The sequence below is a fragment of the Micromesistius poutassou genome (genome assembly GCF_964030765.1).
Source record: "Micromesistius poutassou genome assembly, chromosome: 21".
NCBI lineage: Eukaryota > Metazoa > Chordata > Actinopteri > Gadiformes > Gadidae > Micromesistius > Micromesistius poutassou.
Window position 1 is genome coordinate 8,275,974 of NC_140291.1, and position 56,916 is coordinate 8,332,889.

At 45.4% G+C, this 56,916-nt stretch overlaps 2 protein-coding genes across 6 annotated transcripts in view; both read right to left on the bottom strand.

Annotated features, from left to right (window-relative positions):
• LOC311367142 (serine protease HTRA1B-like) overlaps window positions 1-16,385 on the bottom strand; it is a 20,223-nt gene extending 3,838 nt beyond the window's left edge. Inside the window, exons 1-5 of the mRNA XM_084485980.1 lie at window positions 15,855-16,385; window positions 4,628-4,730; window positions 4,139-4,253; window positions 3,338-3,427; window positions 108-302 (exon numbers count right to left, since the gene is read on the bottom strand). Coding sequence (XP_084342106.1) covers window positions 108-302; window positions 3,338-3,427; window positions 4,139-4,253; window positions 4,628-4,730; window positions 15,855-16,287 — 936 coding nt within the window. The 5' untranslated portion in view covers window positions 16,288-16,385. The remainder of the gene's footprint in view (window positions 1-107; window positions 303-3,337; window positions 3,428-4,138; window positions 4,254-4,627; window positions 4,731-15,854) is intronic.
• A 13,426-nt stretch (window positions 16,386-29,811) lies between these two features.
• On the bottom strand, window positions 29,812-53,146 carry LOC311366607 (pleckstrin homology domain-containing family A member 1-like). Of its 5 annotated transcripts, none has more exons than XM_084485397.1 (13): window positions 53,039-53,129; window positions 49,119-49,348; window positions 46,280-46,336; window positions 44,766-44,811; window positions 43,237-43,334; window positions 42,222-42,365; window positions 41,016-41,153; window positions 40,630-40,698; window positions 36,414-36,478; window positions 35,930-35,993; window positions 35,335-35,424; window positions 33,899-33,939; window positions 29,812-31,432 (listed from the first exon to the last, which is right to left on the bottom strand). In XM_084485397.1, the coding sequence occupies exons 2-13, from the start codon at window positions 49,257-49,259 to the stop codon at window positions 31,192-31,194; spliced, it is 1,194 nt and encodes a 397-aa protein (XP_084341523.1). In that variant the 5' UTR covers window positions 49,260-49,348; window positions 53,039-53,129; the 3' UTR covers window positions 29,812-31,191. The 5 variants fall into 5 exon arrangements, with proteins under 5 accessions (XP_084341523.1, XP_084341522.1, XP_084341520.1 ...); XM_084485396.1 differs by having other exon boundaries at window positions 33,866-33,939; XM_084485394.1 differs by lacking the exon at window positions 33,899-33,939 and having other exon boundaries at window positions 49,119-49,345; window positions 53,039-53,146.
• Window positions 53,147-56,916: the final 3,770 nt, after the last annotated feature.

The window sequence follows — 56,916 nt, forward strand, 5'->3', positions numbered from 1 at the left end:
TCTCCGGTCAGACGGTGGACGGTCAGAGAGGATGAGGACCTGATGGAGGTCCTTTAGGTTGGGGGTGTTGTGGCGAGCTGCATTGTCAGTGTGTACCCGGCCCTCACGTTGATGATGGCATCCGTCTGGATGTAGTCCATGTCTGAGTCGCGCAGGCCCAGCTCCTTGCCCCCCCGCTGGGTGGTGCTGACGATGCCGGTTGTGACGGTGTTCTGCAGGGAGAAGGGACTGCCGATGGCCACCACAAACTCCCCAGGACGCAGGTCTGCAGAGCGGCCCAGCTGCAGCACAGGAAGCTTGATCTGGAGCCGGAGCACAGGGAGACACACACACACACACACACACCCAGGGAGACAGAGAGACACACACACACACACACACACACACACACACACACACACACACACACAGGGAGACACACACACACACACACACACACACACACACATACACACAGGAAGACACACAAACACACACACACACACACACACACACAGGGAGACACATACACACACACACACACACACACACACACACACACACACACACACACACACACACACACACACACACACACACACACACACACACACACACAAGGCATACAATTAGATACCTGCAAAATATATCTTGAGGAGCTTGGCCATGGACACACCAGCACACACAAACACATACTGAAGGCAGTCAGAAGTCATTTAATAGAATTAATCATTAAAGGGGCGCATCTTCAAAGCAATTATTCTGAAATGTCTGGTAAAAGCACACACACGCACACACACACACACACACACACACACACACACACACATACAAACATTAGGGGTGTAACGATACACAAAAGTCACGATTCAGCTACCTCACAGGACTTGGATCCTGATCTGAATTCCAGTGTTGGCAGTGTTGTGCAAGTTCACACAAAATAGTTCAAGAAAAACTGTGGGAGTGAGTATTCTGTGCTTATCTTTTAAAATGAATCCTCTCCATTACCAGCTGCCCATCACTACAATCTCAAATTGTTGTGGGTATTATTTGTACACCTGTTTCATTCATCACAACTGAGGCAGTAACTCTATTTAATAAACATGTCATTCTGGACCTGGATCAATTCAGAAGGTCACAAAATGGGTTGGGCCAAAATCTGTGTGCGCCACCAGACAATATTATGAATCTCAAACTACTGCGTCGGGTTCTCTGACGTCTCTGGTACTTCCACGTCAATCTGAAGTAGACTGAACTGCGACATGGAGGAGAAAAGGATTGTTGCCCACGATTGTCTCCCAGGATTGTCTCCCGCCGGAGCCCCGCTGCCCGCTGCCGAGGCGATGGTGCCTCGGCAGCGGGCAGCGGGGCTCCGGAGGGAGACAATCAAAAATCCCTTTCTCCTCCATGTCGCGGTTCATGTACTTCAGGGAGTCAAAGCCAAAGTTCCTTTCCCCCAATTCCTTCTCAACCATGGCTGAGATAACCCCCACTACGAGTCTCGTTGTGGAAATACCAGAGACGTCAGAGAACCCGATGCAGTCTAGTCTTTTCACTAAATGCAAGCTTTGCGCAAGCTTGCCTTATTGTCTTGTGTGTTATGCGCCATAACACCAACTGCAGAACGGTTATCCAAATAACAAAGAAGTGTACAACACTTGCGTTACAGTGTGTGTATTCACACACACACACACACACACACACACACACACACACACACACACACACACACACACGTGGCGGTCGTAGCTCATTGTCTCATTGGCGGGCCAAATTCTCTGGGCGGGCCAAGCAGAGAAAGGGGAGGTAACATGTCCCAGTATGACGACATATGGGGAAAATTCCAAATCGGCACATCTGAGCTTTGTTTTTTCAAAGGCAGAGCCTAGTGCTCGTTATCTAATGCAGGATACCTAGTGCTCGTTTTACACCTAATGCCATTTCTAGCTACTGGGGGACCATAGGCAGGCTAGGGGAACTCATATTAATGTTAGAAAACCTCATAAAGTGACATTTTCATGCCATGGGACCTTTAAAAATATGTTAAGTTCAGTTCAAAGTTCATAGAAAAATGAATTTGTTCAATGAACTAGTTCTTTTGAAGTTCATGCACAAACTTAGTGTCGGTACATTCTTCTCATGACTCCTAAATGAGTTGTCATTGGACGTCTGAAGCGCTGACAGACAAGCAGGAGACTGTTTCCTCAGCGTGTGACACGCTGTTATCCTTCTCTCCAAAGGGAGCGTATGAAACCCTCAGAGTGTGTGGGGACCTCCAGAAGGGCTTCACTCTGTTACTGTCACTCTGTTTACCCACAGCACCACACACACACACACACACAATATTGGATTAAGGGCTTTCAGTACCCTCTGTTGTTTCTGGATGAGTTGGCTGTGTTTATGAACGGATGTGTGTGTGTGTGTGTGTGTGTGTGTGTGTGTGTCAGTGTATTCTTGTAATGACATACAGATGTGTTCTCTCATTTTGTTACAAAAACAAAAAAAAGAGAGAGAGAGAGAGAGAGCGAGTTGATCCTTACCATGTGTGTTTGGGAGTGATTTTGGGAGGAATATCAGTAGAGTAGGCTTTTATGTTATGCCATTTTATTTGTATCTCACGTAATTTTTTTATTGTACTATTAATTTATTATATTAAATTTGACCCGGTCAAATCTTCATCTTCATCATATGTCTTCATCATATATATAACCCAGAAGGAAACCAAATCCAACACCTTTCTACCGGAGTGACGCCCAGACGCAGCACAGACGCAGCACAGACACAGCACAGACACAGCACAGACACAGCCCTCTGTATTCTTCACAGCTTCTCAACGGAGAGATGTGTCTGCTCTGTCCCGCCCTGGCTGCACCATGTGACAACACACCAGTGAAATGGAAGACAGTTCTAAAACTACATTCCTTCTGCACTAAAATCAGCATGGAAACGGTGCAAAAAAAAGAAAGGCAGCAAAATCCCCCAGGATCCTCTCTCTCTCTCTGATCCCTCCCTCTATACAGTCTCTATCTTCACCCTCTCTCTTGACTATCTCTCTATCTCTCTGCTGAGCTCTCCCTCTCTGGAAAATCTCTCTTTCTTGTCTCTTTTCTTTCATGGTTCCTGGGGATGCTATGTTTTGTTGATCTGTTCCTTAGCTCACCCCTGATTCATCCCATTCCACTTCTCTCTCTGTGTGTCTGCCTCTCTCTGTCTCTCTCTTTGTCTATCTCTTTGTCTCTCTCTCTGTCTCTCTCTTTGTCTATCTCTCTCTCGCTGTCTTAGCAGAGCAATTGTCATGTCACATGTGTCACATGTGGTGCAGCTGCCCTTCACCAATCATGAATGAGTGTGTGCTCACCGGTGTGTCAATTTGGATCAGAGCGATGTCCGCCTTCTCATCCACATCTTTGATTGTGGCGTCGTAAGAGGCGCCGCTCTTCAGCTCCACCTGGTGGAGGAAGGAAGGTTTTAGTAAAGCACCCACAAGATCCAGAACACCATAGAAAGAGATTAAAAACTACGCTTTGCTTCACTTTTATTTATTTTCCAATGCAACACCGATGTCTTCATGTTCAGTAGAGAAAAGCCATCCTTGTAGTCAGAGTACCACAAATGACCTCTGAAGCTACTTGTAACTGTGTGGTCAAGATAACCGCTTAGCTCTGAAACACCATTTCCTTTCTCTTACTTCCTGAGCTGTTTGTGTCAGTCAACAATCCCAGGAGCGATAACAATAAGACAATGACAATGAGGAATAATGATTTTTTGATGAAAATAATTTGACAAAGGAATACCTGAGACATGCAACAGCAGCGGACATCACTAAGCTCCTGGCCCTCTCTGGCCTCTCGTAATCCATGTGACTAAAGTAGTCAGCTCCCTCCACAGCCCCGCCCTCTCTCTCTCCTCACCACACCCAGCTGAGCTCCTCCCTCCACAGCCCCGCCCTCTCTCTCTCCTCACCACGCCCAGCTGAGCTCCTCCCTCCACAGCCCCGCCCTCTCTCTCTCCTGACCACGCCCAGCTGAGCTCCTCCCTCCACAGCCCCGCCCTCTCTCTCTCTTCACCACGCCCAGCTGAGCTCCTCCTTCCAGGCGCGTGAGAAGGTAGGATATATATTCCTTGTTTGGCTGCTGGAGACAAGGGTTTGATTCCCTACCTTAACCCTGTGCTTGTTGGCCACCACGTGGGCGTTGGTCACTATCAGGCCGTCCTCTGACACAACAAAGCCCGACCCGCTGGCCACCGCCACCTCACGCTTGGAGAACACCATCCTGACGGAGTCGGGACAGCAGGCATCATTAAGTAGACGGATGGAAGATATGATATGGAATCATTGATTTCATTGTTTTGGTGTCATTTTATTTACGGTTGCAACAGCTGTTATAGATTTTACACAGTTATGTTGAATACTTGATTCTGACTGCTCAGTTACGGCATTCTTCAGTCTGTTCTGATTGGTCAGTTTCATCATTCTACGGTCTGTTCTGATAGGTCAGCTACTGCATTCTAAGGTCTGTTCTGGTTAGTCAGTTACAGTTACAACTGTCCATCTCAATAACATTTGAATAATAAAACAACCTTCCTAATATCAACAGTACCTAACTCTAACACTACTCAGACAGTCGGTATGTGCAGCTCAGCTCACTTGCGGTACAGCTCGATGTGGACCACGGCGGGAGCGATCTTCTCCACCACGTCTGCGATGAAGTTGAACTTGAAGCGCAGGCTGTCTGGATTCTGCTGGACCTCTGAACACACAACACACTGTTGGGGGGTCGTATGTACACACTCACACACGTATACATTAACACACACACGTCCATCATCGGCGGACACTCAAGGTCGAGTATGTCTGTCCCCCTTCTTGGTCCTTATGGGTCTTCAGGTGGGCGAAGAGGCCGATCCTTGACCCGCATATTTTGGGGCAATGTGGGCATGGGTGGGCAGTGGCGATTGTGGGATTGGGTGTGTTATGACCCAGGGTCATAATTAAGTATTTTTCAGTGTTGTGTGGATTTTTCTGTGCTGTTGTTCCTCCCTGCCTGATGAGGGTGGTGGTGCTACCACCCTTAGGCTCTCTCTCTCCAGGTGCTGTTCCTCCCTGCCTGAGGGTGGTGCTACCACCATCGGTGTTTCCCCAGGTGCTGGATGCTGATTGGTGCATGGACTGGTGGAGCTACTATAAATGGCCGCTGCTGGAGACATTCACTAACCTTCCCTTGACCCTACTCCCAACTGCACCAGGCTTTGTTGTATGGAATTGTATTGTATTGTAATGTGTTGAACTTTAGCAAGTCCAGGTAATTGTAGGGGTGAGTAGCTCTTTTGGTTTATCTCTTTTTTCTCCTGTTTATTTTATAGGGAGTCAGATTAGAAACCTGTTATCTTTTGTTTTCTTTGGTTTTGGTTAGGTAAGCTAGTTTGGGTCAGATTGTTTTGTTTGTTGTTTTTGGCTGTGCTCACCCTGAAGCTCAATGCTACCGATTGAATAAATTACTTTATGTTGGCCCTGTGTGCCTGGTCATCCTTGGGAGTGGGGGAAAAGAGGGGAGCACCCTTTGTTATGTTCGGTTCCCCTAGGCCGGTCGTAACAGGGTGAAACCTTTTTGTTGGAAGCAAAAAGCAGAAACAGCGACGCTACGCGAGGTGCAGGACCGACGCACCTCCGAGAGGCCACCCGAGGCTTCAGCAAAGGGTGGAGGAGTGTGGCAACCCGGCCCTGGTCCCAATCACCATGATGCACCTGAGGAGCCGGGAGGAAACCGGCTCAAAAGGCAGGCTTCCACAGCCATTCGGGGCTCTCTCGTGGCTGGGGTGGACTGAGAGTCCAGCCGTTGTGGCTGCGCCACGCAATCATCTTTTAGTTCTTTTATAAGAAAGACTTATTATTTGATTAAACGTGCCGTTGTGGCTGAACACCCAACCGAACTGCGTGCTGTTTTAAGTAAGGTGGGTTCACTCCCCGAGGCGGGTTGCCACAGTAAACACATACAAACACACACACAGATCATGTGAAGGTATCCGTTTATGCATATGAATGTATTTGTGATACACAAACATGCACGCAAACATGTACACAAACATACACACGCATTAAAATACACAAACATAAACACACATACAAATATAGAAACATAGGCATACACATGTTGCACTAACTTAAATATACATTATACACACATGCATATATGCAAATATAGATATACAAATATAAATAAACACAAACCTATACACATAAACATGCATACTTTCAGAGACAAACAAAAATAAATGTAGAGCCACAGGTATGTCCATATATTGTACAGTTTATGCCTACACACTATCTGTCTTTAAGAAATATTTAAATGTATTAAAGACAGTTTGTAAAGTTGACTGAACATATTGGAACAAGCTAGCTTCCCACGCAATAGACTGACTCTGAGGAACGGTCGACCCTCGGGGTGCGGACCAGGGGACTAGTGCTGACCAGGCCAGATGTGGACTGCGGTGAGAGGTAGGGTCCCCAGCAGCTGGGACAGCAGCTGGGGGACCTATGGGTTTGCTCCATGACTCAAGGCCCAGTAGTTCACTAACATCTGTAAGAGTGTTTAGGGGTGCGTTCAAGAAGATGGATGACACAGATGAGTCGTGTTAGTGTAAGACACTCTGTTTGCGTGTGTGTGTGGGTGCTTGTGTGTGTTTGTTTGTGTGTTTGTGTGTGTGTAATTGAGGAAGTGGGAGGGAAGGGCGCTACATTTTTTAACTCTTTTAAGAAAAGTGGATTTTTGAAGAATTTTTTTCAGAGGGTGTGTTGTACCACAATATATCATGTGGAATTGTGTGTGCCTGTGACTCTGTATAATGTTCTTGTTTCACCCTATACAACACTCCAAGCGACCAACCAAAACATCTGTTTGGAGGTTATCTGCGATTTGCCCATCTGATGTCCAATGAGCAAACCGCCCTGGTCTATTAGGAGATGGTTCACCTCTTCATTTGAACAATGATCCCTGATCTATAAAGCTCTAACCTGTAGGTATCCTTGAGCAAGATGCCCTAAACCCTTACCTGCTTCTCAATGACATGTTTATAATCATCCAAAGTTGCTTTGGATAAAAGCATCTGCAAAGTAAATAAATAGTCAACTTTGGCTGTCAAATTCCTCCCATGTTTTAGATGACAACCAGATCCATCCGTTGCCCCCATCTGTCCTGTATTTTAAATATATCATATATTATAGAATATATAAATATATCAGGATGTATATATTATTGATATATCAAATAACTTATGCAAGAGATTCAGAGAGGTTGACCTATTCTATCAATACAAACGGATATCTGGTGTTGGAAATTCACACAGCAAATAATACAAAACAGAACAAACTCAGGCTTGCTGGAGTGTAGATAACACTGGACATGCCGACAGAAACCTGAAGCCGTGATTAATGACCATGTGGGACAGTTTATCACTGTTCTGATCAATCTTCTGGAACTCTGATTCATCTCACATTGAATTTCAAACCATTTGGGAAACAAGGACCTTGGTGTCTGGAGTGTTACAGAGAGTGACTGATCTGGTGGTCCACCACAGCACGGTGCCAACATGAGTGGCGGCCTTCTTAGGAGCTCGTCTGCTTTTGTTTTGTTGAGAAAAGCCTTCATTGGATCTTTTTCTAGTTCCTTCTCCGTGCTATTGTGCACTTCAGTGTGAACGTGGGGGTTCACAGGCTGCTGAGCTCGAGTGGGGAAGACCCATCCATCACGTCAGGAACCTTCCAGAACTCTGTAAGGCGTCCGGCGTTCCAGTGCCCAAGAATGGTGGGAGGGGACTTGATGACCTCAGACCAGTGAGCAGCAGCTTGTCACCTCCCCCCGGGTTCAGCCACGCCCTCTGTCCCCGGGTTCAGCCACGCCCTCTGTCCCCGTTGTTGGTCTATCAGCAGCAGGTGAGAGAGGAGGAAGCCATCCTCTTACCGGGCCTGAACCTTACCTTTCCCCTCCTGCGGACGAGAATGGTGACTAGGTGGATGCACACCTAGTCACCTGGATTACGGACTAGCTCACACAGTACATAGGGCCCCACAAGAGACTGGTTCCCCCTATGCAGACGACACCCCCATTGTGGGGTGTCAAGGCTTGACGGGAGGAAGAGAACAGGAGCCTGGTTGAGGATTCTGTCAGTTGGCGCAAGAGTAGACTACAGTACTCGGCCACTGACCTGCTCCGGCTGCGCTGTCACTTGCCTGGACCTGCACCAGAGGCACTCCACCTCCACCCGGACATCACCTTCCAGCCTCGCCGGAGATACATCCACCGAGGGTCCCGCTGGAATTTCCACCATAACAGCTCAACAGCAATAAAATCCATCTGGTCCAGCTCTCGACGACGGACGCCCTCCACGCTCCACCAGCCGGGCTCTCGACCACAGCATGTTAGCCCACCTAGCTCGGTCGGCTAGCACCTCCATCAGCTGCAACAACACCTCACTCAACTTTGCTCTGCTCAACATCCGCTCACTGACACGCAAGGGACATCTCATCCAGGACCTCATCACCGACCGTAAGCTAGACTTTCTTTGCTTAACCGAGACATGGCAACAGCCCCAAGACTATTCTCAGCTGAATGATCCACTCCTGGTGGGTTTGTTTACATCTGTCAACCCCGTGGCTCCGGCCGGGGAGGAGGTCTTGCGATCATTTATTGCGAGAACTGGAAAGTCTCACCGGTGTCCGTGCCAGTCTCCGGCTCGTTCGAGTCCACTGTCTGTGAGTTGTCTGGTCCCACTCCAACCATTATTGCTACTGTCTACCGCTCCCCAAAACCGAATAGTGACTTTTTAATTGACTCTGCTGCTTTTCTCACCCATCTATCCTCTCTCTCACCAAACATAATACTGCTGGGTGATTTTAATATCCACATGGACAATACCAATCTGCCTCTCACCAAAGACTTCACTTCCTGCTTAGAGAGTTTTGGATGTCAGCAACATACCACTATTGCCACACACTCCAAAGGACATATTCTGGATTTAATCTGCTGCTCTGGTGTCACCCCTCTCAACATAACAGCTGATGTACTCCCCATAACTGACCACTTTCTCCTCTCATTTACAGTGAAACTCACTCTCTCCATCTCTAAAACACCACGCCTCATTTCTTTCCGGAACATAAAGAATATTAACCCCTCCACTCTCACTTCAAGTATCCACTCTTCCTGCCTCCTTGACTTCAATAATCTGTCCACCCCTGATGACCTGGTCTCTCACTACAACACTGGTCTCCATAATATTCTTGATTCTCTGACTCCACTAAAAAACAGATCTGTCTCTTTCACTTTCTCCGCCCCCTGGTTCACCCCTGATCTCCGACTCATGAAAGCCAAAGAACGACAACTTGAACGACTCTATAGAAAAACTGGTCTCACTATACACAAAGAAATGTACAATAACCACATCTTATACTATATGGACTCCATTGCCAGCACCAAAACACACCACTACTCGAGCTTAATCACTGCCAATCAAGGCAACTCTAAGTCACTTTTCTCCCTACTCAACAATACCACCAAACCCCAGGACTCTCTCCCCCCTCACCTCTACACAACCTCCTTCTGCAATGCCATCATGTCATTTTTCACAGTAAAAATCAAGAACATCCACCAGAACCTTGGATCAATGCCTCACCTCAGCACCTCCGCCGACCTTCCCCCACCTACACTCTCATTCTCCTCCTTCCATCTCCCCACTCTCTCAGAAATCACAGAGCTCATCCGGAAATCCAAACCATCCACCTGTCAATTGGACCCCCTCCCAACCCAACTTGTCAAAACCTGCCTCCCTTCTCTGGTCCCCCTCACCACTGGATCTGTCCCTACACCTTTCAAAACTGCTGCCATTACCCCAATTGTGAAAAAACCTGGTGCTGACCCCTCCAACTTCAACAACCTCCGTCCTATCTCCAATCTACCCTTCATTTCCAAAATCCTTGAAAAAACAGTTGCCTCCCAGTTCCATTCTCACCTATCCCACAACAACCTGTATGAACAGTTCCAGTCCGGTTGTCACCCACTCCATAGCACTGAAACAGCACTCATCAAAATCACCAATGACCTCCTCATGGCATCTGACTCTGGACTACTCACCATCCTCATCCTCCTCGACCTAAGTGCAGCTTTTGACACCATCTGTCACACCACCCTCCTCAGCAGGCTTTCCACCTGTCTGTCCCCTCTGCCCGTCTCACCACCATGGGGAGCAGAGCATTCAGCCGCTCTGCCCCCCGCCTCTGGAACTCTCTACTACCCCTACTTAGAAACGCTGACTCACTCCCCCATTTCAAATCACAACTCAAAACTCATCTGTTTAAAATTGCCTATTCTCTCTGATGTCAATTCCCTGTCCCTTTTTTTTTGTAACGGTCCTTATTCTGTGTTTTATTGATATTATTGTGTTTTTTTACTACTATTAATATTGATGTGTTTTCTTTTTTGATGTGTTTTTTACTTTGTGTACGTGACCTTGAGTGTCCAGAAAGGCGCCTTCTAAATAAAATTTATTATTATTATTATAAGAGGAGCCATCTCCAGCCGAAGACCTCCCAAGAACCAACCAGGAGTTGGTGGACTACTCTATATGCCCGTGCCTGAGCAACAACCAGTCAGAGCTAGATCCACTTCCTGCAGAGGCAGCGGTCCAAAGTCTGAACTTCCTTAATGATAAATGCCATATTTCCATATATGTATTATGTATCTATGTATCTATGCATATATAGTGGTAAGCTTAAATCATTTACTACATATTTGCTGATCATTTTAAATGTTAGAACCAATGGGTATACCACAGCAGTAAGCCAGAAACAAAAAAGTGAATGGATTCACTGTGGGAGCAAATGGCAGCCGTCCAAGTGCTCCAGCAATAACTGTCAGATTGAAAAATGAATTACGATAACAACGAGGTCTCATCTCTCAGCAACACTCTGAGACCAAGTCAGGTGAGCGTCCTGCATATTTCTACAGCGACCTCATGAAGGAGGCCGGCACTCGCTGGCAGGATCTTATCGTTGTCGTTGTAGCCTGCGTGTTTCAGCTAGCAGCAGATGCCATAGACTGATCTTCATAGACTTCCTGATTTTTTTGCGATCCAAGAGCTTTACTAAACGTTTATCAGGCCATGTCTCCACCTGTGATGATGAGCTGCTCTTCTGATGCTAGTGATTATGGGTTTTTTATGGGTTCACGGTAAGGCTATTCAGTGAAAATGCTTTTTCTCGTTTGTGTGAGTATGTGTAGAGGTGTGTGTGTGTGTGTGGTTAGAGAGAGGTGCATGTGAGAGTGTGTGTTGGAGTGTATTGTGTCTACGTGCATTGTGTGTCCTCTCCCATATGCACTAATGCACCCCGCCCCAAGCGCTGACCAGCGGCGCTCTGCGCTAATGTTGACCGAGCTGAATGGTTTGGGTCCAGGATTAGTTTTGCCAGATGCTATTACTTTAAAGTCCTCAAGAAAACCCAGAGGAAAACCCATATAGATGTGTTACTGTGTAGCAGACACTTGTATCCAAGTTGACCTCCTGTGAATTCAGATGCAGGTCATTAAGGGGAAGGTTAAGGGATAAGGGTTCCTTGCTAAGGGAAGCCTTTAGGGTGGGGAATAATAATAAACTGTCCTCGAACAGTAACATGAACCAGGAGGTATTTAGTATCTCTTTATAAAGCCACCAGAGAGCATTGTGGGTAAATCTCCTCTGTACAGAGAGAGTCACGCTGTAAGAATGTTTGGAAGGAGCTGCATCCACGCCTGAATCACCAAGTAATCCCTCATAGAACAGTTGGACTGTTAGTTAAAGATGGGATGGACATTATTATTAGAGTGTGTGGGGGATTGTGTGTGTGTGTGCGCAATGTTTGTGTGTGTGTTTGTGGGGGGGGGGGGTATTGTGGGTATTTTCAATGTACTGAGACATGGAAACCCCTAATTATTAGAGCTGAGTAGTGAAATGGAGAGATCTCCTCTCTGTATCTCTTCAATACATCTCTGCTTCTCCTCATATGAACTGCAGCAATCCATCTGAAATACAGCCAATACACAACCACACACATAACACTGCATTCAGACTAATTACAATAGAAAACTGCTCATTACAATGATGAAAATTACATTTTAATCACAGCAGCACACACACACACACACACACACACACACACACACACACACACACACACACACACACACACACACACACACACACACACACACACACACACACACACACTCACAAGCACACACTGGAGCGGCTCTTCCTCAACCTGTTCAGGCCTCAGGTGCAACATGCCCAGGACCCATTACAGTTTGCCTACTGAACAAAGGTGGGTGTGGAAGATACTGTCCTCTACCTCCAACACCGGGCCCAATCGCATCTGGATAAGGGGAGTGGCACAGTCAGGATTATGTTTTTGGATTTTTCAAGTGCCTTCAACACCCTTCAACCCCTTCTGCATCAGGACAAACTGGCCAAAATGCGAGCAGACCCCTGCCTGGTGTCTTGGATTTCCAGCTCCCTCACTGACAGACCACAGTATGTCAAGCTGAAGGACATCACGTCTGACACTTTGGTCAGTAGTACAGGAGCAACACTGTACTTGCCCCTCTACTCTTCACCCTTTACATCTCTGACTTCTGTTACAACTCTGAGCTGTGTCACATTCAGATGTTCATTCAGAACTGATGACACGGCCATTGTGTGATGCATAAGGGGTGATAGTGAGGAGGAGTACAGGAGCCGTGTGAGGGACTTTGTCATCTGGTGCCACACAAACCACTTGCACCTGAAGACCTTGAAAACCAAAGAGAACCAAAGACCAGTTCAGATTGAGGAGGCTGTAGTTGAGAACGTTGTCTCCCCCGAAAGCATCGTTAGCCTACGTGCGTCGTAAAGTCCATCGTACGATCATTGCAGAGTTTTCAGACCGTTTCCCGAAAGCATTGTCACGTAACGACGTCGTTAAAACTCTCGTAGCTAACGACGGCTCCAGGGGCACTCGTAGAGCGCTAAGAGCATCGTTACTATAGCCTCAGTGGAGTCACCAGCTGGACATTCCGTGGTATTGGATGTGTTTTAATAAAACACATGGACATTCCGTGGTATTGGATGTGTTTTAATAAAACACATCCAATACCACGGAATGTCCAGCTGGCGCTATTTCGCAATACCCCAAAAACAGTGGTTACCGCCAATATATTATATACAAATGATTCCATTGCTTGTGTGGGAGGTCGCTTGCGAGCTGCACTTGCTGTCTCCCTCTGATTTTAATTCAATCATCGTGGTTAAAATGTCCTCATATTGATCAATGACAGAAGACATACATGAATCATGCTGAGACCAGTGGGTGTCTGAGAATTTCTGCAGGCGTTTTTTGTTGCAATTGTTTGCCATAAAGCACTGTAGGCGCTTCGGTGAGGCTGTGATGAAGTTCACTATTTATTGGACCGTGTCTAGACAGTTACGAACATCCCTGACCTTAGTGGAATGCACAATCGCCAAGTTGAGAGCGTGGTTTCTGCAGTGAACGTAGACTGCTGCGGGAAACTGCTGCGATGCGTGCCTTTGCTTACATTGCCCGCACCATCATACCCCTGCCCAACAATATGGGCAGGAATCGATCTAGACCAGCAACAGCAATAGTCGTGTCAATGCCTCTGCGTTTGAATGATAATGAATGAATGGAACGTCGCATTTTTAATGTTGACACCAAAGTCTCTAGACGAGTGCGCGGCGCGCCAATCACTGAATGAATGAATGAAGCCTTCTGCGGAATCAGAGAAAGTCTGCCCTCTTTACGGTGCAAAGCATGTTTCAGAAATCAGCACATTTAAATAAATGCTATAGTTGTCACACATGCTATGTAGACCTACGCAGTAGCGGGGGGGGGGCGATTGCGGTCAGGCGGAGTTGTTGACGGGGGGGGGGGGCATGATTACGGGCTGGCGGAGTTGTTGATGGGGGAGGGGGGATGATCGATAATAGAAAATGCGCAGATCTTTTTTTTTTCGTGTGCTCGTGTGCACCTAAAACCGCCACTGGGCCTACGCACGGTGCGTTCGGGATTAGGACTGATGTAGCATATGTCGGCCTAGACCTAATCAATAGTGTTTTAATATTTGTAGCATTCATATTAGTCTATTCTTTTCGTAGGCTACTCTGCTGTTGGCCTTGATGGGGAGATATTTTTTTGCTGCCACAAAATATAGTTTAATCCAACAACATTCCTGCGTCTCCCCCTCCTACCGAGCAGGAAAAAAGTTACGATGCATTGTAAGATCCATCACAAGAATGATCGGACGAGCATGGATCCATCGTTATCGGGAAACGGGGCCCAGGTCTGTCTGGGTAGGCTCTATATACTGCGGTCCCGGTCCAACCCACACCTGCCGACAATCTCCTAATTAGTAGGTAGAGCAACACAGGCATACAAACAGCAGGGTCGGGGTCAAAGACCCACCTGGGTCGTCACATCCCCCCCTTAAAACAGATGCCCACCTAGATGGGATTCTGTACCAAAGAAACAATCAAAACAATCAAAATAAATCAATCAATAACCAATCAATCCAAAACAAGTAGAAACAACCAAAAACAACAAAAACTCAACCACCACCAGCTATCTCCAACCGACACTCATACACACTACCACTCCTCTCGCCCACCTCCACCACCACCTTGCTGTGGGACCTCCTGTCCCACAGCAAAACCGGGCCTAAGCACTTTAAGAGGGACAGGGGAGGAGTGAAATAATAACATGTATGAAATCAACCACCTATTCCACCACCTCCGGGCGCTAACGCATGGGAAGTTGGAACCATATGATTCAATTCGTATTTGTTTATTTTGTCAACTCAGTTTATGGAGTGAGATCAACTTTTAACCAGAAACGTTTGTAAGTTAGTTGAAACAGCTCAAATAAACAGTTTACAGTGCAACTTGTAGTTTTATGTTCACTCAATGTAAAAATCCTTTTAAGACCTACAATTTCAAGTTATCGTTTTTACAGTGCACCCACTACATAACGTTACACTACATCAAACACAACTTCTTCTCAACCATGGCCGAGATAACCCCCACTACGAGTCTTTAGGCTACTTGTTGTGGAAGAACCAGAGACGTCAGATGCAGTCTTTATGATTCATAATATCATCCGAGGCGCACATAGCTTTTGGCCGTGATATTAGATATTATATTAGATATATATATAATATAATATAATTATATAATATAATATAAAATTATATAGATATAGAGATCTGGGACACCAGAAACAGACACCAGAAACAGCGGTAGTGGTAGGCAAGATTTTTTTTCCTAAAAGCTATTTCCAGCAAACAGCTTCAAAAACATGTTTTCTGGAACTCATATACTATGTTTACTTGTTGGGAAAACACCATAATATGTCTCCTTTAAAGCTGTTTTGTACATCCCGGCTTGATACAGGGTCCTGTACATATGGATATTGTTGATGCAGTAGTAAATTCCACAATGCAAAGAGAATGAGCAATGACAGTAAATAAAGTGACTAAACCGTAAACAAAGTGCCCGACAGTACATAAAGTGACTATGAATTGAAGAGACTCATCATTGTAAGCACAAACAGAGGATCATTGGCATCAGGGCCATATATGTAGTCATAAAACAACTGGTATAACGTTATGGTAGCCTATACCGACTATGTTTGCTGATCTGCTGCTTTCAAAAGTCACAACGGTGCTGCAGCGCGACGCTTCCTATTGGTGCTAGGGGCGGCATTTGCACGTAAAATGCGCACCGCGGCGCTTCGGCGCCGGTGTGTAGCAGGCTTTTAGTTTTAGGTAGACTATGTGAGCTTGTAGGTGTCCATCGCTCACCTTTACCGCATGCGCCCCTCTGGATGAGGACGACACTTCGCTGCCGCAGCCTCCGGGCCAGGTTGCTCACGCGCTTCAGCTCGCACACGTCGCGGTAGGATACGCCGTCGCTGCCGCACACCGGGCTGGCGGTCGTGCAGGCGCAGACGCCGCTTGTGCCGCGTCGCCGCACGGTGGCCGACGCCTCAGTGCCGAAGCTCACCACGCACTCCATCCCGTCCGCACACCGCGCGCCGCCGCACGCCTCACCGTCGCCGGCCGCGCAAACCGGGCAGCAGTCGCACTGGTCTAGCGCCTCTCCGGCGGGACAGTCCGCGGGGGTCGGGGGACACTTCGGGAGGTCGCAGGTCTCCGGACAGCCGATGACGTCACGTCTGCTGATCCGCGCCTCGACGAGCAGCGCGGGAGCGACGAGGAGCAAGTAAAGAAACATGACTCTAGACAGATGACAAGTTGAATTTAAGTGCTTTAAAAGTTCCCCTCTAGTAAATCTATTGAATCTATCTATTTAACAGAAGTGAGGAGGTCACGTGGTCCGTCAGGTCGGAGATCTGGAGGCAGGCAGCAGCAGTAAGTGCTCTGATCTGATTCAGCAGATCTCCGTTTATAAACCAACGACGCGTTGCCGGCAGGTTAAACACGGACAGCCATTGGTAGAGGAGGAATGACGAGAGAGAGAGCGAGAGAGAGAGCGAGAGAGATAACTACGACAAAACTACAAACAAACATGGACTACAACTTTTACAGATGTTCCGCACCCAGGGACTGTACATCGTCAACGGTAGATCCCGCGGAGACCCCTATGGCTCATATCGCGGCAGTAGTAGGCCTAGTGTAGATTATTTCATCACAGACCTTAGCCCTGGGTCTCTCAGAGCTTTCACAGTCAACCCCTTAACACCACTATCAGACCACATGAATGGGTTGAAATGCGTGCGTGTCACGCCCAATGCGTGAGACTTGAGACCCCTGCCCCATGTAACAAATTAATTGAGCGCTTGTAAAAGGTGCAGGGGACAGAGGGCACAGATACGGAAAGTGTGGGGGACGTGTCCCCTGGTCCCCCGCGTCCGCTACGCGCCTGGTGTCAACAGCAACCTGGGTAAAATTATGTATGATGATAAATAGCAGTTAAGGAGTACCGATTACTCCTCAACTTCCTGACTGACAATAATGCCATAAGCAAAAAACAAATCGTCTTCTTACCAAATTATCGTACAACAGACCATATATTCACTTGCACCCTCATTGACCACCAATTAAACCAAAACAAAAGCTAACTATTCTCCTGCTTTGTAGAAAAAAAAAAAAAAAAAAGCCTTTGACTCAATTTGGCATGATGGTCTGTTATTTAAATTAATAGAAAGCGGTGTTGGAGGAAAAACTTACAACATGATATCGTGAGAATCTAGTTCTATAGTTCTTCCCCAACAGATCTTAAAAGATCCCACAAAGACGCTGGTATAGAAAAGATAAATCTTAATTTATTATGGCACAATAAATATAGTAAATATAAACAAAGAGGTAAGACCAGAGGGGTGTTCCACAAAGCCGGTTTTATCACTTACCCAGCTAAGTTAACCCAGGGTTAGCGGCAACCCTAGGTTTTCCGTTCCAAAATGACCACGGCATGTAAGTTGCTATGGAAACATATGCTCTCAATCAAACCTGGTCGGAGCAGGTTTTGCGCAGGTTAAGTTTGGAAGATAACCCGGTTTTGCTCAGAGTAGGCTATTTAAACCCACGTTTATCGCAGCTTTTACGTGTTCGCCTATAAATAATTTGTGCAATTCACAGAGAGATTAATTAGACCACGGCTCGACATATTGTCCTTTCCGGATGACTTTTTGCTGGAGAGATATAGTTTTTCACGTGATTCTTTGATATATTTAAATAGCCTTCTCCAACCCTACATTGCAAATGTTACCAATCGTGGATCTGCCCTCAGTTCACTACAAACAATTTGCATAGCTTTCCGTTTTTTTGCGACGGGTAGCTTTTTGTACGGTGTAGGAGATGCTGAGCACATAGGCAAAGCGTCTTTGCCTACAGAGCCCATTTCAGCACCGTGTCAGTAGACAGTTACAAGCCTACGAACGTCATTAGAGCAATCATGTTAAGAGTAGTTTCGGGAAAGCTCAAAATTCTTTTACGAAAGTTCGAAAGATCCTTCGTTAGAATGATCGTACGAGCGTGGATCCATCATTATCGGGAAACTGGGCCCAGAACTGTAACTGTTGGATAGTGTGCAATACTGAATTGCGTCTGCATTCTCAGCAGCTGCAGGAGGCTTTACAAAGGTGCACAATGACTTTTCTAAAAAACTAATCAAGTCATCATAAGACACCCTATGTGCCACTTAAGTGTTCTTGCCCCATTGTTGACCATAGATATGTTTGAATGAGTTTCAGTTTAGAAAAACTGCACTGAGAAAGGATGCTCCGCTTCCAATGCGAAAAGATGAGAGCTTTGAAGGCTGTACCATTTCAGGGAAGGGGGGAGACTCTTTTTATATATTAGGTGAAAACATGTAATTTGCCCGAATTGAGTGATAGGGTACACAATTAAGAAAAAACAATGGTGAGCCTGTTCATAACTAATATATATATATATTTTTTGTAATGTCATAATGTAATAATTATCATGACATTTTTTTCACAACCTTCATTTTGGGGGCCCCCGCCAGGTATTTGGGGCCCTACACGCTCTGCGTACTCTGCGTATGGGGAGCGGCGGCCCTGGCCAGAAGCTACCGCTTCTTCTGTCAGCCAATCAAGAATTGAGGAATCAAACTCACTTCCGTTACATTCAAACTCTTACACACACTACTATACTCTCTCACACACACTACTATTCTCTCTCACACACACTACTATACTCTCTCACATAGCCAACTATATGCTCTCTCACACACGACTATACATATACATACAGTACATACATGTAAAAGGAGTATAATAGTGTGAGTATGAGTATAGTGGTGTATATGCAAGATTATTATAGTGTGTGTAAGACCAAGTATGAATTCTGTCCCAGGCGGCCCCTCATACACAACACACACACACACACACACACACACACACACACACACACAAATCCACCAGAGACCCACCAGACCTCAAACCAGAGATGGAAACATACACAAACCTGGATGGATAAAAGGTTCTGCAGAACAGTAGAGACAAGCTGTACATGTCGTACAACTCGCTCAATGTCGGGTTTGGCAAAAAAATTGTGTTTCAAATCAACAAAGGAATGTAACAACAAAATTTGTCAAGAACTGTTGAGCTATCACACATCCATCCCGTGATAGATATGCGTATAGTTTTGGAGAAGCTCACTGCTTAATGAAGCCATCCAATGGGGTTGTGTTATACTGTTATATTATCAGTGCGATAATATAATCTCTTGTTACAATCCCAGCTCAATTCCTAGTAAGGTCATCTATCGTATTTGACCCATATTTGTAGATGTCAGGACACCATGTTTAAAGGTGCCATGACATGCCACCAGGTGTGGTGTGATTAGCCATTACAAGCCGTTTTGGAATTCGAAAGTGGGCATGTCCACCTAGAATTCTGCTAGAGTGTGCTGGATAGATCAGTCTATCAGCCTACCCAGTGGACTGTTGCAAACGTTGCTCATTTATCCGTCACACATCTAGGTGGACACGCCCACCTGTGATGTCTTAATGGGCTGATTTCCAAAACAGCTTGTAACGGCTAATCACACCACACCTGGTGGCATGTCATGGCACCTTTAAAATATCATGCAAGTTATACATTCCCCTGTATAGTAAGCCAGTTATTTTATATTCACATTTCTGATTAATTAAGCGAAGAGCAATCTTAAAAAGAGGGGGGAACCAAACGCATCACTTCTAAATGAGGAGGGGAGCCCCTCATATGAGGAGGGGGGCCCTTCTAAATGGGGAGAGGAGCCCCCCTAAATGAGATGGGGAGATGAGGAGGAGCCCCTCTAAATGAGGGGGGCAGCCCCCTAAATGGCTTCAATGCAAAGGGCTCCACAAATAAACCAAAAGGGACCGATAGACTCAATATTGTTAAAGCATTGACGTCATTTGAGTGTTTCCATGGGAATAGTCATTAATCAGTAGCCTCTGTTAGGTGTATAGACCCACCTGACCAGAGACCCACCAGGCCAGGAGAACTGAGACCCACCTGACCAGAGACCCACCAGGCCAGGAGAACTGAGACCCACCTGACCAGAGACCCACCAGGCCAGAGACCCACCAGGAGACCCACCAGCCAGAGACCCACCGACCAGGAGACCAGTGACCCACCGGCCAGAGACCCACCTGACCAGAGACCCACCTGACCAGAGACCCACCTGACCAGGAGAACAGAGACCCACCTGACCAGAGACCCACCAGGCCAGGAGAACAGAGACCCACCTGACCAGAGACCCACCAGGCCAGGAGAACAGAGACCCACCTGACCAGAGACCCACCAGGCCAGGAGAACAGAGACCCACCAGGCCAGAGACCCACCAGGAGACCCACCAACCAGGAGGCCAGAGACCCACAGACCAAGAGGCCAGAGACCCACCAGGCCAGAGACCCACCGACCAGGAGGCCAGAGACCCACCGGCCAGAGACCCACCGACCAAGAGGCCAGAGACCCACCAGGCCAGAGACCCACCGACCAAGAGGCCAGAGACCCACCGACCAGGAGGCCAGAGACCCACCGACCCGGAGGCCAGAGACCCACCAGGCCAGAGACCCACCAGGCCAGAGACCCACCGACCAGGAGGCCAGAGACCCACTGGAGACCCAGGCACTGGGAGCTCCATCTTCTACAGCATGGGGGACGTGTAGCTTGTTGCCAGAAAGATGATATCCACCATTTTATCGATGGCTTGACCATGGCGTCATTGAGCGACCGATTGTCCCGTTATGTACAGTGATGCCATGTGCTCTGTTACAAAAGACATAGAACGAAGGATGAATGTTTTAGTAGTCACTGCTCTATTTGAATCCTGTACTGGGGGTTAAATGCCATCTTACGTAGTAAGCAACAAGAGAGTGTTGTAGGGTTGGAGAATAGAGACCAACCAGGCCAGAGACCCACCGACCAGAGACCCACCAGACCAGGAGAACAGAGACCCACCAGACCAGAGACCCACCAGGAGACCCACCAACCAGAGACCCACCAGGAGACCCACCAACCAGAGACCAACCGACCAGGAGACCAGAGACTCTAGATTTATACCTACGTATTTACAAAAGCCTAAAGCTGGAGTTTAAAAAAAAATCTATATATATCGATAAAGATATAGATAAAAGTTTGAAAATAGGAAAAGGGGTCGGGAGCTGCTGTGTCGGGCTGCCACTCACTGTGGTGCCGGCGCCGGAACAAACAACCCATGTCATGAAAAGTGTGCCGTGTGTGAAATATATCTTTGGATTGAATTGCCCAAGATTTGATTATCTCTCTCTGTGTCTCTCTATTTCTCTCTCTCCTCATCTGTTCAAGGTCTCACTTACAATTACGCTATTGCTATGGAGATGGGCTTGAGAGGACCTGAGGGAGAGCATGCTGTAATTGTGATATATCAACTGCTGAACAACTGCAGATGATAGATGAATGTGTGTGTGTGTGTGTGTGTGTGTGGTCAGCGCCCCCTAGAAGCAATAATGTGTTTTATGACTTTGCATTACATCACTGATCCGTAGCGCGCCTAATGTTATTAAGCTGCATGTTAATAATTCACTGAGTCAACCACCAGCCAGCTGCACCGCATACCACACTATCTCTACACTAGACTAGCTTCTCTGAAAGCATAAGGTGGTGTAAGAGGGCTACTCTACAGCTATGTAAAAGAAGGGTGTGGATGTGACATGGCAGATGGCGACCACCAGGCTGCCATCTGCATTAAACCGAACTGCAGTGATTAGGGTTTTCTGACAAGACAAGAGGGAGAGAGGAGGAGATAGTTAAGAGAGACGCTTAAATATCAACCTGGACATCTGTCTCCTTGAAGACTACAAATACACTTAAATATCCACCTGAACATCTCCCTCCTTAAAGAGCGAGAGAGAGAGACACATAGAGACAGAGACAGAGAGAGAATGTAAGCTACTAAAGAACAAACACCACACTCACTCAAGAGCATGACCCGAACGCAAGAAGTCTGGATAGTAAGAATGGTCTACACACACACACACGCACTTGTGATCAGGCAAACAATCCGTGAGGGAGAAGACCAAGGCGTAGTCGGGGAAAATCGAGCAATAACCTCTAGTGCTGACACGTGTGATAAGGAACAAAGTGTCACGCCTCGCCCTACTCTATAAGTTACGCATCATTTGTTTCTTTAATTTTGTCTGTTTTCAGTGTTACTTTGTCTCATCGCTCCTCCTCTTGTTCCAGAGACGCTCATACTTGCACCCTATTCTGTGGTTTTATAAACTAACTAGGGAAAGGAATTAATAGCATTAAAGGACTTGGTGTAAACTCGTCAATTTGTGTGTCTATTCTTCAGTACCAGCTTTTGCTGATAAGGTGTATTATTGCTTAGTGATGCAGTGGTGGACAGGCTCCAGCTGTGCAGGCTGGCACAAATGAAAACACAGACATTCTTTTGCACACATGCGCCGCATGTGTACAATTTCCATGACTCACACAAACAAGTTGACTTTGTCCGAAAGTTTGATTTGCATTCTGAAATGAAACAGAAACAATATAATTCATCTCCCACCCACACACCCACACAAACACACACAGCCATCTGGCATAAAAACTCATAACAACCGCAGTAGTGGCGATTGGTTGTGATTTGGTGTGTGTTTTTGTTGTGCGTTGTTCTGTTATGATCAATACTTTGGTAAATATGTAACTAAGAGGACCACATTATGTACTCACTCTGGAGTCAAGTCTATTTTGTTTGTGTAGCCCGTAATCACACTGTCTGCAAGGGCTTCTCAGGTTGTGACAACTGATTGTTGGTTGAATTGCTAAATGGGGTAACCAATAGGGGAGGAAAAGGCTGACTGAAGGTTAAAGATGATAACAACATTGTAATATATCAGGATTAATTAAGAGTAGGCATATCAATTTAAAGAGATTATTTCCATTTAAGTGAACACATTTAAACAGATCTAATTTAAATGATTTACTGAGGCAGATGTATTTAATATTTGGAATGCCTTAGAATAGAGTTAGTTTTATGCCCCAATAATAATGTGTGTTTATGTTGTGGCCTACTTTTTTATGACGCTGCTCATAAAGACTTCCCACACACGTACGTGCACATTGAAACACACACACACACACACACACACACACACACACCATCATCATCGGCAGACACTCAAGGTCGAGTATGTCTGTCCCCCTTCTTGGTCCTTATGGGTCTTCAGGTGGGCGAAGAGGCCGATCCTGGACCCGCATATTTTGGGGCAGTGTGGGCATGGGTGGGCAGTGGCGATTGTGGGTTTAGGTGAAACCTTTTTGGTGGAAGCAATCTCCTTTGTGCGTCTGCTTTTGTCTTCTGCAGTACTATGGAGATCGACATTATACTGCGCAGCTCCATCTTGGACAAGTTGTCTCCAGGCCGCCCTGTTTGTTGCTGTGGCCTCCCAAGTCTGAAGGCCTATGTGGCACTTCTTGAGGATTGCTTTGATGTTATCTTTGAACCTTTTCTTTTGGCCTCCTGGGGCACGCTTTCCTTGAACAAGCTGTGAGTAGAGGACTTGTTTGGGGAGGCGAGAGTCAGGCATCCGAATCACGTGACCAGTCCATCTGAGCTGGTGTTGGGCGATGATGGCAGTGATGGTGGAGATGCCAGCCTCCTCCAGGACGCTGGTGTTTGTCCGTTGATCCGCCCAGGTTATCCTGAGGATTCTCCGTAGGTACCTCTGCTGGAAGGCCTTGAGTGCTCTCAAGTGCCTGCTCTATGTGGTCCAGGCTTCTGACCAGTGACCAGTGGCGATTTCTCTAAGACTGCAAGGGAAGCTCAGCTTCCCCTAACATTTCACAAATTAAATGGTCAAATATATACTGTTGTGTTAACATTTCATTGACTAAAAATGCGTTAGAACACGTCCATCTCGAAGACGAGTTCATTCAGAATCAGCTGCTTATCGCTGGTCGACTGACTCGATTTCCTTCTCATACACTCCCGTAGCGTCACAGTGCATTTGCCTGTTGAAGCTCAGCGTCCATCCACTTCAATGGGGCTGCTTTTTTTAGTGCGTCGAAAGTCGACGGTCATTGGATAATGCTGCGATTATGTCCCTCCCACGGACGCTCAGTGTCTCTGGGGATGAAGTGGAGTGGGCTAGCCTGGACGCTGGGCTTCTGCGTGATGATTGGAGGGTCTGCGAAAGACTGAGTTACCGTTTGATTGACAGCGATTTTTGAACTATAAAAAGTCACCGGAGCTCTCTTCATTCCTCAGTCCCATCGCAGATTTTGCAAGCGAGTCGAAAAACAAACTGCAACCAATTTCTTGATATTTGCTTGGCGAAATTGCTAGACAATTTTCATCGTAGATTTCATACACTTATTCACACAATTCATTGCTTCAGTTTAGCATAATCCCCACATTTCCTTGTTAAAGTTCAATATAATTTTGGTAGTTGGCCATCACTTTGATTCAGGGAGCCTGAGGTCTGAACTTCAAGTCCTGTATTCAGATCAGGACTTCAGGGTGACAGGGGAAAGCTGTGTGATTTCTTGGTGTTCCTTAAAGACATGGAGTTGGACAGTGCAATGCCTCAGCTTTACTAACTGTTCTCATTAGTGGCAACAATTGGAGCTACATGTGCAGGTGTAGAAAGGAGCTTCTCCTTTTAAAGCGGCTCAAGTCCTACACCTAACACAATGGACCAAGGCCGTTTAAGCAGCCTAGCTCTGCTGACCATTGAGAGGACACATGGTCAAGTCACTGGAAAAGACAGCTAGTCATTTCCTTGAAAAGGAACAGAGAGCATAATTTACATATACATAAATAGACAATTTATATGATGTAGGCCGAAAATGAGCTTCTCTGACCCATACAGGATAGTACGGAGCAGTACCGCTTTGTAGACCAGAATTTTGGTCTTTGACTGGAGGTCGCGGCCCTCAAAGACCCTTTTCTTCAGCTTGGAGTATGCCCCGCTGGCACAGCTAAGACGGTGGTGTACCTCTTCATCAATGGTGGCTTTAGATGACAGGAGGCTGCCAAGGTATGGGAAGTGGTCCACATTTTTTAACCTGGTGTTGTCAATGGAGAGGTTTGGGGGAGTGTTGCTGTTTGGTGGTGGCTGATGGAGGATTTGTGTCTTTTTTAGGTTGATGGCCAGACCGAGCTGTTTGTACGCTTTCGCGAAAGCAGTCAAGGTGCACTGTAGGTCCTCTTCTGAAAGGGCTACAATAGCATTATCGTACACACACACACACACACACACACACACACACACACACACACACACACACACACACACACACACACACACACACAGTACTAAGTGAATAGTGGGCTTCTATCCCCGTTGAGACATGCAAGCTCTCTGCTTGGAGCCGCTATGCAGGGTGTTAGGGGAATTTAAGGACACAACATAAATGTAATAAAATCACTCTCCAACTCCCAAAGGCTCAAAGTATAAATGCCGTTTTATTATACTGATAAAAAAATAAACAAACAACAAACTTAAATACCTCAGGGTGAGCTATCCAAAACAACAAACAAATCCTTAAACAAAAAAACGCTGACTAATATCCAGTGTTGAGCAAGCTACTTTGAAAATGTAGTGAAAAAATGTACATGTGAAGCTACTTTTAAGTTGCAATCAACATGAGAAACTACATGTTTAAATGACCAAATTGATGTGAAGTCAATTCCATTGGGTTATCAATATACATCAATATATATATATATATATGTTGTCACTATAATTAATTAATCAAAGACCAAAGATTGCAGGGATTCCATTTCTTCATTAGAACCTTCCAGCTAGTGAAGAATAATGCCTGGAGTATATGCTTAACAAACAAAACTACAGAAGTCAAATCATCCCTGTTTCATAAACATACCCATCTCCTGAATGAGGATGTGCCAATGTGCTTCATAATTCCCAGATGACCACTCAAAAGTTAAAATGTTTGGGATTACAGGGAGAGAGAGAGAGAGAAAGAGAGAGAGAGAGAGAGAGAGAGAGAGAGAGAGAGAGAGAGAGAGAGAATGCTTACCCCCTATAATTGTATCCACGGCCGCGGGAGCGAGCATGCATTCAGTGCAGGTTGAAGTACACACAACGCTTCGATTTCACCCAAGGCTGAATTAAAAGTATATGTTTTTCTAAATGTTGCTCATCAACAAGGTTGTAAAGTAGTAACGTTGGGTACATCTGTCAAAATACATTTTTTAAATTTTTTTTCTTCCAACGTGTTTACGATCTTTATTCATTCATTGCACCGCAGCCAAACTGACAGGGATATTCTCTGAAATTATGAATCTTAAAGACTGCGTTGGGTTCTCAGACTCTCTGGTACTTTCACAACAAGTAAAGCCTCGTAGTGGGGGTTATCTCGGCCATGGTGGAGAAGGAATTGGGGGAGAGGAACTTTGGCTTTGACTCTCTGAAGACCAGATTGAACAGCGACATGGAGGAGAAAGGGACTGTTGCCATATGCGGACTGTGGAGGAGTGAGTCCCCATTCTGAACAATCTTCAGTGATTGTGTTGTGGATAATATCATTTATTTTTTAGACTACAAACTGCTTCTCCACCGTGTTAAGCCATATAAAAAATAGCTTCTGTGGCCGCCAAGCTACTGAGAATTGTAGTTAGTTACTAGTTTACTAGTAATGTACTTACTAGTACATTACTAGCTTATGAACACAAAACAAATACTTTCACCATCACTGTCCATCTGTGTAAAGAGGATGGGGAGTTTGGGGAAGTAAGTAGCAAGTAGCGACACTACTGCCCAACACTGCTAATATCCGTCAGGATCACCTAAAAAAACAAAAATACAATTACTACTTCTTACTCCTTGCCATAAGCAAAAAAACAGGAGAAAGCGTGTGAACAAAAGAAAAATGGCAACTCACCCCTACCAAACACAGTTCTAAACAAATTGACTAAGTAGAAACGACAACCTAAACTCAAGTAGCTCTAAGGTTTGACGACATACTCAAACAATAAGGTTTTGTGAGTCGGAGGAGACTTTCTGCTGCTGCTGTTGTCAAGTATTCCAAAGATATTCTCAAGTTGGTGAATCTTTAAACACAGATGCTGTTCTCCCAGCCAATCAGCTGCTGCCACAGGGAGCACTGGCCTTGCTTGCATCAGCCAATGAGGCACCTGAATAAAAAGATCCTCCATACAGCAGAACACTTACTCAAACGAAAACACACTCACACTGAAAACAAACGAAAGAGGAGGCAAAAACATAAAGCCAACAACAATACGGTCAGGGCTGTAACACAGGGTCTGGGAGTGAGTCACTGTTTAAAGGGAGTGACTGATAGTTCAGATGGATTAAATCATCACCAAACAATCTTTGCATTTGTTCTAGATGTCCGCCAACCGCGCCTGTCCGTAGAGAGAATGGGCCTGACTAGACCAACACAGCATTTAATAGGCCTCTATCACAGAGGAGTGAGGGACAGAGTGACTCCATCACAGAGGAGTGAGAGACAGGGTGACTCCATCACAGAGGAGTGAGGGACAGGGTGACTCCATCACAGAGGAGTGAGAGACAGGGTGACTCCATCACAGAGGAGTGAGAGACAGGGTGACTCCATCACAGAGGAGTGAGGGACAGGGTGACTCCATCACAGAGGAGTGAGGGACAGGGTGACTCCATCACAGAGGAGTGAGGGACAGGGTGACTCCATCACAGAGGAGTGAGGGACAGGGTGACTCCATCACAGAGGAGTGAGAGACAGGGTGACTCCATCACAGAGGAGTGAGGGACAGGGTGAGTCCATTACAGAGGAGTGAGGGACAGGTTGACAGTGTTAGGGTGTTTATTAACCCCATTATGGGTCTGTCAGCATGCCAGTGTCCTTAATTAAAAGTGTTCAGACCTGTGGTCCCCCCTGTTACACCTCTGTAACAAAGGAGAGGAATACCGCACAATAACATAAATGTTATATTTTTCTGATAAAATTGTCAACGTCAGTTGTGGACTTTTTGTCTTTTGCTGTTTGGTGTTTCATATTGCATTTTAAATTCAGCATGAGAAACATAAAGCAGACACTTTCCCAAACTAGGCAAGTCCATGAGTGTTGCTCTATAGCGGTGTTAGTGTGCAGTTTCACTACCAGAGGGCGCCAAACTCTCACTCTCTCGCCACGGTCTACTTGTTGTCCAATGCCATCAAGAAATATTTAATTGTTCTTCTGTCCGATGTCATTGTAATGCCCGTGTCACACTATCCCGAAATTGACACCAGATGGCCATACAAATATGGAATTGTTAATTTTGCCCGAAGATGGCCCCCGACAGCCAATGAACAGCCAAAGCAAGTACGATGCCTACAGAAGGTCACAGGATGGCACCCAAACCACACACACGAGACATCGTATTGATAGTAAGATGCGTTCGAACTAGGTCAGGTGACCTCCCGATGGTATAAAACCGTAATATAATCATCTATCTATATCATCTTTAAAATATATCTGTCGCAGCCATTCAAATGAGGCTATTGATTTCCTGTTTACAAAGGTGTCTGATTTGTTTATTATTTATGAAAATAGAAATGAAAGCTACATTTTGAATAGTTTATTTAGCACAGTAGGCCTACTGCACAGGTCCATTTTTTGAGACCCGCTCCCGCCTGGATCCACAAAGTTTAGCACCAGATCCGACCCGTCAGCCGTGATATCAAAATGAAATCCGCACCTGCCAAGGGTCAAGGGAAAGAGGCGGTAGTTGAAAAAGTATTTTGACCGCTTATTTAGTTCACTCGTTGCTTATAATGATTATTATGATTATTCTTTTCCCAGTATCATTTCAGTTAGTTTTGTTCATTTTTGAATTGCAAGATTAAAAAAAAAACTTTTTTTGAAGTCGTGAGCTTTTGAAATTATTGGAAGCGAGTCGAGCTGACCTTGCCTGCTGTACCAAACAAAGAACAACCGAGACAATATCTATATAATCATCTTCATATAATATATATAATAACCAGGAACTGAATTGTGATTAATTGTGATTGAAGCTTTGGGAGTTACACACGCCTCTGCTCTGTAGAGTTGCTCAGGACTGACTGAGGAAGATGCTCTGAGGCTGGCCTTTTGTGTCCACATTACCATGACACATGGGAAACGCTTGAGGTAGGCCTACTCAAATTCGGCTGTCTTCGCCGACACCGTGGTCCCATCTCGATGTCCTCGTACTCTAAGACGATGGCTACACAACGGCATTGCAAGGGCTTCATAGTCGTGTTGCCTTCCTAAGACAATCGGGCGGCTTCTTGTTTCCTTCGTATTGTCTTTGTGAGGCGATGGCACCGATGATCACACAAAGTAAAGACGAAGATGACACGACTTGACAAGATGCCCTCGCGATGGCCTTACGAAGGGCACAATGGACACACAAATTCAATATGAAAATGAACCTTCGCAAGGCCCTTTGGCAATTCTTTGGCATGCCAAAGATTTCACGAATGCAATGACCAATGACCTTGAAATGAAAATGCCTTTCTGCTAATGCATTTTAATTTTCAAATTTGAGTAACTATTTTTGGTAACTATTTGCCAGGGCATCTTTTGAAAATTAAATCTTAAATGTCCTTTTCTTTTTCATTTTAATTAAGTTACAAAATAAGCAATATTGAAGAAAATTAAAATGCAGTTTGGATGATTTTTTAAATTGTATTTGTGTCAAAAAAATGCAGCTATATTCTGAAAATGAAAAAGCATTTGTTAATCCACTTCAATTTGAATTATGGTACAGATTTGCTTCCATATGAACAGAACAGGATAGGCAAAACGGTAAAAAGTCATTTTTATTTATATTTATTTATTTTCAAGCCTGAAAAATAAATAAAAGATTGCAATTTTTTTCTAAGAACATTGAGCACACACATAGGGAACGGCTGAAAATTTTCATTTCTTTTATGATCACATTGTAAATAACAGTACAGGCACTTTTTACGCAGCTTGTGTTAAACGGAGAGCTAACGGGAGAACAGAACGACGGCAAAAGACGAGAGAAAGAAATAATAGAGTGAATATATCGTGCATGCAATCATGCACGTTTCTATAAAGGGCAGTAACTTACAAACATACTAACATTTTCTTTCTATGTTCTTTGACATTGTGAGTAAAAACATCACAAATCCGGAATACGAGTACAACAGAATAAAACACACCCCACCATAACCAAGGGACTACCAACTGACTCCGAATGGTATAAACCAACAGACCCAGCGTCTACAGGCCACAGGGCACAACACCTCACTATAATGGACGCGTTGGCGTAATAAACCAACCTCCTTATCTTAACGTCTACATGTGACAGGTGACAATGGCATCACTCATTTCATGAAGATCTGTACAGTTTTCTTTTTTATAGCGAGAAGCTCTGACCTAGCTGTTGCTAGGCAAACTTTTTTTTTTTTTTGAACGGTTTCAACGGTAGGTTTATAGACGATAAAAATATGCCCTACATTCTGAAATTTTGGCTGAAAAGTTAGAAAAGACAGCGACAGGATGTGAAGACTGCTGCCCACCCCTCAGGGTGGATCAGACAGGATGTGAAGACTGCTGCCCTCCTCATGGTGGATCAGAACTCAAGGCTGCTGCTTCAGACTGCTGCCCACCCCTTGGGGTGGCTCAGACTGATACGACCTCCAGTCTGCTGCCCTCCTCAGGGTGGATCAGACTGAGACAACCTCCAGGCCGCTGACTCATACGGACAGGTCCGTTGACGCCACACAGTTCGGACTGCGCCACCGCGCTGGGGCTATAGAAATATACTTTGTAGTCCTCTGCTTTTTTTTGTATAAATTTTTCTGTTTTGTTTCTTTTTCACAAAACTCAGTAGCGACGAGTGCAGCGACACACGTCATAAATAAGAGCAGAACGACACTGGAGGAGGAAGGAGGCGGAGCCAGAGGGGAGGATTCATTTGGCTTTTGGACATGAACGTGTGTGTCGAACAATCACAACTTATCTCATGGTGGTGCGTGTGTGTGCGTGTGCGTGTGCGTGTGCGTGTGTGTGTGTGGCCCCGTGGTGGTCGTCAGGGCGACGTCACACCAGGCTCATCTTGACGTCGGCCTCCTCGGCGTTGTAGTTCTTCAGCCGCTCACCGGCGCCCGCCGTGGACTCGGGCTCCTTGCTGCGGCGTTTCCACGGCGACCCCTCCTGCTCCTCGCTCACTTGGCCGAGCGCCGCCGCGTCTCCTGCAGCGAGAGGCGCGAGCGCACCGGGGGCCGCATCAGGGCCATCGCCGTGGCCGCTCCGACCCCAACGCCGCTCAGCCGCCACGGCAACAGGCCCAGGAAGTGGCCCGGCGCCGGGGGGGGCGTGTCCAGCGTCAGGCTCAGCGTCCGCTGGGGTGGCGGCGCACTGTGGGAGGAGTGACTCCGCATCAGGGGGCTGGGCCGCTCCGGGGTCCTAGAGAGAGAGAGAGAGAGAGAGAGAGAGAGAGAGAGAGAGAGAGAGAGAGAGAGAGAGAGAGAGAGAGAGAAAAATAGGAGAGAGGAATGAAAAGAGGGGGGGGAGGAGGAGGAGGGAGGGAGGTGAAGGCAGAGGGAGGTAAGAAGGGGATGATGGGGACATGACAAAATTGAGACAAAAACGGAAAATATTTTTTTCAAGATGGACAGATTGGTTGAAGTTAGGATGGATAGATGACACAATTGGCATATGAGTGCAATAATGTACGGATAGATGATCGATTAATTGATTGATTGATGAGTTGCCATGGGAACAGAGCAATGACTGGGTGGATGGACGGTAGCCGAACGGTAAGGGTTAGAGGGTTTGAAAATCAGACCAATTAGACATGGGTAAGACTGAATAGGTCTGTAGAGGCAAGCTAAACCTTAGCCGTCAAACCACATTTTAAACCTGGCCATCAAAACATGTCACCTTGGCACCTTACAGCCTGTCTGAAACAGCCTAGACCCAAATTTGCCACAGCTGAAAGCTCCTTCAGCAGAGACCCACTGTTACTCCTCCTTAAGTACTGGAGGAGTGGCCATTTATCTTCATGGTGAGAGGACAGATTTGGAGCACGTTTTGTTTATCCCCGTTTGACGTGGCATTCAAGGAGTCGAGGAGAAGAGACAGACAAAGGGAAGATGTCAAGTTTTTGTCTTAGCGGTTAAACGAGGTGCACAGGCCGGAAAGTAAAAGAGTTAATAAATGCAGCCAATAAAATAAGTTTGCATGTCCAACTGCTTGGGGAACAGTGCGGCATGGACTGGTGTTCGCATGTTGCCTTGGAAACATTGTCACGGTAACGTGCAGTGGTCCTCGAGTGCTCAGAGCACAAGCATTTTGAAACGTGTTTTACTGCAGGAGGCCATGAGGGAGGCTCTCTTAAGGAGCGTGACGATGCTGTCAAGTGTAGAGCTCGAGGACCTGTGTGCTCATGGGGACATGCTGTTAACATAGCTAGCATGTTCAACGCAGGCAAACATGTTATGACGGTGCTAACATGCTCTCGGAGGGCTCTTGTCAAGCGTTGCATTTCAAGTCGAAAAAAGGTCTGAAAAAGCGAGCCATTGCATTGGACACACAACGTTGTAGTGGAGGGTGCAATGGAAAAGCATTCTTTTGTGTGTGATAGCAGATCCTGCCTGTTTTGAGTGACACATACACAAAGCGGTAGCACTGCCAAGTGGTTGCTAAGGAAGCGCAGAAGCAACAAGGCACGCGATTGGGAGATGAGCAGTGGTTGGAGGAAGTGGCAAGCGCGGACTGTTTGGGGAAAGTTATTATTTCAGAGTCACACTCTCACAGAAGATACACAGTCACGCTCTCACGATACAAACAGAAAGATTTGCCATATGTGATTACAGAGGAGAACAGGGGATATTTGGATGACTATCAGATATTCTTTTTATTAGAAGCCAGATATAATATGCAAAAGAGGTGGCTTGGAGTTTCAAAGTATCAGCCCGGTTTGGGTTCATTTCTGCATATTGTGTGCGACTGAAACGTTTAAAAGAACCAATATAAACTGACGGACAGAGAGTCCGACAAACAGAAGGATAAACAAACAGACCACCAGACAGACAAACAGACCACCAGACAGACAAAAGAGCTAGCTGTATGTTCATAAGCCTGTACAAAATGGGTTTAGCGACAATACTAAAATAAATGAATAGATGGAGTGGTGTGGAGCTATGATATGATGATTGTCTTTCTCAAGGTGATCATAGCAGTCGTAGCCAGGTGGTTAGCAAGGGTCTGATCGATTCAGGTCTCGACCTTAAGCCTGCAGCGTCTGGACAGAGGCCGGGTTTGGGTTATGGCTTATGGAGGATGATGTTATGCTGCTAACAGGAAGCTAACGATAAGCATAAAAGCATTAGCGACTGATGGTTGGAAGCATGTGTGGACGGGGCAGGTCAATCGAAACATAACTATGATTAAGATCAATAACTTAAAAGTACAATGATGGTCTTGGCCGGTTCTACCATGGACCAGTGTTTAGGTATGCTAATGCTAATGTAGCTAGCATCGTTGGGACAGTGGACGGCACTAAAATATAAACTTTAGCAAACTGTTAAAGTACTGTTAATGGTTTCCTGTGAAATCCTAGTACTTAGAAACCGAGCATTAGAACATTGCTCAGAGTTGACCTTGGTCAATCAAAAGACCAAGAGGACCTCTGGTTCTGACGGGGTCCAGTGCTTCCAAGGTTCTGGAGCTGCTGGCTCAAGACAGATACAGAAAAAGGTGCAGGAGCTAGGGCCTGGCAGGTGAGCATGCGACTGCGGGTGCTGGGTTGTGGGCTAGCTGGGTCAGTAGGGGGGGGGGGGGCTAGTTAAACTAGAACGAGGGGAGGTATAGAGGGGTCGGGGCGGTGTCACATACGTGCGGCATTCCCCACTGTAGATCGTGGTATACCTCTCAATACAAGGGCTGGATAGCCTCCTTGCCTGTCGTATCTGAAACAACACAGTGCACAGCTCAGTCTCAAAGAATGAAGTGTCTTCAGGCCCCGCGCAGCCTCCATGTTGGAGCTGAACTCCATTTTGGAGCCAAGTCTTCCTTTCAGAATGGTACTTTGTGATTTAAAAACAAAGGGAGGGAGGAGAAAGGTTGGGGACAGATGAGGACAGAGAGACGATTACAGATGGAGAGGCTCCTTTGTGTGGAGGGTAAAGAGAGAGGGGGAGAGAGAGGTGCTGGGGGTGGAGAGCTGGGGTCATTGGGGGTGGGGAGGGGGAGGGTGTGTGGTGTGTGGTCGAGTGATGTGGACAAATGACACGGTCCTCATTGTGTAGAAAGGAAACCAAACCTCTGATGTCATCATCAGAACGACACAAACACAACAGGTATCTGAGATTATACCTGGGAAAAAGAAAACGTGAAATAATGCAAAATAAACAATATTAAATATGGCAACAGGTTCATGCACATTCCGTAACACTGGGTGAGGGTAAATAGACATTAGGGTGTTTGTTATTTGTACTCAAATAACGATATGAAGTTATATCGTAGTATCCTGAGATGTATCTGTTATGATCACGTTATATCGTTGTTGAGATTAATAAATGAATAAATTCACAGAATTGATATAGCGCTTTTTTTGGTAACTCAAAGACGCTTTACAATGAAGGGGGGACCTCACTAACCACCACCAATGCGTAGCACCCACATGGGTGATGCACGACAGCCAATCAGCGCCAGAACGCTCACCACACACCAGCTTGAGGTGGAGAGTGAAGGAATTAATGAATCAGCCAAATATACAGTTATGGAGTGTGCCTGGGGATGGCTGGGTGAAGCAGCCTCACCCGTTGATCACACCCACTCTGGGCTGGTTAAGGCTGCACCCTGGGGTGCATTGGGCCATTAACACCCCTAGAAACCAGCTGTCCCCACATGCACCCAAGCACAACTCCAACATGTCTGGGGACCTGCTCTGCCCCAAATCCTCTAGGAACTGCAATAAACTGGTTTATACTTCATCTACCGGTGTTCTGATGTCAGCCCACTGGGCCACTTATTGAGAGATGAATCCAATGGTTTTCTAGAAGATCGACCGAAATGTTAAAATAGTATTGATTAAAAAAAAAGGAAAGAACACACATCTGTGATGGCTGTTGTTTTGACTCCCGTTTAGAGGCAAAATGACTCCCACTCAGGGGCCAAATTACACACTGTCAAATGACATCCTCTTCCTTGTGATGACCACAGCACAGGAGGATGACTCTATTCAACCATCTCACAAATAAAGGTGAAGGGCTCCATGAGACGTCATGGTAACAACAATGATGGTGGGGTCGTGGTGGGGTCTCCGATTTGAAGGGGCCCTCAGGTCTGTGATGTGTACTCACTGTGGCGGCTGAGCGCCCGGGTCCCCTCTGAGCCACAATAGCCCCTGAGATAGCCTTGATCCAGCTGTGCATGTCCTCTGGACTGTCCGACTGTGAGAGAGAGAGAGAGAGAGAGAGAGAGAGAGAGAGAGAGAGAGAGAGAGAGAGAGAGAGAGAGAGAGAGAGAGAGAGAGAGAGAGAGAGAGAGAGAGAGAGAGAGAGAGAGAGAGAGAGAGAGAATTTTTTTTTGATATATTATGAACCCATAAACAACGGGCATTCCGACGTCTCTCCCTCTTCCACAACAGGTAAAGACATGCAATGGTGGTTATCTCGGCCATGGTTGAGAATGAATTGGCATGAAGCACCGTTGGCGGGCAAAAGATGTGGCACGACAAAGTTCGCCTGATAAAACTTGCACAGTGACGGATTATGATTTGTCGCGCTGCAAACTTGGGCGACAACACGACCAGGCGACAAATGTGTCTTTCGGTGTGACCGCATAGTAAAGCCACAGTCACTGATTAGGCGTTTATCCAAAACTATTGACACATGTAATTGAGGTGGGGTCCAATCAGAAGAAAAGGAATGAAAGAGGTCAGATCAGAACATTCACCTGTACGTAGAAGGTCCGTGATTGGGTGACCACCTCAAACAGGTTGTCCCTCATCATCAAATCACTGAGAAGAATCAAACAAACAAAAGGTCTTCGGTCAATTCACAGTGCAAATCCCTGCTGTGTTTGATTATATGTCTGACCTGGGGATATAGGAGGAATAAAAAACACTCAAGTCTTTCATCAATGAGGTGTCTCAGCCATAAGGTAACACATCAAAGTGAGATTTTCAGCATGATATGCTCAAGCTAAATCACTTAACACACAGATACCTTACTTATTTAAACATATAGCACTCATATATATATATGTTTTATGTAGTTATTAGCTTGATTAAAACGCTCATCAGGTTGTGACGTTAACAGTCGCTAACAGTCGACAAGGTTATTAAAACATCTCCATGTTTGTAGTTTTTACCACATCCAACTTGTAGGCTACAAATAAATGCAACATACAGACAGACAGACAGACAGACGTAGCTGACCTCTGTTTACACTCCTGCACTTTGTGCACCTCCTTCAGGGGTATCACCTTCAACGGCTCCCTGTCCTGGAGGAGAGAGGAGAGAATGAGCAGGGGAGAGGGGGAAGAGAGAGGAGAGGAGGAGCAGGGGAGAGGGGAAGAGAGGAGAGAAGGAGCAGGGGAGAGGGGGAAGAGAGAGGGGAGGATGACCAGGGGAGAGGGGAACAGAGAGGAGAGGAGGAGCAGGGGAGAGGGGGAAGAGAGAGGAGAGGAGGAGCAGGGGAGAGGGGAAGAGAGGAGAGAAGGAGCAGGGGAGAGGGGGAAGAGAGAGGGGAGGATGACCAGGGGAGAGGGGAACAGAGAGGAGAGGAGGAGCAGGGGAGAGGGGAAGAGAGAGGCGTATACGTATTAAGGCTGGGCAATATGGACCAAAAGTCATATCACAATATTTTCAAGCAGAATGTCAATGTAAGATCTATATCAATATTTGTTGAGACATTAACATAGTTGCCGTTGCTGCGCTCAAACTCTTCATTCTACATCTGTGGTGCCGCTGTGCTTTAAATTCCAGCCTGCTATGCTCGTTAACCTGCCTTGCTGATTGCAAACTAAATCCTAAATTTGGGTGTAGGCCAGGGTAGCTAAACATTTTAAATTTAATCAGTCGAAAACAGTCAGAGCAAGATGACCATGGTTCACACTGAAGGGGATTTAAAAAAGTGACGTCAATGGAAGAGCGGGGCCAGGGAAGAGTGTGTGTGAGCAGCCTTGCCATTGTGCCAGATTTCCCATCCAATCTGGCAACCCTGGCACCAGCGCGCTGCAGCCAGTGTCACCAGGTTGGGCAGGAAATGTGACCCAATCTGGCAACACTGTGTGTGAGCTGGAGGCAGAGTGGGACGGAGAGAGATAAGCAGAGTGAGGAAATAGCAGGCGCGGTTCGAAAAGACTGTTATTTGGAGCAAATGCACTGTACTTTCAAATGCACTATATCGTTGTTAACGATAGCGTCTCGTACCATATCTCATTTGAAAAAATTTCAATATATTTCAAATATTGATACACCACCCAGCCCTAATACGTATATAAATATATAGTATATATATTTTAATTGGGGGGCAGTAGAGAGGCCATAATAACCTAAATAATCATTAAGGGGCCCTTAATGATCACTTATGCCCCTTATCCACCAACAAGTACCAGCTCACTCGCCTCGACTTGCCCTGCCCCGCCTTTTTTTGCGTTTCCATCACTAAAAAAAGTATCTGGTACCTGGTACCTTGTACTTTTTTTGTAGCACCTCCGTCGAGGTCACAAGAGAGCGGAGCTGGTACTTTTGTGTGACGTAAACAGGCTGATGGCAACTGATTGGCCAGCAGAGTGTAAGCGGCTGCAAAAGGGAATAATCACTCAAAGTTAAGATGTGGCATGGTTGTGTGTGTCCGGCGTGGCTGGAGTCCACGGACCCGCTCCCGAGGGGGACACGGATCAGTGTTTCACCGTGTGTCCTTCCTTTCCCAGGGCTTGAGTTTCGCCTCCATCAACGTTACCGTAGGACAACAATAGACGCGCACTCATTGCGTTTTTTTAATTTAATTTAATTTCCCATTTCCCGTCATAACTTTTCCCGGGAATCAGGAAATAGTCTTGATCAGATTTCCCGGGAATCCCGTCTCCTGGGATTAAACCCCAATGACGACCTGCCCACGTTGAAGAGGTTCTTTTTTTAGATGGAAACACGACGGGCCTGGAACCAAACCAAGTCATGTATCCAAATATCTTATGACGATAGAAAGCAACTGACGTGGCCCACTTCAGTGAGCTCACGTCCACATGAGTGAGGGCCAAGAGGGGTTCAGTCCCTTCAGCAGGCTGCTGCTTTTACGGGCTGACCACGGGCTGAGGTCTTTACCCTGCTCACAATGCATAACCTCTGATTGGCTGATATGGTTATCATGTATGGAAGCAAATCACTGCTGTAATATTTTGAATTTAAAAAGCTGTTGGAATTTGTATATGAAAATCTATACCCCATTGAATTTGTAACATTTACATATTTTACTTTGAAAACAATGTCGTCTGAAATTATATAGGCCGTGTCCCAATTCAGGGGCTGCATCCTTCGAAGGTGTGGCCTTCGTAGACTGCGAAGGCCACACCGAAGGCCGAACGAGTGTTGTGGAATGGGACAGTCTAGCCTACGGAGCATATATGAGCCAGAAATATGGAGCCAGAAATCATAATTTTATTTGTTATGTTTTATCTTTTATTGGAGGAGTGAGAGAAGATTCACCGCCGGGTGAAGAGGAAGAGAAGACGTTGGCTTAACGTTAATTAGTTTAACTTTATACGTGATGTACCGGTCGATCTTCGTTCCTATCCTCACCTATAGTCATGAGGGATGGATGATGACCGAAAGGACGAGACTGCGGGTACAAACGACCGAGATGGGTTTTCTCAGGAGGGTGGCTGGTGTCTCCCTTAGGGATAGGGTGAGAAGCTCAGCCATCCGTGAGGAACTCTGCTTAGAAAGTAGTCAGTTGAGGTGGTTTGGGCATCTGGTAAGGATGCCCACTGGACGCCTCCCTTGGGAGGTGTTCCAGGCACGACCAGTGGGGAGGAGACCTCGGGGAAGACCCAGGACTAGGTGGAGAGATTATATCTCAACACTGGCCTGGGAACGCCTCGGGATCCCCCCGTCAGAGCTGGTCAATGTGGCCCGGGAAAGGGAAGTCTGGGGCCCCCTGCTTGAGCTGCTGCCCCAGCGACCCGACCCCGGATAAGCGGATGATGAGGAGGATGAGGATGAATTCAATGGCTTTTTGAATTCTAAACATTAGGGCATTGATTTGCTTCCATAACCCTGTCACCTGCTCAGTCAGCCATGAAGCAACACACCTGTGGGTTTAAGGTGGAGCCAGCAGCCCTGCAGCCCACAATGCAGCAGACTTGAGCACACATGACAAACACGTGCACGCACGCATCCCACTTCTACATAGAATGTGGAAGTAACACACACACTAACACTGAGATGAGATAGGACCCCCCCCCCCCCCACACACACACACACAAGCCGTTTTCACATATGTCCTCCATCTTTTCTCCACATTTGTGGATCAGGAGGTTCGACCGTGAGGGTCATTCACACTTGATGCCCAATATGCAGACATCGGTGTCGCTCAGTCATCAGCAGCGATGCATCATATATTCCGTTGCATCTATAACATCCGCATCGATCGATGAAAGATTGGAGCATGAGTTAGAGACCAATAGAGGAAACTACGCACAAGACTGCGTTGCCGGAGAAAGAGAGCGTCTTTTTTGGCTTAATTTCACATCTAACAAACACTGGGACAAATGTAGTTGATTTCTGTGTTTAACTGAGAAAACAGGGAGTGGATTGTATGATGTTATCATATATGATGTTATCAATGTTATTATATACACATATTATTGTATGTGTACTCTGAGGGTTACGATAAGACCTATCATTTAGCGTTCACCACGAATGACTCTGAAAAGCAGTGCCACACATAAATATTTTTATTTTTACTAACGCGAACAAAAGGCAACAGGCTGATTTATGATCAGCCCGCACCAGACTGATCGATTAGGGTGCGGGTGCCACTCAATGACATGCAAACGTAGACCGAAGCGTCATCAACACGCCCACTCAACTGGTCTGAAATGCCGACATTCTACTGCTCATTCACATATAAGGTAGGATATGTCATTCACATATAAGGCCCGTCGGGAGAATAGACGGTTGTACGTCCATATGTAAAAGCAGCTACACACACTAACCCTGACAGGAACCACACGCACAGGTAAAATCTCCTTTTTTTCCAGGAAGTTCCTAACTAAGGGAAATTAAGTATCGAAGGACCAGCCATGATGAGAGCTGGTTTAACACGCTAAACACTAAGGAAGACTTCAATGCCTCATTTTATATCTCCTTTAGCAAAGGGTACATCAGACTATCCTTACTGTATGTGAATACATACAGTAACAATCCTAATATCTATACCTTTGGTCAGCATCCATTGGTTTAAGAGAAAGTATTGATCCAACATGGTGCTTTGAGATCAGTTTGGTGGGGAGGGTTGGGGTGGCATGTTGAGAATGTGTTATAATAGTATAATAGTCAAATCAACTGTGTGTGTGTGTGTGTGTGTGTGTGTGTGTGTGTGTGTGTGTGTGTGTGTGTCTCTCTCTCTCTCTCTCTCTCTCTCTCTCACCAGGTCAGATTTGAAGTAGCTGACGGCGTTCTCGTCCAGCATGAAGTACCTTCTCTTCCAGTTCTTCATCTGAGGAAGAGGAGGGTCATGAGGAATATCAGAGAATGACACACATCATATCAAAACATGATGCAAGTCATTCTAACTGACGGGTCATATTATCTAATGATCTAATCAGAACAACTTGAGAACTACTGCACACCTCAAGTCTACTTGCTTCCAGAGGTTTGAGTGTACAATATTGTTGTATGTATTTAGGTAGTTAATTGGTTAGTTAGTGTGTGTGCATATTTGACCGTGTACAGTGTGTGTGTGTGTGTGTGTGTGTGTGTGTGTGTGTGTGTGTGTGTGTGTGTGTGTGTGTGTGTGTGTGTGTGTACACTGACCACCGCTCCCTGTTTAACACAGAAGCCCGCCTTGATGAGGGCCTGGTCCTGAGCCCCTCTGGACAGAAAGAAGGGAAGCTGGTTCTGGCCCCGCCTCCTCCCTCCTCGCTCCGCCCCATTATACCCCTCCCCTTGTTCCTAATGCACACACACACACACACACACACACACACACACACACACACACACACACACACACACACACACACACACACACACACACACACACACACACACACACACACACACACAATGCATGAACACATTTGCCCTCCTCTAGCGCTCCTGCATATTACTTCTGTGGACGTGACACAATGGGAGAAGATGGAGAACAAGAGATGGAGAAGGAGGGAGGGTTCAGAAGGGAGTGTGTCTCTCTTAAACATCTGGACTAGGACTCTGATATAGAAACCATGTGAAGTTTGCATTCCAGCGCAGACTGCACAGGCTCAGACGGGACAGGTCAGGGCCTGCCGTCAGGAAACAAAAGTACAGCTACTGCTGCCCCCGAGCAGGAGAGGCAGAGGGAAGTCAAGGAGAGGGTTTCTGCCTTGATGCCTTTTTATGTGTCTGCTTGTGTGGGCAAGTCTTCCCACGTCCTAGTCAAATGTGTTCCTGTAGCTCTTAACACAGTAGTTAGAGACTCCGAGGACTTCAGTACTTCCTACTAGCAGTGCTACTGCCATTCTTTTCAGTTATTGACAGTTATTTTATATTTAGGACAGGATGTATGGCCACCTAACTTAGGGACCCTAACTTAAGAAATGCCTAACTTAGGATAGTTCTGTAATGGCTAAATTCGTATCTTAAGATAAGATAGGATTTCTTCCTAAGTTACGTTAGGAAACCACCTTCTCTAAATGCCTTCCTATCTTAAGATAGGATAGGATTTTAGGGTTAGGAAGTTTCTGTAATGAGGCCCCAGATGCCTATATGACTGCCTATATGGGGTATTAAAAAGGCTTGAATGCTCTGTGGTGTGGAAGTGGGGCTGCTTCAGTAAAGAGATAAGAGAGAACATGTCTGGTTCTGCAGACAGTGGAACGAGCTGTGTTCGCATCTCTTTCTTTAACCGCCTGACATCAGGATTTGTTACTTTAGTGGGTTCACTACAGATGCCACCTGCAGTGTTTGTAGGTATGTGTTATCAAGGAGCAGAGCAGTGGTTTGGATGAGGTGGACTGGGGACTCTGTTGTGGGGGGTACCTGTGTGGCGGTGATGATTGGGACCCCTCCTATGATCTCCGTCTTGTACGACACCTGCTTCATGGCACCCAGCAGGTCCTGGGGGGTCTCTCCGTGGCTCTGGATCTGGGGCTGGGGGGCATGGCTCTCGCCTGACTTTGGTACCTTGAAGAGATGTCCCACAGCGCAACACACACAGAGGAACGGGTTAAGGATTGCAGGTCACTATTATTATTATTAAGTCACGCACTAGTGTGAGGGGAATCCAAGTTGACAAGTCGGTGGTTGTCGGGGGCGACGGCATGAGCTTTGGAAGCCTCTGGTGCCGTTTATTCCTAACCCACTTCTGTGGGATTGGAAAGTGTGACTGTAAGAGAGGCACACTGCGGAGGACTTAAGGGTTTGGTGAGAAACACTGTTAAATGACCGTTGTTGTGTTTGTCTTTTGAGAAGGAATTGGACATTTAGTTTAAATGCTAACTCAATGTAACATAATAATAAAGAAAACATAAGAAATCTGTATTAATATATATATACGAATATATACGAAGACCACTAACCACTCGGTGAGTTGCACATTTCTGAAAACGAACATTGAGGGTTGTTTTAAGGACAGGTGTGTGCATACACGTAGCCAGCCATTCTGAAGCAGGCAGAGACGATTTGAAATGAGCCAAATACCAGAGACAGGAACAATCGTCAACATTCGGTGGCAACCACTCTATTTCATCCTAGACAAACCAGAAAGGGGGCTCAATGTTCAAAATACCGGAATTGTCCTTTAAGGCCTGTTTATGGTGTGTTTTAGCCGGGTTTTCGCCTGGAAGGCTCTATAGAAATCGGGCACCCTATTGAACTAAGTTAAACTGAGAGAGCGTGCCGTTCACATACACCAAAATGAACGCGTTCACAGTAACGTTCATCCGGGAGTAATGCAGAACGTTTAGTTCACGTTCGCCCAAAATATGAACGAGTTCATGAACTATCGCTCAATGGACGCGTTCAGGCAGAACACTGGGGGTATATGTATGCTCACAGTGATCTTGGTTGCGTTGTTAAGCACACTGATCCACTCCACCAGATCCTGCTGGTCGTTGGCCTGCAGGTAGAACTTCCTCATTCCCGCATTAATAACTAGAGGGAGAGAGAGAGCGAGAGAAAAAGAGAGGAAGGGAGGGAGGGGGAGAGAGAGAGAGACATAGATTTAAAAAAATGAGACAGAAAGCGAGACAGACAGACAGATACTTTTCATCCATACATTGAATTCAGATGGGTGTCATTAAGGAGCAGATAGGGCTATAGGTAAGCTATAGGTGAGGTATAGGGGTGGTATAGATGTGGGTTTGGGTGGGGGTGGGGGTATGGCTGAGGTAGGGGTAGGGGTATGGGTGAGGTATGGGTAGGTGTATGGGTGGGGGTGTGAGTGGGGTTGGGGGTCTGGGTGGGGTATGGGTGGGGGTATGGGTGGGTGTATGGGTGGGGGTGTGAGTGGGGTTGGGGGTCTGGGTGGGGTATGGGTGGAGGTAGGGGTATGGGTGAGGTATGGACAGGGGTATGGGTGGGGGTGTGAGTGGGGTTGGGGGTCTGGGTGGGGTATAGGTGGGGGTAGGGGTGAGGTATAGGTGGGGGTAAGGGTGGGTGCGCTGGGATTCCTAAGGTTAATTGACAGCCACTGGGGGGCGATCCCTGTCAGCTGGGAGTGGAACCCCCAACCCGCCCACCCAGCCTTCCTCACAATGTGTGTCTTATTCCAAACAGCATCAGCACCTGAATGAGGTCAACTGGGAGATCCTGATTGGCCAGAGAGAGAAGAGGGGAGAGTTCGCTGACAAAAACAGAGGAGATAAAGTAACACTAATGAGAGGCCACCATTTAAACATGTCAGTGCAGCATGGGAAGGAGGGAGAGAGAGAGAGAGAGAGAGAGAGAGAGAGAGAGAGAGAGAGAGAGAGAGAGAGAGAGAGAGAGAGAGAGAGAGAGAGGACTGTAACAGATGGAACACCAAGCCATGCATGCAAAACGTAAGCTATAAATAACAGGGTGTGTGTGTACCAGTACAATGCGGGGGAGGGGGGCATAGAGGCCCCAGGTTTCAATTGGGTCAGTAATATCCTGACCATGCACACACAAACACATACACACTTCCACTCTCACACACACACAAATAAGTGCACCCCCCCCCCCACCACAGTGTGGTCAGTGAACTGTTTCCTGCTATTGAGCAGCGAGCAGCTACTGTGAGGTTATGTTAACCGTCAGACCGCTTCGCTACTGTTAGCACCGGGACAAAAGCCCTGCGACATCTCAGTGGAAACACGGCCGGCCAGAGGGGGAGGGAGGGGAGGAAGGGAAGGAGGAGGGAAGAGGTACAGGAAAAGGTAGAGTTGACTTGGATTCCATCTTTTCTCTCCAAAATGTATTTTTTATCCCCCAAATCAGAAGCCACAGATTGATTTTCACAAATAGGGATGTGTTTACTACACGTGTAGGAATGAGAAATGAGAAATAATCGGACCTCGAGGTGAAGCAGAAGAAGAATGAAAATCGAAATGGGGGCGAGCTTACCAAAGCAGAACTCCGCCTTCGGACGCAACTTGGTGGCATCGCTCACCTAGTGGAGAGAAGAAAAAAAAGAAAGAAAGAAAGAAAGAAAGAAAGAGACAGAGAGAGATTAACAAAACAGATATAGAGGTGGATTCAAAGATGAAAAGGGAGATAAAAAGCAGAAGAGAGCAGAGCAGAAGTGACACTAGAGAAGTGTGGTACATGAGAGAATCACATGGATGGACAATCACATGGACAATGGAACTGTTGTTCCATTGTCTTCTCCATAAATACAGATGACAATAGCAGTATGTTTCGGGGACAACACATACCTAAGCCCTATCATCATAATGCTATCATTCTTTGTCACTGTTGCAGAACCGGATATTCTGTCACCGGTTCATTCCAGAAGCGACATGTGCATGGTAGCTGTGAAACTGTGTGTGTATTCGTATTAAATCCCACAGGGCCGCAGTGAGTGGATTAGTACACTTTGCCAAACGAACAATTCATTCATCAGTAAAAGTAGAGACAAATATTGAAAACTAACAGTTGTAATGGAAATATATACAGTATATACTACTACTTCCCTCAAACATTTTGACGAGATGGCAATACCTGCCTTAGACAACAAACATAGCCGTACCAGATCTGCACTAATCAGTGACGTCTCAATGACTTATACCACGTATACCCCCACAAACCTTTTCATCCCTAGTGCAGAGTTTACAATTCATACTTTGCACGTGACGTCACAACCACTGGCTGGTGGGCAAGAACTCCAGCAACGAAACCTAACCCTAACCTAATCAGGACGTCGCCAGTTTTAACATTTTTAGTTTTAACATCTCCGCCCAGCGCTCATTCCACTGTGCAGATTAAATCGCTCAGCATTCTGTAACAGCAACTGTGCGATCATCCCTGCCCTCACACATTGTTGAAATCATATGCTGGATGCTTTAATCTTTCTATGTGTATTTTAGTGAATGATCGGGCTATAATAAGACCATATTGGCTATGTAATCGCGGACAAAAGGGGACATTTCATAGTGGATGGTGGAATAGTAACATTCACCTTTGCTTTGATTATGAAGATATTCCTGTTTTTCACCTCCCATACGACAGCGTTGTTAACCCATCTGTAGGCTTTCAATTGTTGTGCGGTATAAGGTGACGGATTCTCTATGAGATAAATGTAAATATCTCCAAACTCCAAGTCTGGTAGCGTCTTTGCCAGCTTCAAAGCAATGAATAACCTACATCAGCGGGTGCTGTGTATGGATCACAAGTTCAGAGTATGTTTATCTTCTCTTCGTATCTAATTTTAACATTCTAAATAGTTGATTTATTTAAGTATCGGAAATCTGCAAGGCTGCAATTCCCCTGGTTGGCCGTTGTTCGTCGTGTGTGTGTGTGTGTGTGTGTGTGTGTGTGTGTGTGTGTGTGTGTGTGTGTGTGTGTGTGTGTGTGTGTGTGTGTGTGTGTGTGTGTGTGTGTGTGTGTGTGTGTGTGTGTGTGTGTGTGTGTGTGCTAACCTTGGAGATATAGGTGAGTTTCAGCGAGCCCACATTCTCTGCTCCTATGGGCAGATTCTAGTCAAAGACAAAGAAAAGAAATCAGTACATAATACAACGCTATGATGTATAATCACACAGCAAGCAAACGTTACATAGATGATTGAGTAAATCATGGATGAATGAGATATACTTTCAAAACCTATTGGGATGGATACAATGTAAATAATAGACTCATAATTCCAAATCTAAAAGTACAGATGGTTTAAGGAAAACTTTGGGAAATGGACATATAGTTTTGATTTGAATTGATTTATAGTTTTAAGTTGATGCTGTCGAATATTGGAACATGGCCCAATACTATGAAGGTATTATTGTAGCAAAAGTCTTTAGCATGTGTACACTAAAGTCACAAATGTGTAACAGTAAATTTGAAGTCGTAAATATTTTTTCTACCATTGTAAACACAAGTTCACAAGTCCTTTGTTACAGGCGCACAAATCCTATCCTGTGCATCACAACTTCAAAGAGTCATGCACTTGACACTTTTGCTACAATCATTGCAGCGCAGTTGATGCAAAACACATTCGCACACCCGTGTTTCATAATCTGAGAACGTGCACAACATTTGTGCATTCGTAAATCCAAATGTGAACTAATGCATCAGAAGTTGCACATCTGTGAAATATTTCCTCACAAATAAAATTATATAGATCGCTATGTTCATTGAGCATTTTAATGAGCGAGCACAAGTCCATCGATACAACTGCTCGAATCTGCTGCAGAGCGTCCGTGGGCGGGACAAAATTGCAGCATAAACCAATGAAAGTCGCCGGCAGGGGGTGCATTTTTCAAACTACAGGATTTGTGCACCTGTAACAAAGGACTTGGGAACTCGTAGCCCCTATTTTGTGTTTACAATGGTAGAAAAAATATTTGACGACTTCAAATTTACTGTTACACATTTGTGACTTTAGTGTACACATGCAAAATAAATATTTACGACTTCAAATTTACGGTTACACATGTGACTTAAGTGTACACATGCAACATAAATATTTACGACTTCAAATTTACTGTTACACATTTGTGACTTTAGCGTACGCATGCTAAAGACTTTTGCTACAACAATACCTTCATACAATACAGGTCTGAAGAGGCTGAGCAGAGCTGAGGGAGGAGAGTGGAGACGAGAGGAGGAGGCTAGTAGTTTATATGGTTTTCATCTTTATTTCAACGTCATTTTGCATCTACTTTTACGCTTGGGCTGCTTTCAGTTCCCCAGTGGGGGAAGTTTAGCTTATCTTATTGAAAAGTAAGATAAAACCAATATGACCAGTCAGGTGATCTGTCCCATAATTGGTGGAATACATCTTGCCTGCTAATTACAAGTGTGTGAAATGCAACACAAAGGAGCAGAGAGGAGGGAGCAGAGAGGAGGGAGCAGAGAGGAGGGAGCAGGGAGGAGGGAGCAGGGAGGAGAGAACAGAGAGGGAGAGGGAGAAGAGAGGAGGGAGCAGATAAGGAGCAGAGGGAGAATAGAGGGAGAAGAGAGGAGGGAGCAGAGAGGAGGGAGCAGAGAGGAGGGAGCAGAGAGGGAGCAGAGAGGAGGGAGCAGAGAGGGAGCAGAGAGGAGGGAGCAGAGAGGGAGCAGAGAGGAGGGAACAGATAGGGAGCAGAGAGGAGAGAACAGATAGGGAGCAGAGAGGGAGCAGGTTGGTTGTTCAGTATCAGTATCTATCTCTTTTCTGCCCTTTGGCACTCTTTTTCTGCTATAATATTTCTTTACCCTCCGTGCCCTGTTGTTTATTTCCAAGACTCTTGGAACAGACACTGAGATTCTAGACACATAAAATGACATTAGGCATTTTTACACTGCCAAGCAGGTACAGTCACTGCTTGGCAGATGTTACAATTACACTGTCTTTCTTGCCTTTGTTAAACCGAGGGGGTATATTCCCCCTTCGTCAAGGAGCTTTCTTGGTTCATTGGAGCAGGGACTGCGGGATGCGGGACTACGCATGGAGACCTCTTTTGAATCATTATTTTTATTAAAGCCACTCGGATGCAAGAATGAGTCGACTACATCTGAGTGTAGGCTAGAGACGCGATTAACTATTTACAAAGTATAAAAACGCCAACATATTTATATATTTTGCTGACCACATGTTTGTTATCACAACGAAAGCCTCATAAGAAAAGTTCCTCTGCTACTTTCTCGTACATCGCACCATCTTTCACCGTCTTTGTTAAATGGGACTGCATCACACACACATGAACGACTGTACTACTATTCAGTCCTTTAGCAGACCCTTTTCTCCCAAGGGAATCTCAGTGAATTGAGATCCAGATCATTAAGGAGCAGGTAGGGGTTAGAGGGCATCTTGCTTAAGGATGCCTACGGGTTAGGCTGCGACCTCAGGGATAAATCCCAGTAACTTCCAGTAGGATAGTCAACTGGAACGTGCCAACAGGCCTTTTAGGTTTTCTATGTTGGTTCTGATACTAATGTCCCCCCTGTGTTGGGGAACGGGCTAGGTCAATTAACCGTACTTTCTTTCTCACACACACACACACACACACACACACTATTTGGAGAGACTAAATTCACTAAAGATGACACTGCCACATTTCTTTCTTTCAAGACCAAAAGAGTATTTGTCACTTTTTACTGATAAAAAAAGTACAGCTCGAAAAATGAAGCGAATAACACATTGGTAATAATGAGTTTGTTACATTAGTATCACAAACTCTTGTTAAACTAGTGTAACTCACTTGTTACACTAGTCTGACTCTCTGTCCCTCCCCCCTTGTTATACTAGCGTGGGTGAGTGTGAGTGTGTGTGTGGGGGTATCTAACCTGCGGGTTGTCCATGTACCAGAGCAGGCTGCCCTGCTGCGTGTCCAGGATGAAGTATCGCCGCAGGAAGCGGCCGCTGCTCTCGTTCTCCTCGACGTCCAGGAACCCACAGATGCGGTTGGACCGATCCACGTACGGCATGGCGCCGGCCTGCCCAGCTCCTTCGCACCGGGGGGCATCACCAGGGGACAGCCACTAGGGGACCGGGGGGCATCACCTGAGGACAGCTACTAGGGGATGAGGCACAACCAGATAAAATACATGACCAAATAAGGACAAGGAATCGTAAAAAGACAGCGTCTACCTACAGGTCTACGTACAGGTCTAGATACAGGTCTACAGGTCTAGATACAGGTCTAGATACAGGTCTACATACAGGTCTACAGGTCTAGATACAGGTCTGCATACAGGTCTAGATACAGGTCTAGATACAAGTCTAGATACAAGTCTAGATACAGGTCTACAGACGGGTAGTGTTGCTTTCGTCAACGAAAATTATGACTAAATATCGTCGTCAACGAACCTTGTGTGTGACAATAACGATAATTAAATATATAATGCAATATTATAGACGAATAAAAACGAGACTAAATGTGGTACAAAATAAAAACTATGCTAAAATGTCTTCATTTTCGTTGACCAAAATGAGGCGAGACGAAATGTTCTAACGTTGTTTCATCTCGTTTAGTCGCTAGGCGACGTCACTTCCTCAATCCCCTTGCGGGGATTTAGATTCAGAAGATGCAGCTGTGGTGGGTTAACGTCAATTTAAGAAAAAAAAAAAATTTAAAACAGAGAAAGACTGTCAGACTGTCATGTGATGCTATTTTATTTATTAATTTTATTTAAATGTATGTGTGTGTACTTCTAGCATATTTGGTTGGTAAAATAAAAAAATCAGAGCGTCTTCTGTGTCTGGAATGGATGTATTCTTGAGTCTATAATAAGTAACAAGTAACAATAATATAATAATAAGATAACCTTATTTGAATTGTAAAATGGGTTTGGCTAAATACAGTCTTTGATTAAAACTAGACTAAAATGTCATCAGTTTTCGTCAACTAAAACTAGACTAAAATAGTCATGGACAATTCTGACTGAAGACTAAAATGCTCAGACTTTTAGTCGACTGAAACTTGACACGAATAAAAGGAGTATGAACGTGACTAAAACTAATAAAAACTAAAATGATAGCTTGACACAAAGACTAAAACTAAAAGTAAAACACTACAGACAGTCTAGATACAGGTCTAAAGGTCTAAATACAGGTCTACAAGATATTATTTCCGATGTTGGATGGCAGTACGATGGTACGTTTTGCTCGGAGATGGAGAGATGGAGGGCTGATGGAGAAGGGGGCTCTATTTTCTATTTTTTTTAATCTATTTTTTATTTTATTACTAACTTTGCCTTTATTTTCTATTTTTACCAGAGATACATGATCTGATACCAGAGAGACTGGGTTAGAGTCCTAGAATCTGGGTTGGAGTCCCAGAGAAAGGACCAAGTTCCTTTAGGTCGGGTCGGAGTCCCGACGTGGGTAAGGACCAAGTTCCTTTAGGTTGGGTTAGAGTCCTGACGTGGGTATCAGAGACTGTTGATATTAAATACATTGCACTTTCTAAAATACTTTTTTAACTTTGCCTTTATTTTCTATCTATAGTCTGCCTTGTGTATGTGCTATATAAGTGCTATATAAATAAAGTTGCCTTGCCTAACTGAACCCTATCCCCTTATCATTTAAACATGAAACAGAGGTGACAGCCTTGTGTGTGTGTGTGTGTGTGTGTGATGCTTTGTGCCTGCATGTGTGTGCTTAGTGGTGATCCAGGGGGTTATCCAGTTAATCCTGCATACTTTAACACACACACACACACACACACACACACACACACACACACACACACACACACACACACACACACACACACACACACACACACACACACACACACACACACACACACACACACACACACAGTGTAGGCCTCGATTGGCAATACCATGCTCAGACAAGTTGCAACGTGCTATTATCATGAGTTACAATTGCACATGCAAAACTTGTCATGTCAATGTATGTGTCTGGGCTACTATGCTTACTACGCTCGTTATACATCAGGCCAGTGGCGATTTCTCTAAGACTGCAAGGGAAGCTCAGCTTCCCCTAAAATTTCCAAAATTAAAGGGTCAAATATATACTGTTGTGTTAACATTTCATTGACTAAAAATGTGTTAGAACACGTCCATCTCGAAGACAAGTTTGTTCAGAATCAGCCGCTTATCGCAGGTCGACTGACTCAATTTCCTTCTCATACATTCCTGTAGCGTCACATTACATTTGCCTGTTGAAGCTCAGCGTCCATCCACTTCAATGGGGCTGCATAGAACAGCTTCTTTTAGTGCGTCGAAAGTCGACGGTCATTGGATAATGCTGCGATTATGTCCCTCCCACGGACGCTCAGCGTCTCTGGAGGTGAATGGAGGAGTGGGCTGGCCTGAACGCTGGGCTTCTGCGTGATGATTGGAGGGTCTGCGAAAAACTGAGTTGCTGTTTGATTGACAGCGATTTTGAACTATAAAAAGTCGCCGGAGCTCTCTTCAGTCCTCACTCGGATTCCCATTGCGGATTTTGCAAGCGAGTCGAAAGACAAACTGCAACCTATTTCTTGATATTTGCTTGGCGAAATTGCTAGACAATTTTCATCGTAAATTCATACACTTATACACACAATTCCTTGCTTCAGTTTAACATAATTCCCACATTTCCTTGTTCAAGTATAATATCGTTTTGGTAGTTGGCCATCATTTTGATTCAGGGAGCCTGAGGTCTGAACTTCAAGTCCTGTATTCAGATCAGGACTTGCAGGGTGACAGCTGGGGAAAGCTGTGTGATTTCTTGGTGTTCCTTAAAGACATGGAGTTGGACAGTGCAATGCCTCAGCTTTACAAACTGTTCTCATTAGTGGCAACAATTGGAGCTACATCTGCAGGTGTATAAAGGAGTTTCTCCTGTTTAAAGCGGCTCAAGTCCTACACCCATAACACAATGGGCCAAGGCCGTTTAAACAGCCTAGCTCTGCTGGCCATTGAGAGGACACTAGTCAAGTCACTGGAAAAGACAGCTAGTTGGTATGACAGAGCATTGCCTTGAAAAGGAACAGAAAGGATAATTTACATTAAAAAAATACATTAATAAATTAACTATTTATATGATGTAGGCCGAAAATGAGCTTCCCCTCTTTGAAAGACCAGCAGCCGCCACTGCATCAGGCATAATGATATTGGGGGATATAAGGCAATTCTGATATTTGCATCAAATCTCAACCTAGCTGAAGAGGTCACCCTGGGTCACCCAGACCATCCTTGCTCCCTGAAGAGGTCACCCAGGTCACCCAGACCATCCCTGCGCCCTGAAGAGGTCACCCAGGGTCACTCAGACCATCCCCACTGGGCTGCTGCGGTGAGAGGTCACCCAGGGTCATCCAGGGTCATCCAGACCATCCCTGCACTCAGCTGCTGTGCTGAGGAAGGCCTAACCAGTCACCCGCTGCATGCCTGTATGCATAGCTGGGCTATGTCATTAATCATATCATTATGGCATAATGTCAGAATCCAAGCCTTGGCTGCCCTGACTTATTGTTCTGAGCTAGAAGACAGCATGGAGAGTTGGCTAGGTGGAGCGAAGCGTAAAGGGGTCAGGTATACTCGGCAATCAATCGTAGATGATAAATAAAGTCGCTGATGTTACCAGGCCCATCACACCGACCGCCGTATGCCCTGGTAGCCACAGACCCTCCGTCAGTTCTGGGTTACATCTGGATAACCTGACGCGTTTTTACCATATAGTGTGACATTTATTCCTGTTCCGATCCTTATTTAAAAACGAGGCCAAAGTATGAGATTATGTGTGCAATACTCACAATAGTCGGGCTCTTCTGGAGTTGTATGTGGCGTTAGGGTCTGGTGTGGATGAGCCGAGGGTTGTTTCAGCCCATTTCCACCGCGACTACACTGACCCGGAGGAGGGGAGGGCGGGAGAGGCTTTCACTTCCTTTCTCCGCAAAGGATCACGGTAAATGTAGTTAACTGGGCCCTGCTCATGGGAGCAGCCGTTGACATCATAGGTTGACATAATAAAGAGTAGACGCGCCGTGGGGCCGACATCTTGGACCGGTCGACCGCTCCACTCAGTGTAATCCGTTTGGCTGGTGCAATGAACTGTCAGCGATTTTAATTAATCATACCTCACTGAATACCAAACTGATTTTCTTGCAGTGTTTTTTGCTGCAAAGGTCATACATGTAGCCATGATACAGGACACATGGTTCGGCTTGTTTTAATATGCATAGTGGGCTTAACAGTAATATAATATTATGTTATATGATATCAATCAAAACTGGGAACATAATCCCCGAAAAGGGGGAAAAACAGACATTTCCAGTTTGACTAGCAATCTGATTGAAAAACACGTTGGCTTAACATTAATTAGTTTAACATTATATGTCTAGGGTTAATGTCATTGAACTTTGACAATAAAGTTACATATTTAAAATGGTCCCAACCTTACTTTTATATTAAAAAAATGTTTTTACATGTTTTGTCATTAAATATGTATTTGCTGCAGCTGCTGCTTCCGCTCTCTCCGCGCCATTTCTGAAAAAATATCCAACACGCAATGAATGTTGGGATACATTGGGCCGTGCAAGATCCATCCGATGCGTCCTTCAAATCCGGGAAACGAAGGCTGCATATCCCGGCCGCATTCGAAGGACCCTTCGAAATGGGACAGCACTTGACGCGCCGCTGTGACGTATGCGGTCTTCAAATGCGTCCTTCGAAGGATGCAACCCCTGAATTGGTACACGGCCTATGACTTCCGGCGACCAGATTTGCCGCCATCTTGAATTTGGTTAAAAACAGTAAATTCCCTAAGGATCCCAGGTTTTTTGACTTTGATAAAAAAAATTTTGCCCATATCATCTATGGACCATTATCTTCACTCTGTCTTAAAGATTAGCCTATACAATAAATTTTAAAGCACCCATGAGCCATTGACTTCTAAAAGGGGTGTGGCTTAAACCACGAAAAGACTTAGAGGCTCATATCAACATCAAAATTGGCTCCTATGATCTTGACTCCAGTACAAAAGTTGTTCATAATCAAATTCTGAACAAGGTAAACGCAACATATTTTCAAATAGGGCGTGGCATCGAAATGGGCGTGGCCTGTCACTAAAATCGCCACAGTTCATAGACACAATGTTTGATTTGAGCGGGACCGACGTAGTGGCTGTTGGGGACCAAAGATTCAACTGATCAAGTGAAATGAAGTTGATTGACAAAACAACATGGCCGCCAGAGGCTAAAAATCGTCCAAATTTAACTTAACGCCAAAAGGCAGGGTTAACTTCACCCAATCATCATCAAACTTGGGATAGTCCAAGGCACATGGGTCAAGATTAAACTGTCCAAATTGTATCTAAATCGGCCTAAAGGTGGCGCTATAGCAATAGTCCAAAAATGCAAACTTTGAACAAGCATATCTCGTAAACGTTTTAACTTACAGACATGAAACTTTGTTCACATATGCATATCCTCATGCTGAAGAAATATGCCCCAAGAACCTATGAATTTATTTGGATAGATTTGCAACTGTTTTGAACTTTGTTAAAAACACTAAATTCCCTAAGGATCCTAGGTTTTTTGACGTACGGTCATGAAAGTTTGTTGGCCCATCACCAGATCCAAGCTGAGGCTATTCCAGCATTAATTGTCAACTCTTTATGGTCTGCTTCACAGTCTTAATGGTTAGGGTTAGGGTTAGTGTGTCAGGTCTGTTGGTTAGGGTTAGTCTGTCAGGTCTGTCAGGGTCTTCATGGTCTGCGTCAGTTTTAATGGTCTATCAGCCATGGTCTGCGTCAGGGTTTTAATGGCCTGTCAGGGTCTTGATGGTTTATTGGTCGGCTTATGCTTGGCACCGTTAAATGCTGCTCGCAGCTTGAATTAGGTGCCAAGCACAAAGTGCGAGGCAACCTTTTGTAATTGTTAGTTTTATTATTAGGTGCCAAGCACAAAGTGCGAGGCAACCTATTGTAATTGTTAGTTTTATTATTAGGTGCCAAGCACAAAGTGCGAGGCAACCTATTGTAATTGTTAGTTTTATTATTTATATTCTGACGCGTTTGACTTACACAGCCTACACCGCACGCTTTTTATGAAACTTAATAGACCTTTAGAGGTTGACCAAAAATTAGCAGACAGCAAATATTACACTGACTGGCCCAAAGGTGGCGCTGTACCAACTGTCCAAAAATGCAAACTTTGCACAAGCATATCTCGTAACCGGTTTGACCTACACTCATGAAACTTTGCTCACACATGCATATCCACATGCTGAACAAATATACCTCAAGAACCAATCCGAAAGTTGTTCCGAATCAAATTCTAAACAAGTTAAAGTCAACATATTTTAAATAGGGCGTGGCATCAAAATGGGCATGGCCAGTCACAAAAAACGCCACAGTTCATATAGACGCAATGTTTGATTTGAGCGGGACCGACTTAGTGGCTGTTGGGGCCCAAAGTTCCAACTGCTCAAGTAAAATTAAGTCGATTGGCAAAACAACATGGCTGTCTGAGGCTCAAAATCGTCAAAAATCGTCAAAATTTTACTTAACGTCAAAAGGCAGGGTTAACTTAACCCAATCATCATCAAACTTGGGATAGTCAAAGGTACATGGGTCAAGATGAAACTGTCCAAATTGTATATAAATCAGCCTAAAGTTGGCACTATTGTAACAGTCCAAAAATGCAAAAAATGGTTTATTGGTCGGTAGGATTAGGGTTAGGTTTGATGGTTTATTGGTCGGTAGTGTAGCGTATTTTAGCATTGTAGCATATTCTAGCATGCATCAGGCCAGATATGTCCTTGGCGACTAGGGAGGCATCCATTCATGTGTAGAGCCATTCATACACCTATCAATTCTTGTGACATCAGCAGACCAGGTGTCTGAGAAGCCCAGAGACCAAGGCCACGAAAATAAGTTGTAATACCTACACATAGCCACAAGGGACCAGCACCGAGCACACATACGGATATCCAAAAGGCGGGAGCTCAGCACCATGCTTAGCTAATCAGAGCGCATTACGGAGGCCACGCCCACCCATTCATAAAGTTACAACACATAGTCCAAGGGGTCAGAATGCTCCAGGTAACACATTTATCGAATGCACTACTAAGTGTATCTCCACACGTGCTTGTACAATTCCCCTCCTTTTGCTTCATATACATTATACCGGACCATATGACACATAAACCATCTTGAAAAACAGCCACATCCTTGTGAAAAATTCTGCATCTTAAAATGATGCATTCAATTTACTACCGGTCCTCCAAATTGTTTTATGAATATGCCAGTCCTTGGAAAAAAAAAGGTTGGGATCCCCTGACCTAAGTCAAAAAAATCCATTGTAATCATTGCTTGATGAAAATGCATCAATCATTGTGTATATTAAAGTGCATAATATGGTGATTTTTATAGATTATAGATAGATTTTTATAGATTTTTATTGCGGGTAGTATAATATATTATCATATTAGTGATGAAAATAACTACCTTATAAAATGAAAAACAGGGGATGTTATGTATTATATCTGTGTAATAATGCACTTATGGTTTCCTTCTGCTTTGCATGTTTTTATCAAGTAACCAGTACAATGGCTTTGTCGCTTTGTGTGTGAGAATGTATCTGAGAGTTTCCTTGGTGGCTCTCTGCGCAATACATTGAGCGCTGAGTAA

Bases quoted from the DNA above. Each gene is read 5' to 3' on its own strand.
- LOC311366607 (XM_084485394.1), bottom strand. From the start codon at position 49,259: ATGCCGTACGTGGATCGGTCCAACCGCATCTGTGGGTTCCTGGACGTC. The intron at 44,812-46,279 runs GTTAGCACACAC...TCTCTCCACTAG, and splicing joins AACTCACCTATATCTCCAAG to GTGAGCGATGCCACCAAGTT. The intron at 42,366-43,236 runs GTGAGCATACAT...CATCTCTTCAAG, and splicing joins ACAACGCAACCAAGATCACT to GTACCAAAGTCAGGCGAGAG.